General features: G+C 42.8%; 7 protein-coding genes across 11 annotated transcripts; 5 read left to right on the forward strand and 2 right to left on the reverse strand.

Annotated features, from left to right (window-relative positions):
* On the forward strand, positions 11,088-15,477 carry LOC8061609. Its single transcript, XM_002437398.2, has 9 exons — positions 11,088-11,252; positions 12,303-12,755; positions 12,885-13,059; positions 13,163-13,457; positions 13,655-13,727; positions 13,826-13,916; positions 14,518-14,597; positions 14,684-14,928; positions 15,048-15,477. The coding sequence occupies exons 1-8, from the start codon at positions 11,208-11,210 to the stop codon at positions 14,921-14,923; spliced, it is 1,452 nt and encodes a 483-aa protein (XP_002437443.1). The 5' UTR covers positions 11,088-11,207; the 3' UTR covers positions 14,924-14,928; positions 15,048-15,477.
* Positions 15,964-19,334, forward strand: LOC110431419 (probable 3-hydroxyisobutyrate dehydrogenase, mitochondrial). Of its 4 annotated transcripts, XM_021450531.1 has the most exons (11): positions 15,977-16,244; positions 16,334-16,519; positions 16,769-16,857; positions 16,967-17,081; positions 17,504-17,654; positions 17,774-17,856; positions 17,974-18,069; positions 18,156-18,298; positions 18,493-18,577; positions 18,817-18,896; positions 18,998-19,334. In XM_021450531.1, the coding sequence occupies exons 2-11, from the start codon at positions 16,421-16,423 to the stop codon at positions 19,083-19,085; spliced, it is 1,029 nt and encodes a 342-aa protein (XP_021306206.1). In that variant the 5' UTR covers positions 15,977-16,244; positions 16,334-16,420; the 3' UTR covers positions 19,086-19,334. The 4 variants fall into 4 exon arrangements, with proteins under 4 accessions (XP_021306205.1, XP_021306206.1, XP_021306204.1 ...); XM_021450530.1 differs by lacking the exon at positions 18,493-18,577 and having other exon boundaries at positions 15,964-16,244; positions 16,331-16,519; XM_021450529.1 differs by lacking the exon at positions 18,493-18,577 and having other exon boundaries at positions 16,010-16,244.
* Positions 19,486-23,603, forward strand: LOC8061610 (geranylgeranyl transferase type-2 subunit alpha 1). Its single transcript, XM_002437399.2, has 8 exons — positions 19,486-19,901; positions 20,323-20,482; positions 20,613-20,779; positions 20,847-20,951; positions 21,449-22,222; positions 22,299-22,488; positions 22,562-22,739; positions 22,988-23,603. The coding sequence occupies exons 1-8, from the start codon at positions 19,786-19,788 to the stop codon at positions 23,377-23,379; spliced, it is 2,082 nt and encodes a 693-aa protein (XP_002437444.1). The 5' UTR covers positions 19,486-19,785; the 3' UTR covers positions 23,380-23,603.
* LOC8061611 lies at positions 24,383-25,434 on the reverse strand. The gene is made up of 2 exons (XM_002438805.2): positions 25,295-25,434; positions 24,383-25,045 (listed from the first exon to the last, which is right to left on the reverse strand). The coding sequence occupies exon 2, from the start codon at positions 25,022-25,024 to the stop codon at positions 24,644-24,646; it is 381 nt and encodes a 126-aa protein (XP_002438850.1). The 5' UTR covers positions 25,025-25,045; positions 25,295-25,434; the 3' UTR covers positions 24,383-24,643.
* LOC8083208 (zinc finger CCCH domain-containing protein 45) lies at positions 27,565-33,847 on the forward strand. Its single transcript, XM_002437400.2, has 7 exons — positions 27,565-27,978; positions 28,455-28,838; positions 29,916-30,078; positions 30,209-30,319; positions 31,505-31,573; positions 32,131-32,217; positions 32,831-33,847. Exons 1-7 carry the CDS (start codon positions 27,626-27,628, stop codon positions 33,599-33,601), a joined length of 1,938 nt encoding a protein of 645 aa, XP_002437445.1. The 5' UTR covers positions 27,565-27,625; the 3' UTR covers positions 33,602-33,847.
* On the forward strand, positions 34,159-38,737 carry LOC8061612 (probable LRR receptor-like serine/threonine-protein kinase At3g47570). The gene is given in 4 exon segments (XM_021449695.1): positions 34,159-36,131; positions 36,133-36,392; positions 36,394-37,727; positions 37,992-38,737. Coding segments are annotated over 4 exon segments (3,510 nt in total). The 5' UTR covers positions 34,159-34,628; the 3' UTR covers positions 38,405-38,737.
* LOC8061613 (auxin response factor 17) lies at positions 44,538-51,169 on the reverse strand. Of its 2 annotated transcripts, none has more exons than XM_002438806.2 (15): positions 50,443-51,169; positions 49,983-50,337; positions 49,145-49,263; positions 48,887-48,985; positions 48,744-48,800; positions 48,495-48,650; positions 48,329-48,413; positions 48,146-48,236; positions 47,870-48,034; positions 47,676-47,798; positions 47,396-47,471; positions 47,063-47,210; positions 45,761-46,953; positions 45,224-45,414; positions 44,538-45,128 (listed from the first exon to the last, which is right to left on the reverse strand). In XM_002438806.2, the coding sequence occupies exons 2-15, from the start codon at positions 50,041-50,043 to the stop codon at positions 44,933-44,935; spliced, it is 2,760 nt and encodes a 919-aa protein (XP_002438851.1). In that variant the 5' UTR covers positions 50,044-50,337; positions 50,443-51,169; the 3' UTR covers positions 44,538-44,932. The 2 variants fall into 2 exon arrangements, with proteins under 2 accessions (XP_002438851.1, XP_021304949.1); XM_021449274.1 differs by having other exon boundaries at positions 49,983-50,366.

Consider the following 70,125-nt stretch of genomic DNA (forward strand, 5'->3'; position numbering starts at 1 on the left):
GTTGATTTATCATATAGATAGATATAGTTTAAATATTTCTCATATATATAGCAAATTGCACAATTATAGTCTTGTGGGCTAAATGTACAATCTATCTAGGAAGGATCACGAATGATTCTATGAATTTAGAATGTATGACACGATCATGATAAGGGGCTATTTGCATCTTTCTATTTGGAGAAATTAAAATATACTTAAATTAGTCTATTTAGATTGGAATTTGACATTCCATTATTTTTCTAAAGTTCACATATAAACCTATCTCAAATTCATAGGATTGAAGATGAAAAATGGATTCTATAAATCACCATGTTATGATTCTAATTTGCAACTTATAACGCCGTACGGTAGAAATGCAACACATAAGTATCTATGTCGTATAACCAATGCTAATAAAAATTTATAATCCATATCTAACCATATTGGTTTAATTAATATGTGTCCAAATTATGATTATTAAAATGAATTCAATTCTAATATAAGATCTAAACAGGGCCAACTTAATCATTGGATTAACAGTAGAACCAGTTTCTTTTTCCCCGATACAAATGGATCACACAGCGATAAGTGTTCGCGACGTGACAAATCACCCTGATTACTATCAATGTTTCCCTCTATACAACCAAGTAAATATATCGATCAGTAGAAAACCAAGAATCAAAAAGCATGAGGTGCCCCTTGGCCTGGAAGGGTAAGCTGTCGCCAAACCAGAGACACCCCTTGGTACGCGCGCCAACCAATCCAGTAGCAGCCATTGCCGTCGTAGAACAGCTTCATCTCAACCGCCACCTGCGCCATGCCCATGTTCCACTCCGCCCCGAAGCGCCTGCGCAGGTCGTCCGACAACCCGACGCCTCTCCCCGCGGCGGCGACCGTCAGCTCCGCCGCCCCCTTCTTCGGCACGCAGAACGCCGGGACGGGGCCCCACGCGAGGCTGACGCCGGCGTAGGAGACCACGGCCTGGCCGCCCGTGGAGCACCAGTCCGTGAGGACGCGCGGGTTCTCGACCCTCGCCGTCAGGCTGAACCCCGGAGAGACCGTGCGGGCGCCGACGACCGTGGTGCCGTTCAGGCGCTCGACGGCGGCGATGTCCACCGAGAACTTGGCCACGCTAGCTCCTGTTGTCGATGCGCGCCAGGATGGAGAAGACTGCGAGCGCCGTCGTGATTGCGCAACATATGAGTTTGAGGGCCCTCTTGCAGCGTCGTCGTCGTCTCCCGCTCACCACGCATGCCTTGCTTGTGTCCTCCGAGCTGTCGTGTATCGGCACGTAGTACTCATCGGCGATCGTCGCCGCCGCCGCCATGGTTTGTTCTGGATTGGTTTAGGCTCGATTGATCGAAACGAAGAAATAAATACTCGTTTATATTACTTCGTAGTTGGTGGTGGTGCTGGCCCGATCCTTTTCGGAGTAGTGCATGCATATATACCTAAAAAAAACTAATCTTGCATGAACAGGACTCTTATTTGATGAACAGAATCCTTACTTTTTGTTCTATCGGTATCGGTAGTCACCATATATATCCATCGTGGTCGTGGTCGCGGTCGACATAAACAAACAAATATAAACGACACCAATCAATCAAAATTTGGCTTCTCCGATCCACTATCCGATCCGAGAGCAGACCGACGGCACCATGTCTACTAGGAGGATGGAGGATCTGAAAATTCTGTGCTTGTGTCTCTGCTTGTGTCTCTTCATCCCGCTATTCATCTATGTTAGCGTCGCCTCCCTAGTGCAAATTGTGAAGCAGGGCCTCGACGACCGGCCAGCCATGTACTCCGTGGAGCTGGTCGGAGCCAAGGGCATCCGTTCGTCGTCGGCGCTGGATCCAGCAGCAGCGGAGTCGCCGCCAGCCTTCAAGCTCCTCGTGCACGTCGACAACGGCCACATCTACGACGTCGTGCAGGACGGCGGCGACCTGTTGGTCTCCTACGCGGGCATTCCGCTCGCGCGCGGGAGAATACCTGCCTTCAACGTGGAGACGAAGAAGGCGGTGGCGGTGGCGGTGGACGCGGGGAGCTACGGGCTGGGGATACCGGAGGACCTGTTTCGTCGCATGTCGGAGGATCGCACCACGTCTGGGTTAGTGCAGCTAGAGGTCGAATTCTGGCTTCTTGCCGGCTTCTTCACCTGCAACGTCGACCTGGACACGGAGCACCACGTATCTCGCTGCGATAGACGTAACTTTATTTCCAGTAGCTAGAAGCCTAGAACTATACTCGCGAGTAGTAGTTACCATTGCTTAGATTTTTATTTGTTTTGTACCATGATACATCATCACAATAATATAATAGCCATTGGCGTGAGAATATGTTCTCTGATATTTTGGTAAATTTAGGTATGATTTAACCCAGAAAATTAAGAAAAAAAATTTGTGACATCATGCTTACTCGCTGTAGTAAACATGATGCATGCCATACAGAACATGGAAAATGTACTGAGTATATAGAATCCAGTAAGACAAAGTAGTTATTCACGCTTGGAAGAAGACCAAGCACTACTCGTCGGTCGTCGCTGGGAAGAAGATGAAGAGAAGCAGTCGCTCTCACGCTCCTCAAAAACACCTGATTTGTCTGCACATCCAAGTAGATGAGATGGGTGCAAGGTTCTGCACTACGACAGAGATCCACTCTTACGGACAGCAACAATTTCTTTCAGAAGGGAGCACTGTACTATGTCGCTGCACCATCCTGTAGCAGCAAGGTAGGAAAGGGGAAGAACAGAGCAGGGGAAAGGAAGAACAGCAGGGGCAGGCGACAGACGAATCTTAGTTTCAGGGTTCAGGGTTGTTTGATACAATAGTCATGCCCCATCGGACAGAGACAACAGAATATAAGAGGAGCACACACACACGCTACGTGACTGGGCTCACTCATTGTCCCATTCCGGCCCATACACACATTCGCGTGGCTCACTCATTGAGTGCTCTTATATGTATGTATGCTCACGCTGGATGTTCGGTGATTCGCATAGATCTGCGTGCTCCGTTGGTGCTGTAGTTCTGGAGATGTGTACGCAAGGTTCAACACTTGAGATGGTGTTGCAGGGCTCAGCTCCAGTGATAACTTCGAGGTAGGACTAGGCGTGCCAAGGCTTCAATGATCGTTGACCCTATTTGCTCGAGCTTATTTATCGAATCTATCAGCTCAGCGAATAGTATTTTTAGTTATGAATTTTTAGATAAACAAACAGGCTCGTTGTTTGGATCCAATTTGATTGTGAATCGTGAAACATGTTTGACCTTGGAGCTAACTTGCTTTCTGTTAAAGCCTTGATTTTTTTAGATAAAGGATATAAAATCCGGTCTCTAATGTACACAGCCCAATATTACAGAGTTTTATATGAGATAAACAAAGAGAGCCATAGTCCTATACATGGACCGGGACGCTAGTTTAAACAATATAAATGTTTCCATTTTTTATTGGATATCTCTAAAGCAATCACTTCTAATTTCTTGCTTATCTTCGAGAGCACGTCCTTGGCTGTCTCATCATGCTGCAGCTGAGCCCAAAAGCATAACCAGTACGCTCTTGATGGCTCTTGATTTCTAAATTAGAGTTACTTCTCTGTAGTTTGAGAGTAAGGTTGTGTCAGGGATAGAGATGAAAACAGTACGAATATTTTCTGACTGTATTCGAGACCGAATTCGCTTAGAGAGGTTTAGATCTGTCTGTATCCGAGTCCGAATATCCAACATCTGATACTGTATTCACATCTGAATACTTAAATTGTATATTTATAATGTCGACATCTAGTCGTATATTATCCAACATGGTTGACATTATCCGTATTCGAATCAGAATCAGACTAGAAATATGAAAACAAATGTAATATCGGTGATATCCATCCGCATCGGATCTGTTTTCATCCCTAGCCAGGGACCTTTCCCCGGAGGCCCCTAGGGACGGCTATGGTTAGGGCTAGGGGACTATGGCTACAGGGAGCAGGGGTTGTGGCTAGGGTTTAGGGTGTGGAGAGATGCAGGGGAAGAGGACCGAGACTTAGAAAGGAGTAATTTAAAGTTATAAACAAGAAGTTGTGTTTACTAGTAGTAAATTAAATGTGTATACTATGAAGCTAAAATCTACGGAAATGCCTGTGGGTTCTAGTTTAGTGTACACTTGTTAAATGAAATAAGAATAAACTCTTCCATTCTCACGAAGAGAACACCTCATGAAGAAGGTTAGGCACCTCATGAAGAGGATCATCATGAAGATGAAATCCAACACACTAAGCGCTCGCATCATAGTGTTGGATATGCAGAATAATAAATTATCTCTTGTTTAGAAAATGACAAAGAGATAAAATAATCTCACATTGTGAGAGTATTGGGAGAAAATAATAGTTGTCAACAATGCTACCTCTATAATTGCAAATGTTTCTCTTATGAGAACCCGGATCCGAAAAACAAAGTCCATGGCAAAGTCGCTTGAAGCGATTATATCGGGTCAACAAAGAAAGCAATTGAGATTGAATCTCCTACTAAGAAGAAATAAATGTTCTACAATATCTCTGGCAAACATAAAGCAAGTTAGCTTCAAGGTCAAACATATATCCATATCGTGGATTCGAAAAAAAATCATATAGTTCCTAAAGAAAAGAAATCGCAACATATAAAAATTAATCTCATACTAAGTACTAAGAAGTCTAAGGTAGAATATATATTCCTGTATGAATATTGAAGTCTCAAGAAGAGCATATCCTAGAAGAAAAAGAGTTATTGAATGACCTTGTAGCGAATATTAATATTTCATTATGTATATCACATAATAATCTCTCATGTAGTAGAGAATATATCTCATAGAGCAGAGATATTATTCACTAAGAATGAGAATATCCTTGAAGGATTTAATCCATGACGGATTTACCAGTCGATTCTTAACAAGCACCATTAATCCCTGAAATGAACATAGACCCGAGAAGAAATAAAATGAGGATTACTAAATATTATAAAGATATCATACAAACACTCAGAAAGTGTATATTGTAAAAGCTAGCAATAAAGTTTTGATATCATAGAAGGTATAAGAATAATGGTGATTTTAGTAATTGAATTATCCCCTAAATGTCAAATGCAAGACTGGATTTATTGTTTAGTGGTATAATCAAAATCCCGAAGATTTTGTAGAATATATAATTTAAAATCTACTAAACAAGAATTATAAGTTTGATGCACTATCTAAAAGATACTGAATATTATAAGTTATTTACCGCATAATCCTCTAAAAGGATTTATTATCCTGAAGATAATTTTTATTTGTTTTGCACAACTAATAAGTAGTCATTTATATCTGAAGCATATTGCTCTTGTTTATACCCACATAATTCATAAAAGAATTATGAGTTGAAAGATATAGTATTGCGATACTGCATACCATTAATTAAGCACACATTGTGAACAATGATTTGAATAAAAGTTCAAAATTTGGTATTATAAGGGGAAGCATATTTTTATTAAATCTAGCACTAGAATTACAAAGATCAAGTAGATCATATTTGCTAAAACATTAAAGTTTATGCATAAATTATGAAGCTAAATATCTATTCATGAAGAATCGAATATCTTGAAGAATACATGACCACGAAAGTTAAATGTTGTACTCTTTTTTCCTATGTGAGTTTTTACTGAAGGTTTCTCACACAAGTTTTTTAATGAGACAACATGTGCAATGCAATTAATGAACGCGATGTACTCTTTTCTTCAAGAACTGTTTTTTCCATTAGGTTTTCGGATGGAGTTTTTAATGAGGCATGTGCATATCCTAATCCTCGTCCGTTTATATGTGGGCTCTTACCAAACTCTTAAGCCTTAGCAAGACTATATATGCGTAGGAGGTCTATGTTGTAATCACTAATATTTATAGAGAAATAAAGAATAATTTCTCTATCTTGTGTCTATCTGTTCATCTACTTTCATCTACTAATATGTTGATTATAAGAGATGGAAAGAAAAAAATCCCAACCACTGACAACATATTTTATAACAGGAACCCGTGGTTCCTCTGAAGCATGCGTGTCCTCTATCACGCGTGGCGTACATACATACGTGTTCGTGTCGATCGTATGTACGTATACTACGATGCCATCAGCTCTTTACTACCACGTAGAATAGAATATATACGGCAAACGGACCCGTCACTTGTGTCGTATATACGGCAAACGATCGTGTGGATAAACTCAACTAATCGCTCCTAATCCCGTACGTATAGATTATAGAGGAAAATGAACTAATTCTGTACCTTAATCTCTCTCTCTTTTTGTTTAATTTGATATATGTGGATTTGGATCGCGTCCGCCTCTCACGTGCCTACACGGCTACACTACACGTCGTGTTCTGGTGTCCCTGCTTTCTCACCGCTCTGCTGTCGTCTATCCTCAGTTCGTCACTCGCACATGTACAGCCGATGCAATCAAGTCGCCAAATAAATTAGTGTTAGTGTTAAGCAGCTGGTGGCTTAGTGAGTGTGAGTCAGATTCCACATACAACATCGTTAAGTTCCGACTCTGCAGCAACTTGCTTGTAGACAGCAGACAGAGCTCCATGATGTCTGATCTACAAAGCACTAAGGTCATGCCAGTGTCAATATAACTTCCAACACAGCCACACTGATTTTCTCATCGCGACTCACACTATCAGACTGTCAAGACAAGATAGATAGATAGATAGATAGATAGATAGATAGATAGATAGATAGATAGATAATAGATAGATAGATAGATATCTAGATAGATAGATAGATAGATAGATAATAGAGTAAGTTCATGCCAATGTCATGGTCGTCAAGGTCGATGTCTCATCCACAGTGATTACTACATTAGTACATATCCCATCTTTGTTATAAAATTAGGACTGCACGCCCATTTCCCTTGCAACTAGGACTACGCGTCACTGTATTATATACTGATCCATAAAAAAAATCACACATACTCTACGCATTAGGACACAATTTTTATTTAGCGCACGCATGCTCTTTCATGTTCCCAATTAACACATGGTTTTTATTGGATCATGCTATATTTTTGGTGTCTGAAATTTTGCATCTAATCTGGAAACGACTCTCACTCATTGGATCTAAATCAGATGCTTTTGAAGCTTCTTCTTCCTCAATTCATTTCATCCAGCTGTGTCGTGCTTTTGACTCTCTGTTTTTAGAGACTGACACCTACGCTCTAGGAACTGTGGTTTTTATTATTTGGAGTTCCTAAATGATTAGTTTCCTTAATACTAGCTGATTGAACTTTGCTTTTATCTCGTTATTATTATTATTATTATTATTATTATTATTATTATTATTATTATTATTATTATTATTATTATTATTATTATTATTATTATTATTATTATTATTATTATTATTATTATTATTATTATTATTATTATTATTATTATTATTATTATTATTATTATTATTATTATTATTATTATTATTATTATTATTATTATTATTATTATTATTATTATTATTATTATTATTATTATTATTATTATTATTATTATTATTATTATTATTATTATTATTATTATATCTCCCTTACTTGCACGTTAAGTTGTTAACCTTTCTCGTTGCTTGTATGAATGCGTGCATATATAATAAACATGTCTAGTTAGTTTATTCTATCATAATTAGTTTCTCTGGATATATGCATGACTTTATGCACGGCGCCTAGCTTTAGCAAGTAGTGTGAACGCACAATAAAAGTGGCAGCAAAAGATATCCGTCTTGTTTAGTTCCAAATTTCTTTTGCAAAATATACATCGATAAATGTTGTCCAATCATATACTACTTAGACTCAAAAAATTCGTCTCGCATATTATAGGTAAACTATGCAATTAGTTATTTTTTTATCTATATTTAATGATTCATGCATGAACTGTAAGATTTGATGTGATGGAAGGAAGTGTAAGGCCAGTCTCAATGCATGTTTCATGAGAGTATCATGTATATTAAATAGGTTGTCACATAACCAAAATTGCTGACTTGGCAGGGTCACTAAATGAAGGAGTTTCATCATATGAGAGAGGAGTTTCATCATCATGAAACTCATGTGACTTGATTACCTAGTTTATAGTCTTGGTAATTATATTATGAATATTGAGACAGACCTACGGACAGAGTAACCGTGTAGATTCTCTAGGGCTAATTTAAAAACTCAAATCGTTTGGGAATCCCTTTCTTTCTCGTGCGGTCCAGCCAGCCGCTTTCACGCACGAGGAGAGGAGAGGAGAAAGCCGCGCGCCGCCATTTCTGAAGTCGGGGACGACCCTGCAGCTCTGCTCCCGTGCTGTCCTCACTTGCTGCCGGCCTTGCCCAGTTGGCCTTTGCTTTGCACGGGATGCACGCTTTCGCTGCTCGAGCCTGTTAGCTTGGGGCTTGTTTAGTTCTATTTTCTTTTTGCAAAATAAATATTATAATACTTTTGTTTGTATTTGATAAATATTGTTAATCTCTTTGACAAATCAGGTGTTATATTAGATAGATCCTATATATATATATATATATATATATATATATATATATATACACACACACTATAGAATAGACATATAAAATTTTTGGTTGGGAAATTCGAATGAATCATTGAGTAAAAAAAGGAGCAAAGAATGATAAAAGATGAGACTCTACTAGTCTTCACTCTTGTGGTTTCCTCAGTTTCTATTTTCTTATTTTGGATCTTACTTTTCAGGGTTCTCATCTCTGCAACTTGTGATTTTTGCGAGAGAACCAAATCCAAGTTGGTGAAGATCATGATTTGGACTCTAACTAGACTCAAAAAATTCGTTTCGCAAATTACAGATAAATTGTGCAATTAGTTAATTTTTTATCTATATTTAATGCTCCATGCATGTGCCATAATATTCGATGTGACGGGGCATCTAAAAAAATTTGTAATTTTTTTTGGAACTAAACAAGGTCTTAGCTAATAAGGTACTCTCTCTATCCATTTTTAATTGTCGCTGTTGGTGTACGTGCCACAAGTTTGACTCGATTCATAAAAAAACATGTGCAACATTTGTATCTCCAAATAAATTTGTTAAAAAACTAGATACAAAGATCTTTCTAATAATACTAATTATGTATTATAAATATTAATATTTTTTTAATATAATTGCCAATAATTATTTTTTAGGAAGCGCAAACGATAATTAAAAAGGGAGTTGAAAGTATTGTTCACTATTTTTTTTAAAAAAAATACCTGACACGCTTAAACTTTGTTTAGTTCATCTTAAAAACGCAAAAAAATTTTAAGATTTCTCGTCACATCAAATCTTGTGGCACATACATAAAATATTAAATATAGATGAAAATAAAAACTAATTACACAGTTATCGTTTTCCTAAAATTTTTTGGAACCCTTAGCCTCACAGACAGACAGCTGCGCTGCACGTAGGCAAGGCAGGCAGCAAAGGTGCAGTGCAGGCATAAAGCTGCTCAGTGAGACCCGCAACCACTTGTCGCAGTCAGGCAGCCGGCAGGCATATATATATATATATATATTTTTCCGCGACGACGATCCACGACCACGACGAAGGTGCGGCGCACCAATTCAACACACTTTAGATACGAAAATACGCCTACTACCACCAGTGGGGAGTGGCTACCATGGACTAGCGCATCACTAGCTAGTAGAATAACTAGTTTGAGCTCTGCGGTTCAGCATGCTTTACGACTCCATGCTTATAGCTTAGCCCCTGTTTAGATTGGAGATGAAAATTTTTTGATGTCACATCGAATGTGTCGGAAGGATATCAGGAGGGGTTTTTAGAAACTAATAAAAAAACAAATTACATAGCTCGTCAGAAAACTGCAAGACAAATCTATTAAGTATAATTAATCTATCATTAGCACATGTGGGTTACTGTAGCACTTAAGGCTAATCATGGAGTAACTAGGCTTAAAAGATTCGTCTCGCGATTTTTAACCAAACTGTGTAATTAGTTTATTTTTTATGTACATTTAATGTTCCATGCATGTGTCCAAAGATTCGATAGGATGGATGAAAAAATTTTGGTGGAAAACTAAACAGGGCCTAATAATAATTGTTAGACTCGACAGCCTGAGAATCCATTTTACATGCACACAACCATAATCATTACATGCTACTAGTAGTATCTTGCTGTTTTAGCAAGTGACCTCTCGCTCCGACTTAAAATATTCCACGTTTCATTTTCGTATGTGTGGACAGTGCACTTTTCTTTTATATATTAAAAAAAGGCAGAATGTGTGAATCCATTTGAGATGATCTGCCAACCCGAGCCACCCTAACCTTTTCTACCAAAATATTCACTCGTTCCTAACTATAAGACGTTTTGTTGGTTTTTCTAAATGCATTACATTTTCTATGCACATAGATACACACTAATAGGTACATAATAAAAAACAATGTATCCAGAAAAGCCCAATGTCTTATAATTTAGGATGGATTTAGTACCATTTAACTCATGGTTTTATAAGTTGATTATGTTAATGTTAAGTGACTCTCTAAAATAATCTAATATATTGGGGGCTGCAAAACAAAACTGGTTTCTCTTAATTGGTTCGCTTTTAGCTACAAAATCACTTCTCATCAAGTCGGTAGGAAAATATATATTGATAGCTAGGATTTCAAAGAAATGTAATATCAAGATATTTCAAGGTGGGTTCGATGATTTCAACATTTTTCAATATGAATGTGGTAAACGTTAGAGAAATTTAAGTTAAGATAAAACTAAAACGACATATTTTTTAGACCGAAGAGATCTAGTCTTATAGTTCAGGATGGAAGATCAAGGCAAAGTTGGAATCATTTTGAAAACAGGGGATGATATTTACTTTGGGCACTAGGGTGAGAAAGGTCTTATAGCTCACGATAAAAATTGAAGATAAATGGAAAAGTTTGAAATTGTCCGAGGTGCTTTCCACCAAATATTTTCCAATCATGTCTCCGAAGAGACTCTCCTTAGATACGCCTCCAAATCTCGCATCTGGTTTCAGAAAAAAAAAAACTCGCATCATTTGTCCACGTCTAAATGACTAAAATGAGATTAAGGTATAAACCCGGATAGCGAAATGCAAGAAAGGCTTTTGCAAAAGCGCCCCTCACCTCCCGGACTGCTCCCCTGAGCTAAGCTGCTGCCCAACAAGAACTTCCACACCACTTGCCCACCCTCTCTCTCTCTCTCTCGATTCTCTGCCGGCTCTCCCTCGAGCTCATCGACTCCTACATGGAGAACTCCGAGGGGCCGTCCCCGGACTCCGGTGATCGCACGGTGAGATTCATACGCCCTGCTTTGCCCTACTCCCCTGAGATTTCCCCCCTCCGTTTCTCATACAGTTTTTGGCTCATGCTCTGCCAATTCCTTGCTTTCCGTGCGAAGACTACGCGGCACCGATTACCACCTACCTGTTCTCATCTGCTTGGATTTAAATTGGAGCTTCAATTTTACAGCTACAACTCCAAAGATGCGACCTTTGCTGGTGAATTGTGGCCGAGCTGGGCGAATCTTTGTTCTGCTGTTTTGTGCTTCGTTTATTTTTCCTTCTCCTCTTCTTTTTTGGCAAACTAGATTAGGACCGGAAGATCGAATCTTTCCTGCTTTGCTTCATCAGGAAGTTTTCACTCAGCAGTGATTGATGGCTCTTGTTTGCCTAACTTGACTTCCTTGTACTGCCACTGTGTCACATGAGCTAAATTTGGACTAGATTCTACTTTGAGGCCCTTTACCTTTCTGACGAAACTGCTATAGTGTATCACTTTTCTAAATTTCCATGTACTATAAGTAACTCTATGATTATGTCACCACAAGTATAGTTGTAGAATTCAATTTCGTGCATGTTTAGCTCAACATGTTCTGATTAATGTAATACCAGGCCAGATTCAGCTTCTTACCACATGAATTCTCTAATTACACCTTAAAGAAACTAGTAGCATTTTGAATTTACAGTATGTCCATGTGGTTGTGCCACAGTCAGACATTATGAATTGGGGATACCAAAAGAGGATTTAATGACATATACCTGGTTTCAGTTTCGTTCCTTTTGAGTTTCCTTTCTATTGTCGACATGTAAATTTAGACTCCGGCATATGGCATATAGCTGCGCCTGAAGGGGCAGTCAGATATTGTCACTCCATTTGTTCATAATCGAGAATGAGATGAGTGACGAGTCCCATGAGCTTGATGAGATATCATGGATAAATGAAGCCTCTCTTTCGTGGAAGTAATGGGGGATTACTCTTCTTTTCGTCTCACTCTTTTACCAGACTTTATCTGGCTTATTTGATAATGATTCCTGGATGTATTGTTTACTTGACTGTGTAGGCACCGGTTCAGGATGTCGATGCCCAAACTACACCTGGGTATAATTCGCGAAGGCCAAACCTTTCTTTGCAAATACCAGCTAGGACCTTGGATACCAGTGTACAGACTTCGACAAGGGTTACTATATCCCCCAGCCCTAGTTCAACGAGAGTGGGTTTGCCACCAAGACCTAATTCAACGAGAACAAAATCATCTATCAAGAACATCAATCCTCAGAACAGTTTCAGAGCAAGGAGTTCAGCCCAGGAAGGTGATCGAGTGGTCCTTCTAAATCCTGGGACGTCATCTGAAGGGCAGCAGGATAACCCAACCACAGCAAGATCGTTTTCTTTTAGAAAGGTCATTAGCTCATTATCGGCAAAAAGGACCCATTCTCTTCCAGTCACGCCTGTAGGAACTACTGACAAGACTGCATCTCCTGCAAATCAATTAGATACCCTGCCAACTACATCTGTAAGTACATATATTTTTCCTGCTTAGCTGTGCCCATAAATGCTACTTAAATAACTTTTTACATGAAAACAGGTAATGCTAAATAGTCTACTACCAGTGCATTAAGATGTTTTTTTACACTACTAACAGACTGAAGGAGTTGAAGCAAAAATTAGGCGTTCACTTTCAGTACCAGGAAATCGCAAAAACAGAAGTTTGAGGAGGGCAGATTCAATAGGCGTCATTCGTGTGATTCCAACAACCCCACGATCTGTGCCAGTCGATGCAACCACATCGAATGATGTAATTGAAGAAACAATCGATGGTATAAACTCTTAAAATCCTCTATTATGATAACTGCACAAATTGAATTTTGCTTCGAAAAAGCACCATGTGCTCATCTGAGTACATTGTTGAGTTCCTGACAGTCCCTGAAAATGGAGGTGAAGATATTCCTGAAGAAGAGGCAGTCTGCAGAATTTGTTTTATTGAGCTCAACGAAGGAGGGGAAACACTTAAAATGGAGTGCAGCTGCAAAGGAGAACTTGCCCTTGCACACCAAGATTGTGCTGTCAAATGGTTTAGCATCAAGGGAAACAAGATATGTGATGTCTGCAAACAAGAAGTTCAGAATCTGCCAGTGACGTTACTGAGAATACCAACTCAAACTGCAAACAGGCGGGTAGCAAATGCTGCTCAGCAGAGAGCAGCTCAACAATACAGGTAAGATTAGCTTTGTCCAAAAAAATAAGTCAAAGATAGTTGAGAGAGAGGGAGGCGGAGAGGTTTCTATCATGCTACATTGATGGACCTATGATGTTTTCATTGGTATCATGATATGGAGATACAAATGTATTGTTTTTGTTTTCTTTCTTGATGGGTTTACATGCTTGGTACAATCTGACTTCAGTTCCTAACAGATTTTGGCAGGACATTCCAATTCTGGTGATGGTTAGCATGCTTGCGTACTTCTGTTTCTTGGAACAACTTCTGGTTTGTGTCCCTTGCTTATTTTATTTACTAGTGCATTTGAATGTTCAACTGTACTTCTCTTTCCGTTTCTTTTGTAACATTGTCTTTCATTGGAACAGGTTACTAATTTGCAGTCACGTGCACTGGCAATTTCATTGCCTTTCTCATGCGTGCTAGGCCTCCTTTCTTCAATGATAGCATCAACTATGGGTGATCAATCGTACCCTCATCATTTACCATTCATGCTGTTATAATAAACACTTGCAGTGTAAAAAAAATAGTTATTTTATAGAGAAAGGCAGAAGTCATTTCAGTGTTTACTAAGAGATTAGAGACTTAAGTGCCTGTTTGGATGCACCAGCTAAACTTTAGCTGGCTAAATTTAGCTGATAGGCATCCAAACAGCCCAGCTAAAAGACCAGCTAAAGTTTAGCTGGGTTTAGCTATTTCAACCCAGCTAAAGCCAGCAAAAATTTAGCCAAGTCTATTAGCTGGAGCATCCAAACACCCCAGCTAAAGTTTAGCTGGGAAACTTTTAGCTGGCTAAAGTTTTACTTTGAAATTTCAGCTAGCTAAACTTTAGTTTGGTGCCTCCAAACAGGTCCTTAAGGTATAGTGCTTCACCATTATCTGCCCCCATCTGTAGCAAGTGCTAAGGAAACAGTGTACTTGATTTAAGTATTTGTGCAGATAACTAAAACTAAATTGCACCTGTTTTTTTTTCTCCTAGGGTTGAATTTATGTTATTTGGTGAACTTCTCTTGTCACTTCGTGTAAAAGTGTTAAACCCATCTTTTGTTTGCTCCAACAGTGTCGAAGAGCTATCTATGGGCCTATGCTTCATTCCAGTTTGCTATTGTCATCCTGTTTGCTCATATCTTCTACAATGTGGTAAGAAACTCCTCTTAGGTGACATCTATTGCAGATAAGAGTGTGTGTGTGTGTGATGCTGATTATTCTCTTGTGATCACATGCAGTTGAGAGTGAATCCAGTCCTTGCAGTCTTACTCTCCTCATTCACTGGGTTCGGTATTGCTATTAGTACAAACTCTCTGCTAGTAGAGTATTTGAGGTGGAGAGCTAGAAGGAATCACCGTTTGGCTCAGCAGGCTGCCAATGCCGCACAGCATCAAGAATCTGGGAATGATGGTGCAAATGACAACGATGGTGCTAGGCAGCAAGGGCGCGATGCAAATTCTGGGAACAATGCTGTATGATTCAGGTTTGTCAACAACAAATTTAAGTAGTGGCTTCTATTTTTTTTCTCAAGTAGTGCAAGAATTCCTATGATCTGTGCATGCTAATATGCTCACCTCTTATCTTGATGTTATCTTTTTGCAGATTATGAAATGTTATGGGTGTGAACAGCTGTTTTTTTAAATCTGTACAGTAAGTATAGCTCATTCAACTCGGCACCAGTCACAAGGAGCTGAAACCTGGAAAAACGTATCTTCATATGCCACGTGGAGGGTGCTCACGGATATAATTATACATCACGTAGAGATGAACCAAAACATGATATGTTTGTGTATTATTAGTCCAAGTAGTTTGACATCAAATGTATGGCTTATTCATTCTAAGGTTAATAGATCTGATATATTACAGAAGTATATCACTAAGTGTGTGCAGCATATAGTTGTGATTTTTCTCTCAAAAAAAATATAGTTGTGATTTGTGAGCATAGCCCTATAGATATACGTAAATGAAATGTATCTTTCCAGTATTGAGGATTGCTAGTCAGCACGGAAGAAATATTCAGATTGAATTGTGATACAATTGTCTCAACTGAGAACATGACCAAGTGATGCTGGTTCCCTAGAAGATGTTTGTTCTGCAGGTTGTACTAGTAAAGCCATCTACAGGGACCATGTATGAATTTTGTTCCAGCACAAATCTTACAAGGCACTTTGTTCAGCAGAGCAGGTGCGAAGTATTACCGGATAATCACATCCAAATGCAGCTAAATCTCATGTGATTTATTTTATCCAAATCTCAGATTTGTAAGGATCAAATTGCCCAGACCCCCAAACTGTTTCCTTCAATGTTGTGAGAGTTCTACCAAATTCAGCGAGATCAGACAAACATTAGTATATCATAGTATCATACAAGTACACCTTGCTCTACGAAATAAATTTGCAACTGATAGAATCAACTGCAGAACAGTCCGATCCCTTCTAATTGGATAACGCAGTGGAGTGGGCGTGGATAACCTACTGATTGCAAAACGCTTCTTGATTTTATAAAGCTTCCCAATTGCGTGTATTAGTGTGCTACGGATGCTGAAACTGCTCAACGACAAGAGCAACGAGGAACTCGGTTCGGTTAGTAGGGTACTGCCTCCAAGGCGCATCGGTTACCCATTTCATCATCCTCTTCGGCGGCGCCGGCGCCCACAGCACCGAACCCTCATCCAGCTTCCTTCCACCCAAGCACGCCGGGCGCCCGTCGTCGCCGCAGCCCCCCTCCTCCTGTCCCCGCTGCACTGGTACTGGATTGGATCAGAGTGGACTGCGTCTGTTGGGTCCAGTCCTTTCGCTGGTAACGAATCATAACTTGCTTGGATGGATTGGTCTAACTTGTTGCCAGCAATCAAATTCATTTTCCCACTCCTTTCTCTGCGTCAGTAGGCTGCGGTTGCGTTTGCGGATTCCTCTCCTGCGCGGCACACGCTGAGTCCTATCCTATCCGCCCCTGCTGCAGTCTCGCGGCAGGCAATGGCGGGGTTCGGATGGAGAGTCGGCTCAAAGTTGCAGAGATGGGGATGGAGCTGCCTCCGGAGCTTCTCTTCTGCTGCAGTTCCGTCTCAGCTGGAGGTGACAATCCATCTATTTCTATCTTGAATTCTTTCTAGCAGCAACCATCATCCACGAATCATGATGTCTAGATGGTTTCGTCTGGCTGCACAAACTACTACTACTTCTACTATTATAATTGCAACGTCTACCATGGCTTAATTAAAAATTGACATTTTTTCTGACCTAATTCACCTAGTCCGTGTTTAAGGTAGACATAGGCATCGCGACGTGCAATGCTGGCTTTCATGAGTTGCTGATTCTTTTCAGAATGTCGGATTCATCGGACTTGGGAACATGGGTTCCCATATGGCAAGGAATTTGATCACCGCTGGATATAAAGTTACTGTTCATGATATGTAAGTGTCTGCCTATCCTTACATATACTGTTCATGATATGGGTCACAGAGTTCATTGATTTTTTCCCCCTCTGGTTCTTATTCGATAAACATTGAATCTATCTATCAGAAATGAAAATTCCATGAAGAAATTCTCAGAAGATGGAATCCCCACAAAACAGTCTCCACTTGAAGTATCAGAGTCGAGTGATGTCATAATCACCATGCTCCCTTCATCTACTCATGTAAGTAGATTGCTTCTGTAACTCCCATTTTGTCAATTCAGTTCTTGATCCACCATTTGGATCATGACATCAGAAGTACTCCCTCCGTTCCAAAATAAGTGTCGTTTGCGCTTCCCGAGAAATAACTTTGACTAAATATAAATTAAAAAAACATTAATATTTATGGTACACAATTAGTATCATTAGAAAGATCTTTGAGTCTAGTTTTTTAACAAATTTATTTGGAAATACATATATTACACATATTTTCTACAAATCAGGTCAAACTTGTGGCACGAAAACCTAAAACAACACTTAATTTGGGACAAAGGGAGTGGATGGTAATTATCCTTCTGTGTAGCATGTCCTACATCCATCCATCTTTACAAATATAGCTTATTTTCCTGGAACTTTGATTTAGGATGGTCATGGATGCTTTTCAGGTTTTAGATGTATACAATGGACCCAATGGCTTGCTTTTTGGGGGCGAACGCCTGGGACCATGGTTATACATAGATTCATCAACAGTTGATCCACAAACATCCAGAAAGATATCAACAGCCATCTCAAGATGCCATTTAAAAGAAAAGAAAGGTTAAGTTCCACCATATAACATTAGAGCCATAATCTACTATTGGCAGTTGTCATGTAAAAACTTTAAATGAGTTTACATGAATGCTAATTATTTCTGTTACTGGCATCAATTAATACAGGTTACGCTGAAAGCCCTATGATTCTGGATGCTCCAGTGTCCGGAGGTGTTCCTGCTGCAGAAGCTGGCAAGCTAACTTTCATGGTATAATTTCTTGCTTTTCATCATAATAACTTGTAGCTATTTGGTCAGACTAAAAAACTATTACATTAAGATAGAAGAAATTGATCTTTATTTTTTGTTTCAAGCAATGATGTACAGGTGGGTGGTCTTGAGGAAGCATATTTAGCAGCCAAGCCCTTACTTCTCGCAATGGGGAGAAAGGCAATCTACTGCGGTGGGGCTGGAAATGGCTCGGCAAGTTTTGTTAACCTTCATTCTTTACAAAAAAAAATCTCAGTGTGACAATGATTCCAACTCACTCTTGATATTGGGTATTTAAGGCTGCAAAGATATGTAACAACATGGCAATGGCAATCAGCATGCTTGGGGTCTCTGAGGCCTTTGCTCTTGGTCAAAACCTTGGGATCAAAGCAACCACTCTTACAGACATTTTCAACTGTTCAAGCGCTCGCTGCTGGAGTAGGTATTGTCTCCTTTGCTCATCTTATTGCCGGTCTAAGCTGCTCAGACTTTGGAATTTGCTTCCTAAATAATTGGACGTGTAATAACCATGATTCAGTTGGGTGTCATGAAGTATGGAGATTAGATTTTTAGCTTCAGCTTGTATGTTGCATCATCTGAATTTTAAGTGGCTTTCTTTTCTGTTGATTTCCCCAGTGATACATATAATCCAGTTCCTGGAGTTATGGAAGGTGTTCCATCATCAAGGAATTATAGTGGTGGTTTCACTTCCAAACTAATGGTACAGATTGACACAGATGTTTCCTTGATCAAATTCTACTGTAGAATATTAGGTAGATTACTTCACCTAAGGATGAGTTGCTGTGTCTAAAACGATACTCTTCTGAATACAAGTGAGTTGCTTGGGAGCAGTGTTTACTAGTAGTATTTAATAGCTTGTACTGATAAGTTAGCTTGTGTGGAGTATAGTACCAGATTATATACTTCAACCATGGTTTACATCCCTCTGCACTTCTGCAGGCTAAAGATTTGGGTTTGGCCATGGCTTCTGCATCTGGAGTCGGCTTCAAATGCCCCATGGGTTCAGAGGCACTTGAAATGTAAAACACTTCTCCCCTCTTCTTTCTTTCACGAGATGAGACTTGGTAGAAGATGTTGCCCCCTCTCCACTGCTTTACAACTAAGCTGGTGCTCTCTGCAGTTACCGAAAGCTGTGCGAGGATGGCTGTGAACTCAAAGACTTCTCGTGTGCATTCCGACATCACTATGCTGGCAAGGATGAAGAGTGATCTTGGACTTATGCTGCAAATTTTCCTCCTTTCGAAATCAATAAAACAACAAATAAGTTATTGGAATGCTTACAGTGTAAGCTGTGTAGCGTTGTACTTGTACCAGAGAGGCAGAGACATGGTTGTTGAGCTGTAGTGATGATCTGATCACCTTTGTAAAACTAGTATTGGTTTGCTTCTAGGCAAATCGAGCAATAGACTGTTCTGGGACAGATTCAACCATGAGCCAAGAACCTCCAATTTCCAGCATTTTCGTTTCTGTCGTTGTCAACAAAATTGAGATGCGTTGATCTGAGCTATGTGCATCAGAATATCAGATAGAAACATCCCGCCTTCGTCTGCCGCTGCTGCGGTGCTGCACCTGCACGCCAGCGGTCACTGGTCAGTCACACCCGTCGCCCGTGCCAGCGGCTCCCGTCGAGGTAAGAAGAGGAGCGTGTGTAGTAGTAGTTTGTTGCGCGATGGCTCCAACGAAAAACCACTGCAGCTAGCGCCGGGGCGACGGCAGCGGCGGCCGCCGAGGAGGGCGGTGGTGCGGGCAAATCTGAACCCAGCTAACCAATAGTACAACGAGTACTAGCCCACTACTACTAGTAGGTCCCGGGAGGAAAAGAAGGGGCCTACTTGGAAGAGTAAACAGCCGCTCTCCCCGAGATCCAAACCCCCGCACCCGCGACGCCGGCGACGGAGGGAGGAGGCGATGCACGGGCGGCCGCGGCGCCCGGCCAAGCCTGAGGACGAGGAGGCGGCGTCAGCGAAAGCCGCCAAGCTCCGGGACCTCCAGGCCCAGGTCCTGCACAACCACCATGCCCGCACGTAAGCCGCCCCCCGCCCGTACTACACCCTCCTCCCTCTCTTCTTGCTCCATCTAGCACCGGTCGATTTTGGCAACCTCTATACTCCATATGATAGAGCTTCGGTTAGCTCGATTTTTCCTGCGGAGGAAAGATGCAAATTTTATTGCTCTGTTCACGCTGTGTTGCCTGCTTCTTTCTTGATGAAGCTATGAAGGCCCTTGCCTCATTGTTCAATGGAGGTCCTCATTTCCTGGCCTGCTGCATATGCAAATTATCTGTCGTTTAATCAGTCATAAGAAAAAAAACACTGATGTCACATCCCAGTTGCAATTTCACCTCTCTTTTCCTTGTCGACAAAGTAAAAGATCCCAAATTCAGTCTTCTAGAGTAGTGCTTAGTAACATACTGGACTTATTTTGAACAATGGCTGGGGGCTGTAGGTACACCAAGGAGGCGATTGGGCTGAGCTTCAAGCTGCTTGAGATAAATCCAGAGGCCTACACCGCATGGAACTACCGGAAGCTTGCGTTTCAGCACAATGTCAAGGAGCTTTCTGACCCAGAGGCCATCAAGTCTGCTGTTGATGATGAGCTGAGAGTGGTTAGTTCTCTAACCCATCAACACTCTTGTATCAATTAGAAGTAGAGCTCTTGTGTTTTTGTTCTTTCGTCGTTTCAGGCGTCCATTGCAGCTGCCTACTTAGATGATGCTCAAATTTGGAATTTTGAAGGTTGAGGTTGCTTTAAGGCAGAACCCAAAGTCTTATGGGGCTTGGTATCACCGGAAGTGGTTGCTAAGCCAAAAGCTAGCGCCTGTGGATTTCAAACGTGAGTTTGGCCTCTTGGATAAATTGTTGAAGATGGACGCCAGGAATTTCCATGGATGGAATTACCGTAGGTAGGTTTGTGTTGTTGGAGATTACAGTCAAGATAGTCTGCTTGGATTGATTTCCCCCCTTTTACAGGTTCCTTGCAAGATTCATGGGCGTGCCAGATGAGGAGGAGCTAAAGTATACGATGGATAAAATCAGTGACAATTTCAGTAATTACTCAGCATGGCATAATCGTAGGTATACAATTGTTATTTATGGTCATTCTTTTGGAATGATTTGTATACAATTATTATTTATGGATGTTCTTTCTAAATGCTTACTCTGACTTTTTCATATATCCATGTGGTGATGCTAGAAAACATATGTAATTAATAACAGCCATTTTAGTGAAAAATGGAGTCTGATCCACCTTAAGATTTGGCATTAGTGAAATATAAGCACTAATTACTGGCAAACTGAGCTGCCACTTTATTGCAATTATCGCAATGCGATTGTATTTCATGTTAAACAGAAGACGAAAACAATGTGTTTAGTCTTTTGTAATTTGTACTGTAAGTTGATATGCAGTAAATATGCTTACTTCCTGTAATTGGCAAAGGATCTTTTGATTGCATTGTATTACCCTTGGTCCTATTTGTCTCATTATGTAGTATTATGTTTACTTGTTGGTTTGGTACCAATATTTAAATCATATATATTTGCTGTAATTTCATTCTCATTCACCGTTTTGGCAGTATACTTCTGTCCAACCTACTAATCCAGCAGAGCAAAGGTTTTGAGTCAAAGCAGAAGATTTTTTCCGAGGAGTTTGAACTTGTTACTCAAGCTCTTTTTACAGATCCAAGTGACCAAAGTGGATGGTTCTATCACCTCTGGCTTTTAGCTCAAACGTCTAGTCCAGATAACCCCCAGCTGATTGCTTCATGGCCTTCTAATGCTGCAAAAGGCAGTGCCCCTTTGATCAAGGAAAAGGTTGAGCAGCACACACTATCATCCATCTGGTCAAGGACTGTACCCATTGTTCTTTATTTTAATGATCCTGTCAAAGGATTAAATCAATCAAGTGTTAACTTAAAGTCTGATTTGGAATTCAGTGATGATATTCAATGGAGGCCCCTCACAATGGCAGACTCTGGGTATTCTAACTGTTGGGCCACATATCTCCAAATTACAAATGAATGTAGCGGTTTACAGGAATATTCTGTTGAAGTGAGCATACCCTGCTCAGATGACATTGTGTCTAGAAGTGGCTCTAACTACAATTGTCCTGTGCATTTTACATTTAACATTCAACTGATCAGCAACGACGCAGCCCAGGGTTTAGATATGTTTCATAAGCCAGTTGCCTGGAATTGCTCAGAGTCATTCCAGTCTCATGGAAACCGTGATCCTATCCCTTTTGATCTGCTAAACATTACTAGTGCCTTGGTTGAACAGGACTCAAATTGGCATTTTGAAAGACTATCTGAGGAAATAGATCTTTTCAGAGAGTTACCTGATGACAATAGGTTAGGCTCTAAATTCATTCTGAATCTGCTTTTTCACAATTATAACCCCATTCCCATAACATACTCTGTTTTCCAGCAAGTTTGGGAAGTTGACATTAGCCCGGCTATTGCTTGCTTGTGCTGCTGTAAAATCCCGTGGAAGATCTCTAATTGAAAGGAAGGGATACTGTGAAGAGGCACTGGGGCTCTTCACTGACTTGATTCACCTGGATCCATCTCATAAGCAGTACTATGAGGATGAACGGAGCTTAGTCCTGATGGATAAGGTAGCGTAAAGAATGTTTGAGAGACTTTGCTAAGGGATAATGTGCTGCTGTCTAACTTAACTTATTCTTGCAGTTAACATGTGACATGGAGACTTTCATGAAGCACTGTTCAGTTCAGCTTCAACCAAATTCAGCTCCCCTGAATCATGTGCAACTTTGCAGATTGTCTTTAACACGCATTGGATTTGTTGAGCGCTTGTTGTGGGTTCAAATGCTGGATCTAAGCCATAATAGTCTTAGATCAGTCGAAGGTTAGCATTTGAATCATCTCTCTTATGCCCACTTCAAGAAAAAAAAATATGACATTTTAACAAGGCCTTCAAATTAGTTTCTCAAATGCTGTTGGCCTGCGGTAACTTCTCAAATGCAGTTGCAGAATTGATAACTATATTAAACTAATTTCTATTTGTGAGATAATTGGCTTAGTCATTGGCAAATGCTCGAAGGATAAGATTTGAGAAATGCTGGCTTTGGGATGCTAACTTTTTGTTTTTTTAAGGTTTGGAGGCTTTGCAGCACCTTGTGTTCTTGAATATCAGCAACAATCAGATCAGTAGTTTCACAGCACTTGAACCCCTTACGAAGATAATCTCATTGAAAGTTCTGGATTTATCCTTCAACAAGATTGGAGCTCACTCAATTGACACAACACGGTATATCTGCTCATCTCCATTCTCGCACAAAATCGAAGCAAGTGAAGCTTTTGAAGAGTATCAGAAGGTAAATATCAACGTGGAGGAATACTGGGACACCATACTGTTCTTCAGATCTCTGAAGTTGGCACAGCTTGATATCAAAGGAAATGAAGTTGCCAGCAAGGAGAACTTCAGAAGTCTTGTCGTGACGCTCATTCCTTGTCTAAAATGGTTTGATGGTGAAGGTGTGAATTAATTGACAGCTGTCACTAAAGAGTTGTGCAAATTTGGGTAGTGCCAAGGCTCACGCTGTAAACTAGATTTTGCTAGAAGTCATTGATTTGCTTCATATGTACTGCTATATTTGCTTAAGCGAATCTGAGACCTGAACATGATGTTACAGAGTTCTGAATTTTCAGAATTGAACTGTCATAGATCATACAAAAAAATGATTGTTATCTAAGTACAAGTTTGTTACTTTCAGAATTTTTTAAGTTTAAAATAGAACAGAGGTATACTGCTAGCATTTACATTTTTTGTTGTGGTGAAAGTTGCTCTCTAGCCGAGGTTACCTGCCAATGATGTTGTAATTAAACTTCGGGAGTTTGAATGCAGTTGATGTACTACAGATTTTCTCCCCTTTTCTTTTTACAAGGCCTGAAGCTAAATTCCCTATCAGAGGCTCTTGCTTCTAGTGTTGTAGCCCCAGACTTCACTAGTTGACCAATTTGTAATCTCTTTTGATATGCACTCTTCTGAACTCCTGTTTCTGTTGCTGTAGCTCTGAAATTAACTCTACATCATAGTATTGAAAATAGAAATGCTCATGCATGAAGCACTTCACATCTGCATGTAATAATCATTCAATACCTAGAAAAACCTTCCATGCCGAGCATCTCCAACCGTTTTGCATAGTTCGTTTGACAAATGAGGAAGTTTGCCAAGTCCCAAATAAATATAGCAAAGGTGAAAAGAGGAAATCTCCAATGGTTTAGCATTAATCACTTGGCAAAAAAGAAAATCTAGCGCTAGGAGAAGAGAGTAGTCGCGCTACCACGCGCGGGGGCGACGGATTTTACGCGAGGGATGCGATGCCGAGCGTGGAGGGGCTTGGCATATATGCGAGTCATTCCCCTCTATTTATCAAGTTAACAAAATTGCAAAGTCTAATTGCCAAACCGTTGGATAGGTGTTTTTAGACTTTTTTTGCAAATATATAAATGCAAAGCCTATTTGCCAAACGGTTGGAGATGCTCTAATAGTTTCAAATAAACAATTCTTTAAAAATAGGAACACAATTCTTTAAAAACAGGAACACCAATTTTGTTCTTCAAAGATGTTAGCTAGTACAACAAAAAAAATACATGCAGGGCCCTTATCAGATAACAGAATTGGCTGCAATCTATGCTCAGTTGCTCAGTAACTGCCAAGCATCTTCAGAAGCACAATTCAATCCAAACTCAGGAGCGACATCTTTTCTATGCTCAGTAGCTTATGCATAGCATCTTCAGAAGCACAATTCATTCCAAACCGAGGAGCGACATCTTCTCTTCAACGGAGCAATCAACCTGGCAAGACGACCGGCAGGCGGCCGGGATGAGGATGAGCCCCAGGCAGCGCTGCTCCGTGGGAGGCGAGCAATGACGGGCGGCGCTGCGGTACTCCACGGCGTCCTGGAGGATGATGTTGCCCTGCTTGTCGATGCAGTGGAACAGGCCGTGGAAGTAGCGGCCGTCGTTGACGCCGATGAGCATCCGCCGGAACAGCAGCTTCCGGAGCTTCGCGACGGCCGGTGAGCTGCTGCTGCCGGCAGCGTCCAGGGGCGCAGCGGAGCTGTTGCAGTACGCGTCTCCGGAAACCTGGATGGATTGCGATGGCCCTGGTAGTCCTCCTCCTTCCATTGTGCCAAGAACGATCCCCCTCTGGTAGATGAACATGGCATGCAAAACAGGTTAAAGAAAATTGGATATGATTTTGGTTCGCAGAATAACTGGAAAAAAAGTTTTTTGACAACTTAGATTAGAATCTCGATGGGCAGGGGTGGGCAATTTTTGCAGAAAATCTCGAAGGTGGTAGATGTTGTAACTGGGTCAGATCCGAATACAAGCTTACTCTAGGCTTTGGGGTGCTCGGTTTCGAACAGTAGGACGGGAGGATAGGATCGGGCATACCTGATGGGTGCTCGTCGCCGGCGAAGACCTGGCGGAGGGCGGCGGCGCTCGCCCGGTCGGCGCACGAGGAAAGAAGCGAGAGAGAGAGAGAGAGAGAGAGAGAGAGAGAAGGGCCCACTAGAGTCTGGATTGGACTTGGATTATCCAAAGTCTCTCTGCATTCCTCGGACTCTATTTTAACTGGGCCTGCAGTCCAGACTTGAGTAGATAGTTGGTTGGGCCAAAACCCAAGACCCAATTTGGACATGTAAGTTGTATCTTTTCTTTTCTTTTTTTCAACTAGGCGTTTAGTTCTCCATAAAATACAAAATGTCAATTACTTTAAAATGATGGAATACAAAATGCCAAAAAAATTAGGGTTATATTTAGTTTCCTCCAAAATGCAAAATTTATTACCCTCATGACAGTCTCTTGAGGCTCTTTTGGGCTTTTTTTTGTGTGTCTTGAGGCCAAAATCCAGAATAGAGAATAACTATCTTTTTGCTAAAAAACTAACATGATGTTTAGTTCTATTATGCAAAATGATGAACTAAAACCCTTTTTTAAAAAAAATAGAAGGAAAACTAAACACCGCGTAAGTGGGCAAGGGAGTCATCTCGTGCTTCGTATTGTTGCCATGGACCATCATTGGAGGAGGCCGAAGAGCCTAAGCTCGTAGGAGTAGCAATGGAGGAAGACGGTTGGGGGAAAACTATCTAGAGCTAGCATAATCACCCTGACCATTGGGTTTATGTCGCTTGGTTGAAAAAAAGTATGAAAACATCTAGTCCCTCTATCTCTTCTAGATTTCATAGCTAAATGGTCATTTATTTTGGAACCAAACAAGTACTAACTCAAAGGCTCATGTGTTTAGCATGACAAAGTGTACATGAATGCAGAACCATTTGTTTTCTTCTCTCAAGTGGTTACATCAACATAATTAAAGACCCAATAGCCCCACAATTTACGGCACGACATGACCTGTTGGACGTATATAAATACGTCTAGATACATAATAAAACAATATATCAAGAAAAGTCAAGATTTGCCGATCTAACTCGGTTCTTCGGAGGTGCTCATAGGGATAGGGCGTGCATGCATTTATAGGGGTGAGTGTGCGCTTGTATTTTGTGAGCGTCTGCGTCTCTATTTGCCGGGTCTCGCAAAAAAACACATTATGATCTAGAATGGAAAAAATAACAACTAAATTATTACTAGTGGATCTAAACATCCTACTAATTATTAGCTACAGGGGTGCTAACTATTAGTTCCATTAGCTTTGTTTAACGTCAGCGACAAAACTACAACATGTCACCGGGGTTTGACGACCCAAACAAACTTTAGAAATGTAGAAAAATACTGTACATAATGCTAATAGTTCCTAATGATTCTGTCTATTTTAATATAAAACCGTGATGGCCTATGCTAATACTCCTATTCTAAATTCAAATTATAATTTGTTTTGATTTTTTTCGGTTCATTCATTTTGCTATGTATGTAGACATATTATTTTATGTAGTAAAATAGATGTACCAAAAAACACAAAGCGACTTATAATTTGAAATGAAGGAAGTATGTGCTAATTGTTTATAGTTTGTATCTACCTTGGTCTTGCTATCTAACCATCTATTAAAAAAGGAGGACCATAAGCTGTAAGGCCAATTTTAATGGAAATTTTATGAGCATTAAATACGCTGATATGATATTGAGAGATGATGATAGTTTCATAGAAGTAGAGATAGTTTCGTAGGAACCAAACTCTTCTGTTTTTCGAAACATAAGTGCATTGAAAACTAGATATAAATTCCTCACTTAAACTAGATTAGAAGACATCGGATTCAAATGTAACTTTATTCTAGCACGAGCCAACTTTAAAATTTGAGTTGATTTTTTTTCTAAATATCTTAAAATTGCTAGTCGTTGATCTAATTCAGAATCCGCCATGGTGGATTATGAGTCGGTCACTTGAGATTAACTAATGGTAATCCCATCTTATTAGGTATATCTCTGAAGTAAGCAAAGGCCTTGTTTAGTTTCTTGGCGAAATTTTTTCGCGACACTGTAGCACTTTCGTTTGTTTGTGGTAATTATTGTTCAATCATGGACTAACTAGGTTCAAAAGATTCGTCTCATAAATTTCGACCAAACTGTACAATTAGTTTTTAGTTTCGTTTATATTTAATACTCTATGCATGTGTCTAAAGATTCGATGTGACGAAAAATCTTGAAAAGTTTTTGGATTTTGGGCGAAAGTGGCCAAAGCTGATTTTCGAGAGAGAGAGAACTGTTCAGCTTCCCCCTCTCTCTTTTACTCGAATCGAAGAAAAAAATCCCAAACCCTAACATCTCCCCATGGACGACGGCGACGGCGGACTGAGCTTCGACTTCGAGGGCGGCCTCGACTCCGTCCCGGCGGCCGGTGGCGGGGGCCCCGTGCCGTCCTCCACCGACCCTGGCGCGGGCGGAGGCGGAGGCGGCGATGGGCCGGGTATGCACGGGCGCGGCCGAGGTCGCGGGAGCTACCGCCAGACGGTGTGCCGGCACTGGCTTCGGGGCCTCTGCATGAAGGGCGAGGCGTGCGGGTTCCTGCACCAGTTCGACAAGGCCCGCATGCCCGTATGCCGCTTCTTCCGCGACTTCGGCGAGTGCCGCGAGCCCGACTGCGCGTACAAGCACTCGTACGACGACGTCAAGGAGTGCAACATGTGAGATCTCTCATCCCACCCGACTTGTTCGGGTTCCACGTGTTGATTTTAACGTCTGGGTGGGAAAGAGGTGGCTTTTAGAAGATTGGTGGTGGCTGCGATAACGAAATTTGTTAACTCGTTGGTAATTTTTCTAAGTAAGATGCCCAATTCGTGATGATTGATTTGGGGTTTGGGTTTGAGATTATAGCAATCATGATCCCTGGGCCAGACTTAGTCTTTGGTCGGTACATGTGGTTTGATTCAGTTTTATATATATAATTGAGCGACTTCGATAATCTCACTGAAAGAAGCTACAACTGACATGGTATTCTGGGAAATTCAATGTATTTGGCAATTTTTTGCTACAAAAATGGCCATACAAACGACCTGTAAAGCTGTGACTTAGGATTAGATTTGTATTATCATTGTTCAAAGTTAAGAATGATTGCTTGCCATCTTTCGTCACATCTGAAAATCTGTTCCATATTTTGCAGGTACAAGATGGGTTTTTGTCCCAATGGTCCTAATTGCCGGTACAAGCATATCAAGCTACCTGGGCCACCACCTTCTGTTGAGGAAGTTCTTCAGAAGATTTTGCAGATGCGTTCTTTCAACAGATACGGTCAGAATAGAAATAATAATTATAATCAGCAGGGGGAGAGACCTCAGCATCCACAGGGTTCTGGGATGCCTAACCAAAATTCGGCAGAAAATGCTACTGCTGCGGCTCCACCAGCTGGTGGACAACAAGCACAAACGATGAATCAACAGCCACCACAGCAGCAGCAGAAGCCAAATACAAATGACCAGGCCCAAGGTGTTTCAAATGGTCAACAGGCCACTAGAATCGCCACACCGCTTCCACAAGGACCATCTAGGTGTGTGTGGAGTTTCTAGTCATGCTTGTAAAGCTTTTAGAACTGTGAAAACTGCATACATAGTTTAGTTTTGGTTGCAAAGCGTATCTCATAGAACTATTATATTATATTATTATATGTTTTGACAGTTGTTGATAAATTGTACTTAATTTCAAGCTTATGTCAACTGATTGAAAGAAAAAGTTTGTAGTCATTTTCGCTGCTCTTTTTACAAAGCTAGGTTATATGTTAGCTGATTATTCTCTGAGGTTGGTTCCACAATATTTAGCTCTTCAATAGAAGAAGCTTTTGTAACGATAGTTACCGCTAAGCTACTACTTTGTTTGTATAGAAGGATTTCGTGGTGGAAAGTTCAAGTAGCACATGAGATGGTGAACATCGCATGAATGCTTAATTTTGGAGACCTGTAGTCTGATCCAGGCCATATCATACACAGGGTATTGACTATTGAGCACGCCTCTGCTGCTCGTGGAGACAATACACAGGATTATAAACATATGCAGTTTACCCTATACTCACCTTGACCTGAATTTGTACTTGTTTAGTATTTTCAAATTTAGTTGACATTATATCGGTAAACTACAGTTTTTAGTTATAGGAAGTTGACCCTGTATGTTAGGTTTCCATACATCTTTAGTTCACTATTTATATATATATATATATCTGGTTCATGCACTGTGATACTTGGGAAATCAACATTTTTTCCGCTTCTTTTTGGGTTTCTTGAGGAATCTCTTGAAAAAGAAGGGTTAGAATATCCCTTTTGTTACAGACATAGTAATCAGATATCTGACTTGCTTGTTGAAATATATATGGAGCTTAGCAAGTTGATTACTTAGTTTTATGAATAATAGTGCTATGGGTTCACCTTCTGTCAGGCTTACTTTTATCATTTTTTTTTACTTTTTGTACCTATCACTGTGGTTGAGTGAATTCAGTAATTTAACCCATATTTTAGTAATACATCACCTATGCATCTTCTGTCAGAAGTTCCATTGAATTGTTTAATGGTATCAGCTGTGCTATACTATAATGGTTCTCTAATCCAGTCTTGGGTTGGTAAATGTAAAACATTAGGTACTTCATTGTTAAAAGTTGCAATCGGGAGAATCTGGAAATATCAGTTCAGCAAGGAATTTGGGCCACGCAGAGGAGTAACGAGGCTAAACTCAATGAAGCTTTTGAATCCACCGAGAATGTTATTTTGATATTCTCAATTAATAGAACTCGCAATTTCCAGGTATACTGAAGGTTCTTATTTACTACTGAATACTGTTGTATTTGCCTGTCTTTGATCTAATCTTTGAAAATGCTATTTTGAATTTGTTCAATTAAATTTATTTACTAGACTAAATGTTATGCTTTTCAAGGGTTGTGCAAAGATGACTTCTAGGATCGGTGGCTACATTGGTGGTGGAAACTGGAAATCTGCTCATGGAACAGCGCATTATGGTCGGAATTTCTCTATGCAGTGGCTTAAGGTGCAGTTTTCTTGCTGATTATGTACTCCTGTTTGTTTATCACCACTTTAATTGTAGCTTAGTCCTTTCCAGATGATGGGATCATTAACTTTTGAGCTGATAACTGATAATCATAGCTTATGTGTTATGGGTGTGTTTTAGATGGCCCTGAGCCCAAACAGAGTGACCTTGTCGGCAGGCAGTAGCCTCACCAAGGGCAGGATAAGGAGAAGATAGATTGGCATGGATATTGATTTCTCTTTTTTGTTCGATTCCTCATGACCACATTACTCTAAATGCCCATGTGGCATTATGGCAAACATATGGAAATATCTAATGCAACTAATGACTGATAAACTAACCCATCAGATGGAAATTCCTAATGCAACAAATGACTAACAATGTAACCCATCACATAAGTTTATGCTGTTGCCGCCTGGCTTGGGCGTGGAAGCTGTGCAGCTTGGCTAATGTGTTGCGCCTAGCCCTGGCCCATGACAGTATGGTTATAAATTCACATTATACATTATAGTGCATGAATTGTATGTTGTACTTTTGGTTCAGTTAGTAGCAGCGCAAATCTTCCTTTCTGTCCACCTATTCATCTGTGCAACCCTGACCCTGTTCCAAGGGACTCTGGACTTAAATTCTGCTGGGAAAACCATCTAAAATAGCCAAGCTCAGGTTTACAAACATGCAAACATTGGTAGAAACTGAGACTTATATGTTGATGAAATTGTGGTTAAGATGTGCTTTAGGCCCAGGCAATTTATTTAGAAGCTGAAACTATCGTATCAATGCCTTGAAGTGTCATTCCATTGGGTGCCCTTCTCCATATCAAAATTTGGATCTGCTACTCATTCATTGTACAGATGAACTAGTTGTTGGTTAGCTTTAGTTCTTGCAAGCGTGTAGGCCAACAACCTTGTGTTGATGTTCTGTTTGCGTTTTTTATAAACTGGACATGATACAACTGAATATGGCTTATCACCTTTATATTGATAAATTCTGTTTTTTTAACTGGACCATAAAATTGATGTTGAGTTTACAAGCATGGTTATATCATTCACCAAATTACTAATTGAAGTTGTGGCTGAATAAGACTTCTCATTGAATACTTCTTGCCCTCTGTTTTTGCATGAAAGCCTTAACGGTATCTATAATATCATCATTATGTCTATACTTACAACAGTTTTTGCACTGCAGCTTTGTGAGTTGTCATTTCAGAAAACCCATCATCTCCGCAATCCATACAATGATAACCTCCCTGTTAAGGTACGTGGATCACCTTGTCTTAGGTGTTTGCTGGCGTTGGCTCCTTGAAATGTGACGCCTTATGTTTTTTATGTCATAAAATGGCAAAGTGTGGAAACTGTTGGTTTAGCTTATACATATAGCACTATTTCACGGCCTGTCTGATATATGTCCATCTTGATTGTTCTTTATCAAAATGTTGAATGAACCATTGTCAAACCTGCCTGGAAATACTGAGCTGATTTTGCTTTAACTATAAACCCTACATATGGTGTTCTTCCTTATTGTCAGATTTATATTTCACCAGAGATTATAATATTGTGTTACATTTGGCTGATTGATTAAACTTCAAACTTTTGTACAGTTTATATAGTGATTGAAACACGAGCTGGAAAATTAATTTTACCGGAAGGATATTCTAAATTGATGTAGGCCAGAAAGAAAAGTAATAGAAATTCTAATAGTATGCACACACTGATGATTGACTAGATTGTTGAAATTGTATGTTTTTTTCATACATCTACATTCTCAAAAAGTTTCCAGGATTTAATTGTTCAGTTCACTTCTGATTAATGCAGATCAGCAGAGATTGCCAGGAACTAGAACCTTTCATTGGTGAGCAGTTGGCTTCTCTGCTTTATCTGGAGCCAGACAGCGAACTTACGGTAGGTTATGCATGTATTGCCATTTATCTTGTTTTTAACATTCCCATTCTCTTTTTGTTTTCTTACTAGGAGGCATATCAACCTAGTCCATTGCAACCGCAACTGAGACTATAGGATTTAGTCTAGTCACATTGTGAACACCATTTGCTGCGTTTCTTAACTCTAAACTAGTTTTGTAATTGTCATGGTTGTGGGTGACCATAATTTATGTGCATATAAGATTCACATAGCAGGGCTATGCTAGAAAGAGGTGGAAGATATTACTAAAATTTACAATATTTATTTGCACTAAAGGTTTATTCTAATGGAGATAATTACTACTTCTTTTAGATTGACTAAAATTTAATAATGGCACATTATATTCTCTTCAATGAATAAGGACTAACAATGCATATACACTCTTCTACAAGCAGTAGCACACAGCTCCACATGTTGGTCGGTGCTAGTGCTATTTTGCTTAAAAGAGAAATAGCATGGCCCATTTTTGTTGGAAGGCCTGGTCCACTTATGTTTACTTGATATGTATTATTTTAGTTACCATATGTTGCCTTCTTTTTTTCACTTGTTTGAAGTGTCCATTTCCTATGTCTGATATTTTTTAATATGGGTTCAGGCTATGCTAATTGCAGCAGAGGCCAAGCGAGAGGAGGAAAAAGCAAAGGGTGTCAGTGCTGACGAGGCAGCTGATAATCAAGATATTGTGCTGTTTGACGACAATGAAGAGGATGAGGAAGAGGAAAGCGAGGAGGAAGAAGAAGCCAATGGCCAAGAGTCTCAAGGGAGGGGAAGAGGAAGGGGGATGATGTGGCCTCCTCAAATGCCGATGATGCGTGGGCCAATGATGGCAGGGCGTGGCTTCCCTCCCAACATGATGGGTGATGGCTTTGGTTTCGGCGGCGGTTTCGGCATGCCTGATCCTTTTGGCATGCCACGTGGCTTCCCACCATTTGTTGGCCCAAGGTTCCCCGGGGACTTTGCTAGAGGCCCGATGCCTGGGATGGGCTTCCCTGGTAGGCCTCCGCAGCCTTTCCCTCTAGGTCTTGACATGATGATGGGCCCTGGCCGTGGTCCACTGATGGGAGGCATGGGAATGGGCGGGCCTGGACGGCCTAATCGCCCCATGGGTATGGCGCCCTTCATGCCCCCGCCACCTCCAAATAACCGTGCTGCGAAGCGGGAGCAGAGAAGGCCAGGGGGTGACCGTGGCGACAGGTTCGAAACAGTGTCATCAGACCAGGGCAACAGGGGCCATGATAACACTGGAAACTCTGGGGCAGATGGAGCCAGAGCCCAGTCTGGAGACAGGTATGGTAGAAGCGCCCTTCGGGATGATGACAGTGAGAGTGAAGAGGAGGCGGCTCCCAGGCGATCAAGAAAACGATAGAGCGATACTGAGTGGCTGAGATTCATGCTGTTACTAGATATAATTGAGGTACTGGTGAAACAAAGTTGAGATAGACAAATTGATTCTCTCTTATTTTGTAAACTGAGATTAGAACTAAGATAGTGAAGAATGTGGATTATGTGTAACTGCATGCTGTGGGAAGTGACATTGGTAGTTGAATTTTGCTCATGCGGGAAAGGTGTAAGCACATTGTGGCAAGGCTGAGGTTATTCTAGTGGTGCATCACAGTATGGCTCATGAGTTAGAAAACTGGTAGAATAGCGTTGGCATGAACTATCTGTTCAGTTGTGCCAGTTGTTGCGTCGTGCTTATCATCACAACAATGTACACAAGACAACATGATGAGGATGGTTTATGGTCTTACATTATGGGGAAACATACATATCATCAAAATACGCTCGCCCTGCAGTACATACTACATTTCTTTTTACTCATTATTCTCGCATATATTATTTGAAGTCTAAGGTGCTATATTTAAATTATTTGGGTTTATGTATGTTCTCCGTACCCTTGCCTTATGTCTTCTGCAAGGTCTCTTCATACCTGTTCTCTTGCTTAGGCTTAAATAAGTTTTTAATTCATTTTAAATAACCAAACTGTCGTGAGTTGCCAAAAAAAAAGGACGTAAAGAGGCCGTCTGAATTGATTCCATAATAAGGACGATATAACTTCCATAAGAAAAAGGTTTGGCCGGCAGCTGTGATGACTGAAGGATTCCAGGATCTAGTAGCACTGTGATGACTGATGACCAACCTGTGAATCTCATCTTTCCACCAGCTGCCATTTGGAGGAGAGTGACACTAATGTGACAACTCTGTTTACTTACATCACAGTTGCTCTACTATTCGTCGCTACTCAGTGAAACATTTGACTACAGGTTGTTAATTCGAGCTAGATCCAGTGGCAGGTGCCACTTTCGAGTATAAATCAGAGGCACCACGAGTTGCCTTACACTAAAACAAACACAGCCATCCCAGCAACCAAATTAAGAGCTCCACAGGCAACGATGGCGCTACTCCGAGAGTTGCTACTGCTCACCTTCGCCTGCCTTGCATCTTCTCCTTGCTCTGTGTCCACAAGCAACATCACCGACTACCTTGTGCTCATGTCGTTCAAGTCACATGTGAGCATGGACCCATCGGGAGCCCTGGTGCAATGGGGCAACATGTCTGTTCCCATGTGCCAGTGGCCCGGTGTGGCATGCAGCTTGAATGGAAGCCGGCTTGGCCGTGTGGTGGCGTTGAACCTCACCATGCTCAACCTTGTTGGCACCATCACTCCAGCGCTGGGCAACCTAACCTACTTGAGGGTGCTCGACCTTTCATGGAACCACTTTCATGGCATCCTGCCACCAGAGCTTGGTAATCTCCGTGACCTTGAGTATCTTATACTTCAAATAAACTCCATCCAAGGTTACATTCCACCATCACTCGCAAATTGCAGTCACCTTGTCTCCATCCTTCTTGATACTAATGAGTTACAGGGTGAAATACCAGGCGAGTTCATCTCACTGCATAATCTCAAGTACCTCTACCTCAACAGAAATAGACTTACGGGAAAAATTCCTTCGAGCATTGGAAGCCTTGTGAGTCTAGAAGAGCTTGTCCTACAATATAATAACTTGACAGGAGAAATCCCAACACAGATAGGCGGCATTGTCAATCTCACCCGTTTATCACTAGGTGTCAATCAGTTAACGGGAACAATACCTGTTTCACTTGGAAACCTCTCAGCATTGACCATTCTCAGTCTTCTAGAAAATAAACTAAAAGGAAGCATCCCACCACTGCAAGGCCTCTCTTCTCTTGGTGTACTACAGCTGGGGAGAAACAAGCTGGAAGGAACCATCCCGCCTTGGTTAGGAAACCTCTCTTCTCTCGGTGTACTGCATCTGGGGGGAAACAAGCTGGAAGGAACCATCCCACCTTGGTTAGGAAACCTCTCTTCACTAGTATCCATAGACCTGCAGGGAAACAGTCTAGTAGGTCAAATCCCAGAATCATTAGGAAATCTTGAGCTTCTTACAACGCTTTCTCTCTCAAGCAACAAACTTTCAGGCTCGATACCCCATTCCATCAGAAACCTCGATTCCCTCACTGGACTTTATCTAAACTATAACGAGCTAGAAGGATCTATGCCTCAGTCAATGTTCAACCTCTCTTCTCTTGAAATTCTGTCAATAGATTACAACAACTTGACTGGGGTTCTCCCAATCGATATGTATAGCAAGCTATCCAAACTCAAAACATTCATTATATCAGTCAATCAATTTCATGGCATGCTACCATCATCCATATGCAATGCTTCTAGGCTTCAACAAATTGAAATATCCGGTACCTTAATATCGGGAACAATTCCACAGTGTTTGGGAACTCATCAAATGAACCTGTCCATAGTGGTGTTTGCAGGAAGTGAGTTCGAAGCAACAAATGATGCTGATTGGAGCTTCATGTCTAGTCTAACCAATTGTACCAATATGAGGCAACTAAGTTTGCCTTCCAACAAACTCAAAGTGTGTGCTACCAAATTCAATTGCTAATTTTTCAATCGGAATGAAGTTTCTTGACCTAGGAAACAACAAGATAACTGGAACAATACCAGGAGGAATAGGGAACCTCATCAACCTAGAGGCACTTGGTATGGGTCAAAATATTCTTCTAGGAGCTATTCCATCATCTCTCGGTAAACTCAAGAAGTTGAATTTCTTATCTTTCACAAATAACATTTTGTCAGGACCCATCCCTGAAACTCTGGGTAATCTGACACAACTTTAAACTTTTTCTTAGTGGTAATCACATCAGTGGACCCATACCTTCAAGTCTCAAAAACTGTCCATTAGAACTTTTGGATCTTTCTCACAATAATCTTTTTGGTTCAATACCTAAAGAACTATTTTTCATATCAACATTGTCAATTTACATGAATCTTTCACATAATTCCTTGTTAGGGACTTTGCCATCAGAAGTGGGCAATCTCAAAAATCTCAACGAAATTGATTTTTCCAATAATATGATTTCTAGTGAAATCCCAGACTCTCTTAGCGAGTGTCAAAGCCTGGTATATCTCAGTTTATCTACAAACATCATTCAAGGGACAATTCCAGTATCACTTGGAACTCTAAGGGGCCTCTTCAGACTTGATCTTTCCCACAATAATTTATCTGGGACCATACCTGAGACCCTTGCTAGATTATCAGGTATTTCTTCATTGGATCTCTCGTTCAACAAACTCCAAGGTATAGTTCCGATCGATGGGGTATTTCAGAATGCAACTAGAGTCTTAATCACTGGAAATGATGATCTGTGTGGTGGTATCCCCGAACTAAAATTACCGCCCTGCTTGAACACCACCACCAAGAAGTCACATCATAAAGTTGCCATAATAGTTTCCATATGCAGTGGATGTGTTTTTCTCACACTATTATTTGCATTATCCATACTCCACCAAAAGAGCCACAAAGCAACAACAATAGACCTACAAAGGTCAATATTGAGTGAGCAGTATGTGAGGATTTCCTTTGCTGAATTGGTCACTGCAACAAATGGTTTCGCATCTGAAAACCTCATCGGAGCAGGGAGCTTTGGATCAGTGTACAAAGGCAAAATGACAGTAAATGATCAGGATGCAGTTGTCGCTGTTAAGGTTCTCAACCTCATGCAGCGTGGCGCGTCTCAAAGTTTTGTCGCAGAATGCAACACTTTAAGATGCGCTCGACATCGAAATCTTGTAAAGATATTAACTGTCTGCTCAAGTATTGATTTTCAAGGCCGGGACTTCAAGGCCCTTGTGTTTGAGTTTCTTCCAAATGGAAATTTGGACCAATGGGTACACCAACATACTATGAAAGAAGATGGTGAACAGAAGTCACTAGAACTGATTGCAAGGCTGCACATCGCAATTGATGTGGCAGCCTCGCTTGATTATCTACACCAACATAAGCCAGCGCCAATTGTTCATTGTGATCTTAAGCCAAGCAATGTTCTCCTGGACTGTGACATGGTTGCGCACGTTGGTGATTTTGGGCTAGCGCGGTTCTTGCATCAAGACAAAGATGAATCAAGTGGTTGGGAATCAATCAGAGGATCAATTGGTTATGCAGCTCCAGGTATACTTCTATTTTATCTCTTCTAATTAATCCACAACGTAGGCTATAGCTACATTTAAGACTCTTTGGGTGTTTTATTTACTTAAATACCTAAGTATAGCTAAACAATACCTAAAATTTGAAGAATATGGAGGAGTTGAAATCTCTAAAATAAATAGACAAACTTAATGTTTTCGAAATGAACTTTCTACTAACATTATTATATCCACATATATTAAAATTCTCCATAAAAACTTTCTTACAAATTCATGTTGTTGGTTTCAGAGTATGGACTTGGCAATGAAGTCTCCACCCATGGTGATGTATACAGCTTCGGCATACTGTTACTAGAGATGTTGACTGGAAAAAGACCAACAGGCAATGAATTTGGAGAAGCCACTGAGCTCCGAAACTATGTTCAAATGGCACTACCAGACAGAATGAGCACTATTGTGGATCAACAACTACTAACAGAGATAGAAGATGATGAGCCAAGCACCTCAAACTCCAGCAGCATTAGAGGTGCTAGAAATGCTTGCATCGCTTCAATTCTGCATGTTGGGATTTACTGTTCAGACCAGACGCCAACGAATCGTCCATCAATTGGAGATGCTCTAAAAGAGTTGCAAGCAATTAGAGACAAGTTTCAGAAGCACCTTCGTCATGAAGGGGTGCGTCATCTGTTAGCTGAAGTGTGAATGATTTCTTATATGTTAGAATTGTCTCAAATAAATTTGTACAATATGGTTAAAGTTAGGTCCGTCGAGTTGTAATTTGTGATTAAGAGATACTCCCTCTATCCTGTAAAGAAGAATTCTAGCATAGTAGCAAGTTAAACTATTTATGGATTGATCAAGCTTATACAATAATTATAAATATTTATGGTAGTAAATAAGTATCATCAGATTTGTCGCGGAACATATTTTCATAGTATATCTATTTGGTGTTAGAGATATCATACCCTTTTCTATAAGTTTGGTCTAAAGTTAGAATACCGAAGTCAGCAAGGGAAACCCCAGCCTATTTTTTTATTTTTTTTTGATAATGCAGACCTGTTTAAATTCGTTCATAGAGAGTCGAACTCAGGTCTACTAGTGCTACTTAGTTGCTCTAACCACTAGGCTAGAGGACCTTTTGGTCTAAAGTTAGAACTAGAGCTGCATCATTTTTTAGAAGGAGGTAATAAAATTTGAAAACGTATTGTATGTCCCTAAAGCGCAAAATAAAGTAGGGCTCGTTGTTGTAAGTTGTGACCACGATAAGACGTGACAGCTGGTTTGAACAGCGGCGACGCCACGGTGCACCACGATAAGACATGAGACAACCAACTCACCATCGTTGTTTTCTTGACCAATAGACAGAAACAAGCCTCTAAGAGCAACTCCAAGACTCTCTAAATCATTCCTAAATATTAGGAATAGAGATTTTAATAAAAAGTTACTCTCCAACAGCTTGTCTAAATGGTCATACAAATATAACCATTTTCTATTCTGGATTTTTCACTAGCCAAAAATAGAAGACGAGAACGGTTCTCTAGAGTGTGCACAAAAAGATAGAAAAACTGTTGGAGAGTGAAGAAATATAGAAATCGATTTTTATAAAAATGGTTCTCTAAATGATAATTTAGAAAGTAAGATTTACAAAGACTCTTGCAGATGCTCTAGTCATGCTATCCACCTCGCTAACCCAATAGACTAGCCATATCATGCATCTGGCTTCCGAAATATAGTATGCCGCAACAGACTGCTTGCTTACCTTGTTTTGCTTCAAAAATTCATTGTTTCTCTCCTCTTTCAAAAACTCAAAAGGTAGGTACATCAAATTTCTAAAATCATGCCTAATTTACGACTATTAGAATAGATAGTGGAGAACCCATTTTAGTTGTACATACCTCAAAATCACTTGTAACTTTTAAATTAAAAAATATTAAAAATGGCTATTTTTTAAGTTATTTGAACTTATGTTGATTTAATTATCCAAAATCATGGAAAATGTATCAATTCTTGTTATTTTGAATACCGCCAGTGTTTTATGGACCGACGAGTAAATTTAGTGCCACGCTACTTTACAGAGTCAAAGGTTGGCACTCGAAACATAACGAATTTATACTGGTTCGGGACCAAGCCCTACATCTAGTACCAGAGACTACGAGTACGTGTTCTTCGGTTCAAGTGCGCTACAAAGACTTACAGCAGGGGAATGAAAGCTAGAATTCTACAGAGAGAAGGGTTTCATCGTAGGAGAATTTGATTGTCTAGGAAAAAGGTCTAGCTCCCGTTATATAGCTGTGGGGGCGGGGTACATGCAGAATTGAAGGGTTCCCCCAAGCCGAGTGATCGAGAGCCCAAGGGGAGAGAGGAGTCGGTAAGCTTGGTCCGTAATCCATCCTAGTCTTGTCCTGGCTTCCGTACACACGTTTGGATATGGTCGTCGGGGTTTTGCTCCCCACACCAAGGCATGGCGTGTCATGGTGGCATTGTGCCAGTCATGGTGGCACTGTGTGAATGGCTGTTGTTTACCAACTCCCCTGTATGGCATAGGCTCGTAGTAGATGTCATGCCCTCTATCTTGGCTCTTGTTATTCTGGGGTAAGTTATGGTGTTGCTGTACGGGGGAACAACTATTCATCGAGGGTTACCTGCTCCCTTAGTCGCGGTCACGTTGCCCCGACTTCTTGTGGTTGGTTTGGGGGCATAGGATCCGACCGGTTTGGAGGGAGCTGGCTCTTGGTTGTGATTCCCATACCGTAGTGTATATGATCGTGCAGCCGTCCATTGGGTTGGGCGGGATTCATATGGTGCTAAGCCACGTGGGATGACGTAGCCAAGTCTCGGTATTGTCTTATCTTGTTAGAGGGGCATGGCCCGAGGATGATGCCCTGCTCCAAGGTCTAACGGCCTAAAGGGTGGTCCTACTTCTCGTACCCAGTAGAGTGCATGTGCATGTGTTAGGTCTAGCGACTTAGTTTGTGACATGTGGTCTTGTCGATCCTACCCGCCGTGTTAAGAGCCCACTCGTTTTAGGGAAGCTCAAGGCTCTCGGCTACGCGTACCTCATGCCTCGTCGTCCCATTTTGCGCCACGCGGCGAAGGGCTCACGCGTAGGCCTATAAAGTGGAGTTCTCCCTATTGATTTGGAGCCATTCTTGCTAAGTATATATCTAGCCACACTCGGGCACTCTAAGCTCAAAGGAATACGGATTAGGGTGTGACCCTCTTGGGGTCGACGACGTCTGCTAGGTGCCCGCCGCATGCCTCCCAACACTTGGTGATAGAAGAATGCTTGCGAGTAGCAACGAGTGAGATGGAGTCATGGCCAGCTCTGCAGCCATGTCGCCTCGACGTCCCTCAGGGCTATTCGGCCCGAGATTGCGAGGGGTGTAAGAATCAGGGGTAGCCATCGAGTCCTAAAATCCATTGACAGGTTGCTGGCGCACCATGGTCTAACTAGAAGACCATCTTATAATTTGAATTGGAGAGAGTAGCTCACTGTGGCAGGTTGAGATTATCATACACATTCTTTTTTTACATTTCATTGTAAAAAATCCTAGTGCCGGCTAGAAAAATGTACAATGACGTTTGCATGGACCATCTGCTATGCTCTTGTTTGCACAGGAGTACACGACATCATGAGGATGAGTTATGTATAGCATGGGTCTTATTGGTTGCATGTATTAAGCTTAGTCTCTATTAGACCTTATACAACGGCAACGGATCTAGTGCAAACTCATAAATGTATATAATTTGTGTATTAGACCTTATACAACACAACCTAAGATAGCATAAATGTATACAATGCCATTGTGTTTGGTTATCCTGTATAGGCAACTCGCGTCCGATAAATTTATGTTTATTTATTCATAATTTATTACATATATAATCATCTTATAACTTCTAAGTATTAGAGACTAGAAGAATACCCTGCGCGTTGCTGCGGGAATATAGTAGATTACGTGACATGATGACATGGACAAATAAAATACTTATGTGTCTTGGTGACATGGATATTATAATTGTATGGCTAGTAAATTTTAGTTGTGTGTTACTTAGACAGCTTGCATATTGACATAGATAGTGACTTACCAATATGGACACTATAATTGCATGGGCTAGTGGATTTTTAATTGTATATAATAATGAGTTATTTAGTTAGACGGCTTGCATGTTGAGGGTAGTGTGGTTTAGCTTTTATAGGAGTATAAGTAAAGCAATCTATTATTATGTTATACTCCATCCGTCCCAAAAAGAGTATCGTTTTAGAATTTCAAACATCTTAATTGACCATTTGTCTTATTCAAATTTTTTACATAAATATTATATATTTTGTTAAGACTTATTTTATCATTAGAGATACTTTACCTATGATTAATTTATTTTATAATTTACATAAAATTTTTAAATAAGACGAACAGTCAAACACGGTGTTTGAAAGTTAAAAACGTCACTCTTTTTGGGACGGAGGGGAGTAGTAAAGATAGAAAAAATAAAAGTATTTTATTTTTATGTATCCATCAGTTAATTATAGTAATTAACTTTATATTAATAATAATAAATATATTGCTTTAAATTTTGTGTATTTTTCTTTAAAGAGGACCACTGGAGCAGAACTCTAGAGATTATCATGTTTATAGTAAAGATAGGAAATATGAAAATATTTTATTTTTATGTGTCTATGAGCTTATATGCAAATCTACATTGTCTAATATAATATGGAAAAACCTAGCGTCCTAGCTAATGTTGCAATGGCCTTTGAGCACTGCACATACCTGCGTAAAGAACCTCTGTCAGCCAAAAGAAATATAAGGAAAGTGCACGACACGAACTTGGATCCGAGCTGAAGCACGCAACCCATGAGATCGGAATCGGACCCTGTAATGCCAATCATTCATGCACCAGCACCGTTCCTATTACGAGCGGTTAGGAGAAGAGGCTGGGAAGAACGACCGTACCTTATCCTGGGCCAAAGTGCTATCATTCTCCGTGGGGAAGGTGAACTGCGATTGCCGCCGCGGTGGTCCTCCGCCGGCGCTAAAGTTGGGTAAAAATTGGATTGCATGCACGGGCAGCACAGGATGGCCAATTTGAGGCGCCGTCGTAGGTTAGCCGCAGCGGGGGCAGGCAGGCATGTACCAACTGTGCAAACAGTAGTCTATTCGATCGAATCGAGATGAGAATCTCGTAGCCAGGTGACTGGTGTGCAGTGCAGATTCCTGGGCGTCCCCGTCCTTCCGCGACGCCGGCATCCAAGCCTGCGCACCAGCCGCAGCGCGTGATCGCGTTTTCACCTGGCCGGCGCTTGCAGGGGCACCTGGCGAATGAGACTTGTGGGCCTCGCTGTCCTGGCCTGGCCTGGCTGTCGGCGTCCACGCACCACCACTCGGCGAATGAGCAGAGCAGAGCAGATGCTGCAGCTCCTCCGGTCAGTCAGTCGCGTGTTCCACTCCCCAACCAAGGCACCTCGCTCTCCTCCATCCTTTTCCCCAGGTCAGCCGGTGCCGGTGCCTGGGACGGGATGGCGATCGGGCACGCACGAGATCCGGGCGCGGGGCCGCCCGGAGATCGGACTGGGACGGACGAATCCTCATCACATCATGGAGAGACGGGAATGGAGGAGCTGCCCCCATCGCCAATCGGAGAGGGTTTTGGAATTGGAGATGCCCCGACCTTGGCCCTTTTGTCAGGAAAGACGGAGAACAAGTGGGTAGTACCGGCGTCGTGTGGTATTCTGCTCCACACATGACAGTGCTGCCTCTTTGGACCAAGCTCAGCTCAGCTCAGCTCAGCTCGCTCGTCGTCATCCAGAACCCAAAAGCCAAGGACAGGCACCAACTTGTTGCCTTCTTGGGAGGGCTAGCTATCCCCATTGCAGAGGACAGAGAGAAGGACGAATCACTGATCGGATGGAAATTGGACTTGGATCCATCGGACCGGTTCTGGATAACTGACACGCAAGCGTTGAGAATTGGTAGAGATCTGCACGAACGGATCATGGTTCATGGATATGGAGGGGATGGGCATCGCATTCAGACCCTCACCACTGACTGACCTTCAGGAAAGGGAGGGAGAGAGGTCACAGGTCAGGCTCATCACCCCGATCAATCCATCCCCATTTCCTTTCCTTTTCGCCCCTCCACGATTTTCACCCAACCATCAGGTGGTCAGATGAGATGGGGACGCAAACCTCACATGGGGATGGATCGATGCTGGCGCCCCCACTGCCCACCCCAATTTGCAGGCAGTCACTGTCTGCAAGGAATGATGCCGAGTTGTCAGAGTCTTCGTCCCTCCTCCCAACTCCAATCCAACCACGAAAATGGCTGCCATTTGCCGATCCGGAATCCGGACGTGGGTCTGCGTCTGCCTCCACACTTCACAGGTTAGGATAAAAACGCCACCAGTCACCAGACAACAACTCCCTACTCCTTCCTACTTCGCGCCAGAGGAGAGGACACAGGTGCCCATTGTCAGTAAAAGGAACAGTGACTTTGGACTCTACTACACAGATCTTGAAGAAGCAAAGGCCATGTCAGACAGGTTTACAAATGGAATGCTCATCACCTTCATGCTGCTGCCCCTACTTTGTTCTGTATGCATGCGAGTGGTAACAAAATTTTGTTCTGTATGCTGCTGCCCCTACTTGAAATGGAGCACGTTTCACTTGCCAATGGGCAATTGTGCAATGCTCACAGCATGGCAGGACAGGACCACCCCCCCTCCTTCAGTCATGCTGTCTGCTTGCTGCATGCCACAATTGCTCAACATTTCAACAAGTGCAAACAAAAATGTCATCATCGTGCAGCAGCTCTGAGGGACCATGAACAAACAAGGCATGTGCTTGCTGTGTGCTACTAGGCAACAAGAGGGCTATTACCTGATCGACCATTAGAGAGCCTGGCTACATTCACAGGATTAGTATTTCTCCATACAAGAACAAAGTTTCAGCATGTGGTATACCAACAGTGGAGAGCACCCGCCGTTGGTAGTTTTCTACTTAGGAGTTGTTTGATATCATACGACGAACAGAATTATTAGATGGTACATAACTTGGGAGCTAAGGCTTGGCCCACGCTGAACTTCCATTCGAGCTCCTTCCATCCCAGTTCCCAGGTCGCAAAACCATTGGAAGTGTGCGACGAGCTTGCGGGTGGGGTCGCAGACCAGCCCTCAGCCCTAACCTGAGGGCGTGTAACTTGCTGCTGCTGCTGTGTGCGCCCTATCTTCTGCTCATCAGAACTCGACCGACCCGACGGACGCGATCCCGGTGCTCAGGCTTCTCGACTCCTGCCTGCTAACGTAGTCGTCACAGCTGCTACCTAGCCTCCGCGCAGGGCCTGAGCTCAGGAGCTCCAGCCCCTGCTTGCCCATCTGCTGCACCTCCTGCGGCGAGAGTATCTTTATGCAGGACACCGTGCTCACGAATTCCCTGCAGGTTGCAACGAGCAGGCAGCAATGTCAGGAAGAGTTTGGAAAAGGAACACACTGAAATTTGTTGAGGATGTGACAGTCATGACAACTTACTGCCAAGGGTCGTCGCCCACGAGAAGGACATCCTCCTCACGGTCGACGAATACAAGCTGCCAGCCTGATCTCAAAGGGTCTTCCAACTGGCCCTCAAGGCCAAATAGGCGCCCTAGTTCCCTACGGAGCTCATGATAGCTACTAAACCTAGTGATATCAAGCGACCTTCCATAGGTTCCAGATTTGTAAACCTATTATTCAAGTGGAAGCAAATGTGCAGATTAGTGCCAGTGTATAAGTAATAATAAGTTAAAAGAGGAGGAAAACAGAACTTCTCAGATACTAGCTTTATCAAGTGCTTGCTTACGGGTAAACTATTGTTTTCTAATAAAATGCTCTAAAAGCTTCGTTGCATGATTATCCATTATATTCTACCAATATAATGATTAATACTTGTAAATAGTGGCAGTGTACAAATTTCGACAGTTCTGAGCAGATAGTCAAATATTCTGGCAATCACATGTGCATTCAGAGCATAAATAAAGTTCAATTCAAAGAAGAAACAAGGATCCCTTCCCAGTAAAAAACATTACTCACCTTCACGAAGGTCGCTGGTGGTCGGTTCACTTGGTCAGAATTATCTGAACATGGCGGCACATACCCAGAATCATCTAAGCAACCTGGAGAATTTAGTGTATGATCTAAAGGAAAATCATTCTGTGAAGGGCTCAGGAAATTGGAGGTGGAATAAGGTATAGCAGTTGAATCATTCCCATTTTGGAGACCAGGGATGCCTCCTTGCATTAGCAGTGACTGTGAATCTATACTAACACCAAACAAGACATGATTTTGAGGATCAGAGTTCACATCTTGATCCACCAAGCATCCTCTTCCAGGAAGCGGTGCCAATGCAGAGCTATGAGGTATACTGGCTGGTGCAGAGTCCAATTGTTCCATCTGGGACGAAACCTGAGGCCGAGAAGGAAGCAAAGACTCCACTGCAACACGCTTCGATGACCATGGGTCGGAGACAGGTATTGCAGTGGGCCTCGGCATACTGAGGTGAGAAACTGCTTCTGATGAGAATGGCCTCAGTGTATTTTGCATGGTGTTGGTGTTGGATGGAGACAATGAGCTTACATTTGTATCTGTAAAGCTCTGTGCCTGTGAGAACGGTAATATTGTTTGCAGTGACACAGGTGAAGACTGAGAGGCTGACGACAGCTGAGAAAATGCTGACAATGCATTAGATACAGACTGATAGTTGGTCATGTTATGTTGTTGCATTTGTTGATGTTGAGGGACTTGCAGACACTGTGATTGCTGCTGCTGCTGCTGCTGTGATTCTTGCTGTTGCTGCTGGGGCTGCAGCTGGGGCTTCTGCTCATTGAACGACTGGCTGCGTTGGATCTGCTGTTTGAGGAACTCAGACTGACCCTGCGCTTGGATTGTACTCTCTGAGATGTTTTGAAGGTACTGTTGCTGCTGAAATTGAGGATGTGATTGCTGCAAAATCTGACTTGAAAGAAGTGGCGTAGCCCGGCCAGCTATGTTCTGTGGTTGCTGGAACTGCAGCATTGTGGGTGATGATACCTGCTTTGTTGGATCCTGGAAAGCAGCTGTGGCCATCGCCTGATACATGTCAGGTTGCAGACCAAGTAAGGAAGCATCCAGCCTTGGCTGCATCCAAGGGTTCATACCAAGTCCACCAAAATTTAACGACTGAAAACCAGGATTTGCGGCATCTCGAAGCCACATGAGAGAGTTAGCCAGGTCATCATCCTTCCCACCTATGGTTAGACATCACATTTAAGGTTATTGGCCATAGAATGCATATTGTAAAATTATGTAATAAGCTAACATATCTACAGGCTAGCATAACATAACTGCACCTCATACCATGCAGAGAAGGCAAGCCTGTTGGCCATGGACGCTTAAGCCTGAGCGGAAAAGGAGATGGATACATTGGGAAAGTTGTCAGGGGCTCAATCTCCCATAGTGACACCCTAGGCTGCCTCTCACCAGCAGTTGATTCATCCCAGCCAACCTATATTCATTCACAGGTAAATTTTGTGACCATACAAAACCATGAAGTACGTATCTGACAGAACAAACTTTAATTGAGTACTGCAGTAGCATGATTATCAACTAAAAATTTGCAACACAACGAAATGGTTGACAAGGGCTTGTAGTAAGCAGAGGAAACAAGAGAAGCCCAGGTCCAAAATATACCTTAACAGAACGCCAATGTGAATTTGGCCACCGAACGGAATCAAGATCACTGATTCCGGTAATTGTTCCCATGTATCTGGAATTGAATGTATTTGATCTGGTTAGACTGCTAATACCACTTATTGACATGTGGCCTAAGCTATAGATCTTGTTGGTGAATGCAGTAATCCTCAAAACTAGACAAAGGCAATGTCTAGGAAAATGATAAAGAAAGAAAGCAAATGAACTAAGAGGTAAAAGTAAAACATACAAAGGAAGTTGCAAACAGATTTGAACTTACCTCCTAACGCTAGACTCTTCTGTCTCAAAAAGCATCCTGAAGCGCATCCCCACGGATATACGGGTATGATACACAGCCTTAACATACTTTGCAAGCGGTATGACAAACTCTGAAGGGCTTGCCCTGCAAAAACAAATGTTAAAACATTTGACAGGAAAAATGCCCAAATAAATAAGTGATTATAGATGTTCTACCTTGGGTTGTAGAAAATTGTAAACCGGCTATTTGTCGAAGCAGCATGAGCAGCTGCAGCAAGAAGACCAATATGCATGCTATCACTTGATAAGACTGAAGATGGCATGACAGTTTGCGGCCGATTTGCCCGACGAATTCCAAGCAGAAGCTGGTTATTGTCATTCCTGACAAGGCAATGAGACTTATAAATGAAAGAAAATGAAACTATCTGATGGGAAGGAGATAAAAAAAGAGAGGATAAGTGATTGTTTGGAATGCCAGAAGTATGAACATACCAGATAAAAAGGACAGAGTCACCAGCAACAAGTCTCTTTGCACTTACAAAGACACTCCAACCTGTAGTTAGAAGATGTCTCTTTGGCTGACCTGCATTAAGGACAGTATTTAGATGGTTATGCAATAGCCTTTACCATTGAATGCACAGCAAAGAGTAAAAAGGAAAAATAAAAACTGCTCACCACGAAAGATGTGACGGAATTTCCACTCATTGCCATGAAGATCTTTTGCCATCAACTCCTGGCATGGAGGTTGCTGGGTGAAATCCTACATAGTATTTGGCAAGTTAGATAAATCTGGGGAGGAACATACATAATGAACTTGGAACTTGAGAGAAGTTGCACATACCAGTGGAGGAAACACTTTCTCAGCTGCTCGACGGGGAACAGAGAACCCACCATGGGTACTTGTGTCACTTGCTGTTAATGTTTTGCAGAAATAGTTTGTTGGCTGTTTATTGGCCGAACCTAATTCTGCAGGTAAATATGGGTCCTTCAGTTCTTGCTGCACAAAAAGGCAAACCAAAAATTATTCTTCATAGATACCAAGGGGAGTTTGCATGTTTTATGACAAGTAGGCAGAAACAATATAATTTACCGGGTTGAGTGGCTGCAGTGTCATCTGTGCATATACCTCGTCTGTCTCTGCATCAGCCTGAAAGAAGGGAATTACACTGCTAATGAAACACAACTAAAATTACTCAGCTTAAGTAGAGAGTGTTCCAAGGCTCCAAAACTTACATGCATCGTCACATTATGCAGTTGGCATATAAGCTGTGGCGGCAGATTAGGATAATTGGGGATCTGAGACTCCATTTCCTTGTTAGTTGATGCTGCTACCTGCAGCAGAAATTGACCAAAAAAAAAACAAGTGTAAAAAAGGGAGATTTTTTGGAGTTTTGGAAATACTGGAAGGGGATAATTGGGGGTTTGAGCTTGACAGCCAAACTGGAAGAGGACATAGGAGGATTCACGGGCATGGTGAGCTTGTGCACAAACCTGCTCGCTGTGGCCCTGAGGGAAGTACACGACCCGGCTACCCACCGCGGGCAAGGAAACAAGCGGACCGGCACAGGCATGCCACAACTCCGAGTTCAGGCACTTGTGCTCCTCCACAGCTGTAATGGCAAAAGTATTTGTTTTGTTTTGAGAACAAGTTTCAATACGGCAAGTTTCTTCAGGAACGAAATATCAAGGGAGAACGAACTGGTGACATATGCTTTTGCCAACAAAAAGAAAATGTTTCAGAAAGTGGATGGTACAACATCCACTTCAGGAACGAAATATCAAGGGAGAATCAAGCAGGGGTATTAACTCATAATAAGTGCCCTTAAACTGGAATGGCAAGGTAACTATGTTTACATCTTAATTGAAAACAATCAACCACTCGCGTGGAAATACATATCAATCTATTCCCGGGATGGAGAAAGATCAAGAAATCAACATACAGCAAGAACTAATAATAGACAAAAGAAAAAAGGGGACCAAAATCGAAAGAAAAAAACAGTTTCCAGTTCGTGACAGTAACGCCTTGAAAAGAAATCATCAAAACAAAAAATCCAGATAACCCTCCCAAATCAAACACGTCGCACTGGGTCACTGCTGCAGGAACACACACACACACACAGCCAAAGAGCAGGTTTAAACTTTAAAGCGAGGCATTTAGGAGCAAACAGAGACCAAATAGCAGTCCTCCAACTCCAACTCCGAAACTAATACGGAAGAGGAAACAACGAACGGAAAGAGCATTAATGAGTGATGATGAACAAGACGCCAGCGAGAAGTCGAAGTCGGCGCAGCAAAAGCAGAGCAGAGCATGCGAAGGAGAGCGGAGTACCTTCCGGCGAGCCCGGCTGAGCCGCCGGGATGACGCTGCCGGACGACGACGAGAGCCTCATTTTCGCCCGTTGCGGAAGAAGCAGCAACGAGGCCGCCGCCGCCGATCTGATGAGGAGGGCGATATAAGAGCGGCCGGCAAAGGAAGGCGAAGAGGAAGGAAAGGTTCCTCCTTTTCAGGCCAAATCACAGCGCCTTCCCGAAACCCATTCGCTGCTTTCCCAAGTTCCTCCTCGCCAAGTCACCGCTCTTTTTTTTTTTTCTCCACCGGCGCGCCGCGGCTGCGGGCCTGCGGCTCCCGAAGATTACCGCCACCAGCTCGGCGCCCAAGCAAGCGCAGGCGCAATCTTTCCCTTCTATAATCAGAAGAGGAAGGAGCACAAGTCTGTCACTTGGTTGGAAAGGTCGGTCTGGGCTGCGATGTTTAAGCACCGGGAATGCGCAGAGCAACAAAAGTTTACCTTGTCCCAGAGCCGAGAGAACCCGCCGGCGCTGGCGCCTCGGCAACCGCCCGCCGCCGCTGGGGTCGATCGATCCGAGGAGGCAGGCGCGGCGTCAGATCCCGCGGCCGCGAGTTCCGGCGAGGGCGGTTAGCACCGCGCCCCGGCCGCCGTCCTCCGGCAGATCCGCCCAAAGCCGGGGAGGGGCGCCAAGAGCATGCTCGCCCGCTCGCTCGCTCGCCGCCGCTTCTCCCCTTCGCTCCCCGCTCTTCGCTTCGCGCGGGCGCGGCTGCGGCTGCTCTGCCAATACTACTACTACTACTGCTACTACTACGCAGAGAGCAGAGGGTCTTGGAGGGGATAGCTGGGAAGCCTGGAACAGTTGCAGCCGCCTTGCAGGGAGGGACTTGCTCTGGTATAGCTTTCGCTCGCTCGCTTGCTTGCTTGCACGCTCGCTCGTCTCGCTGCTTGCGTCCTCGCCCTCGGTCTCGCTCGCTCCGGCTGGCCGCTGCTGCTCGGCTCCCGAGTTTGTTCTCGGGGTTTTAACCCCCACCCCACGAGTGGTGCTCCTCTTTTTCAGCTTTTGCTCTTGCTTCTCTCTCCTCCTCGCCTCGCCTCGCCTCGCCCTTGCGTGATTTTTGTCAATTCTCTGTGTCCTTGCTTCCTTCCACTCGGCTCTACTAGTCGAGTACGGCTACTGGTTCAGCGTGCAATCGGTCGCACATGTACTAGTACTACAGTGCTCCGCGTGCCGCCGGCACCGAGAACACTGCTCCTGACCGACCGGCTGACCACCCCTCAGGCCCCCTCACGTCCTCATCGCTCGGTCGGTCCTCACCTGGCTTGTGGCTTATGCTTATGCTGATGCTTGATTGGGAGGTGTTTAGGCTCGCTGATCCTCCCCCATTTATGCCTGCCCTGGTACGGAAGCACGATTAGCACGATTAGCAAGGAAGTCTGTTGCTGCTACTACAAAGGCCTTGTTTAGTTTCGAAAAGTGAAAAGTTTTCGATACTGTAGCAATTTCGTTTGTTTGTGACAAATATTATCCAATCATGGACTAACTAGGATAAAAAGATTCGTCTCGTGATTTACAGCTAAACTGTATAATTAGTTTTTGTTTTCGTCTATATTTAATGTTTCATGCATGTACCACAAGATTCGATATGACGGAGAACCTTAAAACTTTTTGGTTTTCAGAGTGAACTAAACAAGGCCAAAGACAGCTGCTGGGATGCTGTTGCCAAGTGAGGACGTACTGTGCTGTGGCGGTAGCTAGCAGAGTCCCAGCGAGTGGAAGCTTGCAGCAGGACGAGCAGTAGCGTGGCAAGAGTTGACGCTGCTTCTGCACTTTGCAGTGAGTTTTGACTTTTGACCGCGCGCGCCTGTGACGGTGACGCCCTGCTCATTCAACCAGTCGGCGCAAGCAGTTGGCCAGTGGAGAACGAGTACCCGGCTCCAGTCTCCCCTCCGGCACTTTTTTTTTTTTAAACTTGTGAGAGCGTTGTTGAGTTACACCTAAAAATTAAAAACTTTTTCTCTATCATATCAAATTTTATAGTATATATATAATATTAAATATAAATAAAAAATAATAACTAATTATATAATTTACCTCTAATCTATAACACTGATCTTTTAAATCTAATTAGTCTATAATTAAATAATAATTACTAAATACAAATAAAAATATTACGGTTTCTATAACTTTTCACTGAACACGAAGCGTGGTTGTACATACCTTTATCTCTACCTCTATCTAAAAAATTTTATAATATATCTTATCACGTATGCATAAAGCATTAAATAATAATAATAATAAATTATATAGTTTATCTGGCGAGACGAATGTTTTGAGTTTAATAATTAGACATCATTTTTAAATATAAATAAAAGTATTATCGTGTCTATTTTTTATTTTTTTTTAAACTAAACAAGGCCGTGTTGGAGTACAGAGCAGTAAATTTTGATTGGACTGGTGACTGACTATAGTATAGTCGCAGTAATAAATTCACCGACACCTAACTGCCCTGACGACGATCCATCCATGCAGCCGTGTCTGAACTCGTCAGCATCGAACCTGCTGCTAGCTGTAGTTAACACTCGTCAGTAATTATTGTCTAACTAATACTAACGAGGTTTAAAAAAATGACTTCTAAACTATAGATAAATTATATAATTAAATATTTCTTTTATTTATATTTAATGTTCTATACATATATCATAAGATTTAATATAAAAAAGATTCTTTAAAGTTTTTGGATTTTAAATTGAACTAAACAAGGCCCTGCTAGTAGCAATGCAGTAAATAGTAGTCGCAGCAGTAAGGCCTTGTTTAATTCCGAATTTTTTTTGAATTTTAGATACCGTAGTACTTTCGTTTTTATTTGATAATTATTGTTTAATTATAGACTAACTAGATTTAAAATACTTATCTCATGATTTACAAACAAATTACGTAATTAGTTTTTTTTTTCTATATTTAATACTTCATGTATGTGCCATAAGATTTGATGTAACGAGGAATCTTAAAAGTTTTTGAATTTTGGATTAAAAACCTAACAAAACTGCGTGCCAAATTGCAAATAGCCGTCGCCGATGGTGGATGCCTCGATGGAGACGGTGAAAGTGAACGGCATGTGGCGAGGTAGGAAAAAAAAGAGAGAAAGAGTTGGATTTTGCCCACACTCGCGCAGTGCCTAAAAAGAAGGTCTTGTTTAGTTCACCTAAAAAACTAAAAAGTTTTCAAAATTTTCTGTCACCTCGAATCTTTCGATACATGCATAAAACATTAAATATAAATGAAAATAAAAACTAATTGTACAGTTTACCTGTAAATCACGAGACGAATCTTTTTTATCCTAGTTAGTCCATGATTACATAATATTTGTCACAAACAAACGAAAGTACTATATTACCCAAATCCAAAATTTTTTCTCACCTAAATAAAGCCTAAAGAAATAAATAAACAGTGGGAACAAGCGCAGAAATGCCCGCCGCGCCCCCTCGCTCACGTCCAATTCCCATCCGCCGGCAGCAGGGCGAGGCGAGAGCGCGAGACGGACGGGTCGAGGCCGACCGATCTGGATGGCGATCGGCGGCACCGCGAGCTGCCACCCGTTTTTTTTGGTTTTGCTTCGGCAGTTCGGCCTTCCAAAAATTTTGCAAAATTTTTAGATTTCCCATTACATCGAATCTTTAGACGAATGCATGCAGTATTAAATATAGATGAAAATAAAAACTAATTGCACAGTTTGGTCGATATTGACGAAATGAATCTTTTAAGCCTAGTTAGTCTATAATTGGTCAATATTTGTCAAATAAAAACAAAAATACTACTATTCTTATTTTGTAAAATTTTTTTGAAGTAAATAAGGCCTTCGTTGGCGGCGTCTCCAGTGGACCGGGACTGCAACGGGACTGTTCCTGTCGACCAACACCTGAACACATGGCGCGCGGAGGCGTCCACGATCGACGACCACGGCCGAGACGTAGCGCGCGGAGGCGTCTCGCTACGGCGGCGTATTTGTACGCGCGCGCGCGTCGTCGGCGTATATACGACGGGTACGAGGACGTAGGTACGTACGGATGCGTACGTCGGCGCGGCAGCTCCCCCTCGTTTTCCGGCGACAGCAACCGCTGCTGCCGCCATCCGTCCGTCCGTCGGCCTCGATCGATCGGGCCGGAAACCTGAGGCTGGCTGCTGGCATGGGACTGGGACTGGGAGCTCCTGCTCCTCCGTCCTCCTGAAGTCCTGATGGCGATGGCTCTATACCTGGGGAATCTTTTGCTTTTCCTTGTATTTTGTAGTTTATTATATAACATTATATCAATAAAAGTCCAATCTTACAGTATACGCGAGTTTTCAATACATAGATAGATAGATGAACAATAAATATTCGGGAAAGGAAACATATTTATATCCATCCATCCGTGTGGTCGTGGTGGACGAGATACGGTGCCACATGGGCTTCTTCCTCGGGTCATGCTATATCTGGCATGTGTCAGGAATCGTTGACTTGACCAGTCTCCCTTTTTTTATTTTTTTTATATATTATATATAATATACTTGCACTCCGTATACTAGTGTGGTAGACAGTTGGAGCCAGATTCGCCCCAAATACAGTAGTATTTGTTGGGGAACAGCTGCATCCTTCCCCCTGGTAGCGTCGGAGGTTATCCTTCACCCGAGAAACCTCCGACGCCTGAAGCGTCGGAGGATATCCTTCACCGGAAAATACTAATGTTGACAACTCGTCTGGTCGTGCTAAGTGTGCGCAGGGACTGAGACACCGGCGGAGGTCCACGAGCAAGGAAAAGGGGAACCTCCGACCCTCCCGGGTCCGAGGATGGCGGGAGAACGCGGCCAGGCCGAGGAACCTCCGACTCGACCTGGCTAAGGAGGAACCTTCGACGCTGAAACGTCGGAGGATCCGCAATCGGGCGGAGGATCTAAGCCTCCGACCAGCTGAAGCCCCAGTCAGAGGATAAACGAAGGGCTTGGAATGTGAAATTACGCAGGTGATTTAGGGTCAGCAGACTGTGATGTAAGAATATGCTGGAATATCCCCCCACCGTCACGGGGTAATTATGTAAATGTCATTAGGTCGGTTCCCAGGCCCTATATAAGGGACGCGAAGCCGTCATTAATAAAGGCAGAGAGCATTCACTGTATTCACCTACCGTTGAGCTTACTGTCTGTTAGCATTCAAACCTCTCACGGCTCCGAGTGAGAAGGTTCTCGGTCCACTGTATTGCTGGGGAGTGCAGAGAGCATTTTCCCAACAGTATTTGGTTCGGAGATGACAACAGATACATAGCACGTACTACTGTATATCAAGTCCAGGCCGGCGGCCAGCACGGAGTCGACCGACGGCGACCCGCTCGTGCAGACGTTCCGGGCCGTGCCGATGCGTGCGCGCGAGCGGGTTCGTGCAGTGCAGGAAGCAACAGCCACACTTGCCCCGGCCGCTCACGGCTCACGCCTTCCGCGCCGCGGCACCCAGTGACCACTGAGTGTGTGACACACACACACACACACGGGAGGCCGGCGCTGACGGCATCCCCGCGCGCTCGCGCTCGCGCACGATCGATCGCTTGCTTGGTTGCTTGCTTCCCGGAGCATGCCCTCACTTGACGTTCGGACAGAGAAACCCGCCGCCCTCATGCGGTCATGCCACTGGCCGGTGGGCAACGGCAACGGCATCGGCATGCATGCGTCATACTATGCCCTTGTTTAGTTCCGAAAAAAATTTGGATTTCGGTACTATAATATTTTCATTTTTATTTGACAAATATTATCTAGTTATGGACTAACTAGACTTGAAAGATTCATCTCGTAATTATAGACAAATTGTGTAATTAGTTTTTGTTTTCGTCTATATATATATCTAATATTTCATGTATGTGACTTAAAATTTGATATGACGGTGAATTTTGAAAAAAAATTAGTTTTTGAGGTGAACTAAACAAGGCCTATATGCCTTACGAACCAAACAACTTGCCCAGCGAATCTACATGTCACCACTACATGGCACGGTGCCGAGTGCCTGTTTCATTTATCTAAAAAAATTATAACTGAAAATACTATTTGACGACTTATAAGATAAGCACGGCCTTGTTTGATAGAGAGTGAAAAATTTTTGAGTGTCACATTAGATGATTCGTAGGATGTCTGAAGGGGTATTTGGATTCTAATAAAAAAACTAATTACATAACTCGTTTGGAAACTACGAGACGAATTTTTTTAAGCCTAATTAATCCATCATTAGTACATGTAGGTTACTGTAGCACTTAAGGCTAATCATGGACTAACTAGGCTTAAAAGATATGTCTCGTGATTTTCCAACCTAACTGTGTAACTATTTTAGTTCAAAAAAATAGTTTTTGGCTACTGTAGCACTTTCGTTTTTATTTAAAAAACATTGTCTAATCACTGAGTAACTAGGCTCAAAAGATTCATCTTATAAATTACAGGTAAACTGTGTAATTAGTTTTTATTTTCATCCATATTTAATACTTCATGCATACGACTAAATATTCGATATGACGTGAAATCTTAAAATTTTTTGCGAACTAAACAAGGCCATCATGCTCGTGTCCGTCCCAGCTGCAGCCCCGGCCTGCTCGAGTCCTGGCGCCGACAGGGGTACCGCGGCGGCGCGGACTGGCACTGGCACTGGCACGTCGGTCCAAGGGACATGTGCCGAGTGCCGACTGGTACGCATGGTTACGGTGGCCGACTGGCCGTCACCTGCACGGCATACGCCGTGGACAAACGGGCCAGGCCGCCGACGCGCGATACGAGTGTGAGTGATGACGAAAGCGCGCGTCCGTTGGGACGGAGGTCGTTCGTCGGTCCGGACGTTTGTTTGACCGTCGTCTTCGCCCGTTTTATGCATGAGCTCTATATATCTCTGGGATAGATAGGCGACGAACGTAGGACGTTGGATGGATGGATGGATGCTCGCTCTCATCAAGGCAAAACCAGCCACAATGAATGTCGTCTACGATCACAGGTTAGCACTGTACGAGTGTGAGGGTACGACGACAAGCTTTTGTACCGGCGACGGGACGGGACACGGCGACGAATCGGCCGGGGACGTGGTGTATCGTACGTACAGTAGCTTGCATATATACTCTTAACACTGTCTACACTCACAGTCCGTCCCCGCTGAGACCGAGCAGTGCCGCAGTCGTACTCTGCAACTCTTATCTGATGATGTGGTGCAATTCTTATTTTACTATAGCACCACATCATCAAATCACAGTTCTCAGTAATTTACAAGACAAACTTTTTAAACCTAATTAGTCTATGATTTGATGATGTGGTGCTATAGTAAACATATTTTCAATAACAGATTAATTAGGCTTAATAAATTCATCTCGCAGATTATTGACGACTTATATAATTTATTTTAATATTACTATCCAAACATTTGATGTGGCACATGCATAGAGCATTAAATATAGATAAAATTAACTAATTATATAGTTTATGTGTAATTTGTAAGACGAAATTTTAAAACCTAATTAGTCCAGAGGCGAAGCCAGCTCAAAAATAACCCTAGTGCACACTCTAATGAATATAAAGGAATGTACACATTTCTAAAGGGAAAATATGGAAAATTTGAAACATGTTTTAATATTTTTTTTGTTTTTATCCTAGTGTACACGCACTAAGAAAAACTAACGTGTCTTTGCCCCCACAGTAGCTTATTCTGGTGTACGTGCACTAGGAAAAGCTAATATGGCTTCACTTTTGAATTAGTCTATGGTTAGCTAGCCAAAAAAAATTTCACCCATGTAACTAAGTGAGGCCTAACGTCTTGTTTAGTTCACCTCAAAAACCAAAAAGTTTTCAAGATTTTCTATTATGTATAAATCATTAAATATAAATAAAAATAAAAAGTACTTATACAATAATTGCGAGACGGATCTTTTAACTCTAGTTAGTTTATGATTAGATAATATTTGCCACAAACAAACGAAAGCGCTACACTAGCGAAACCCAAAAGATTTTCACGTCAAGGCCTAAGTCGCAGGCATTGTCGGTCGTGGCCTCGTGGGTGTTGCCGCCACCTGTGTTTACCTCTAACTCCAACAAGCATGGGGACGTGGTCTGGTTTGCGTTTGCTCATGCCACCAAACAAACGAGGGCACATTAAACGTCCCTGCCGTGGTAAACAGGCCCACCTGGCAGTCACTATGTACACATGCTGTCCTAAATATCGCAAGCACCTGGACCTGGCTGGATCCATGCATCCATATCCATGCATGCCTAATGGCTTTTCTCCCGCACCTGCTGCCTGCTGGTTCGTGCGTCTCATGATGGTGCATGGACGGACCCGTACTGCGGTGAGGTCCGATCGATCCGGATACGTACAGCTGCAGGGCCAGGGGGGAGGAGTAGCTTTGCTTGGCAACACTGCAACAACAGTGAAAGGGGTTCCGCCATGGCCCTGCGCGCGCGTGCACCACGCTGCATGCTCTAGTGCTCTGCTCCTGCTCCGATCGGGTCTCGCCTGGCCCTGGCCCTGGCCCCGGCCCCGGCCGGCCGGCAGCAGCCGCCCCCACACGGACCGGAGCTCCGGCGCAGAGATCGGGGCGCAGCAGGGCAGGACCATGCATGAGCATGGGCCATGCCGCCATGGCCCTCCTCCTCATCGTCGTCCCCCAGCCTGGGACCCCCCTCTGGGTCTCCCCACCTTGCCGCCGATGGATGCATGGTCCACCGACGTCCATCACTCACACTCACACTACCAGGCCTCCGTAGGTCTCTCTCACCCACGCCGGCCGTGGGGAAAAAGGACGGTGGCTTTTACTCCCTCCCTGAGCGCAGGGTCAAACACGGTGGGATCCCTTTTCCCCTTCCCCGCGTCGGCAATGTTGGTTGCCCTAGGGCTTGCTGGCTAGGACGGCCTTGGGATTACAGTTTACTACTACCACCGCAAACACTTGCAAGCGGTGCGGTGGTGCCCCAGGCCATACCAGCGGCAGCAGTGGGATCGATCGCCGGTGGAGTGCAGCCAGCATGGCCAACACCTCCGAAACGGTAGGTGGCTTCCGAGCTCGTCGGCAAGCCCTTGCTGCGGGCGGCCTATCTGTCGGCACTGCTGCTCCATTTGTCAGATTCCCGTCGACGCATTTCACATACAGATATTGCAGAACTCGATCGCCTGACAGGAATTATTTTGTCCGTGGACGACGATCGACGACGACGACACACTGCTGGACAGGAAGCATCCTAGTCGGCGAGCACACCAAGCTCCGTCGTCAGCTTAACCCCATCCACATCCAATCCACAAACACAACGCTTGTGGTGGCCTGAATAATTCTGAAAACAATCCATCCATCCACGGTAAGAGAATGAAGGGAAGTGAAGGGAATGGATTTATGGATGGCAGCAGCAGCAAGGAGATGGAGCTTGCCCTAAAGCTGCTTTTGGCATTATTCTAGCCACAGCATGTGCTGTGAGGACCCCGAGAGAGAGAGAGGAGGGGCCTGATGTGGCTGTGGGGCTGCCTCTGCCTCCTAAGTTTGATCATATTACATACTCAATCCATCCCAAATTGTAAGTCGTTTGACTTTTTTAATATCAAGTTTGACCACTCGTCTTATTCAAAGTTTTGTACAAAATATCACTTTTTTTGGTTGTGTATTGGTTTATTAATAAAAGTTCTTCAAGAATGACTAAAAATTTGACTATATTTTCACAAATTTTTTGAATAAGACGAGTGGTCAAACTTGAGGTAAAAAAAGTCAAACGACTTATAATTTGGGATGGAGGGAGTACATATTATTGTAGTACTGTACCAGTTTAGCACAAGAACAAAGGCATTGTTAGTATTACATATATGTACTATACTTACATTTGATTAGAATGGCAAAAGCGGTGCGCACAATGCAAGGCCTAGAAACCCCAAAAGAATGCATACCAAGTACCAAAGCAGAGAGCTTGTTCAATTCTTTTTTCAGTCCCTTATTCCCAAGCATCATCAGCTAGAGTTTGAGTATCTCTTTGTGGTTCGAATTTTCGCCAGTTTTTTTTTTGTATTTGATTTATTCACCATCCTGTGCAATGCAAGCCTACTTTCCCTTTTGTTGCAACCTTTTCTTTCAGTCGGCGATGAAACAATTGGAGGGCTCTAGATACAATTGTCAGAGTATCATGTGGTTCAGAGAAAAACCAGAGAATTCATTTACCACTGCTCCTCGCCCTGTAAAAGAAAGGAGATGATGGTGCTAGTTTTCGCTACAGCTAGGGTTTCTTTCTTTCGGGTCACTAGTACTGGTAGAGTCATAGTGGTGGTAGTGATGGCTGTCAACTCCATCACAGAAAAAAGCTCCCCACCCTCCTCCCTGCTTCTGGATTCTTGCTTATCTCCTTTAAGCCTCCTCCTTGATATCTCCAGATTTCTTCCTTAGGGGTGAAGCCAATATATCTCCCACAGTTTTCTTTTTTCTTTTTTCCTTTTTAATTTCATCATCGCCAAGATAGGAGTAGGTATATCGTTTTTTTTCCTCACTGCCATAGTTTCATGGAAGAAGGGGAGGAAATTAAACCTTGGCCGAAATGGATGCAGCCTACTACTACTAGGTACCCCTAGCCGTGGATGATGATGATTAGGAGTAGTTTAAGCTTTGGCAATGGCGATGCCACGCATGCATGGGTTTTGCGACGCTAGATCCTAGGGCTTTCTTCTCTGAGGGTTTGTCCAATTGTACCTTTCCCAGCTTTAACTCACATCACTCCATGGAACTGTGCGTGTGATAGCTCTTCTCCCCGGCCGGCCAGTCGCGCGTCAAAGAAACAGTATGATTGTGCCCGTGATGTGACGGGTGACCCTAGCGGCTGTACAATTGTCACCTATTGGATCTGAGCAAAACACAATAATAAATTGACACCAACTAATCCCCTCGGAAGGCGCCACTGTTCACATAACCTTTATTATGAAACGACGACAGCCAGTAGTATTGGTATGAAACCAAACAAGGCCTCAATATATGCAATGCAAGGCTCAGCTCAAATAGTTTCCCTCCTTTCCTTCCTGCAGGAAGGCAGGAGTATCAAGTGTAAATTAAAGGGACATGTTAATTAGCAGTACAAGCACCTCGTACTGTAGTACAAAGAGGGAAAAAAAGAGAAAAGAAAAAAAAAGAAAAAGGATAGCTAGCTAGCTCATCTACTCTATCATCTCCATGATTGAGCATTGCTGCTGCAGCATGAGGCTCGCCCTTTTGATCCTCCTAGGAATCTCCCGAAATGATGTGCAAGCAAGCAATGTACTGGTACCTGCTGCACAGTACTAGCTTTTTTTTTTAATGTCTGCAACTGTGCTGCGTGCCCTCGATCACCAGTCACCAAGCATGCACAGGCCCCCCCAGTTGCAGTAAACAGACAGCAGGGGCTGTGAAAAGGACCTCTGGGCAACCGATGCTTCTTCGTCGGTCCTCTTGCAAAAGCACGCTGGCCAGGGAGCGGAGCGGCTGTTACTGCTGCTGATCCATCCGTAATTCCGTATTCTTCGTCGCCCTGTCCACCGTCAGCATCAGATATCTGCAGAGGCCAGCCAACTGGGGCCTTGTTTAGTTCCAAAAAATTTTGCAAAATTTTTCAGATTCTCCGTCACATCGAATCTTTAGACACATGCATGAAGTATTAAATATAGATAAAAATAAAAACTAATTGCACAGTTTGGTCGAAATTGACGAGACGAATCTTTTGAGCCTAGTTAGTCCATGATTGGACAATATTTGTCAAATACAAACAAAAAGCTACAGTATCGATTTTGCAAAATATTTTGGAACTAAACAAGGCCTGGGGATGCCTCCATCGTCCTCTCTCTACCGACTGTATGCACGACAGCAGAATTACTGTGGCCAAGTTCCAAACACTTCTGTTAAAGCAAGTACTGTACTCTACTAGACGCATCAACGGTCTCATAGCATATAGGTCATCCTCACACGATGCCATCTACTAGTATTAGGATTTTTATGACGTGGAGGGGGGGGGGGGGGGGGGAGAGGTCAGATAAAAATGTCATTACTGTTTTGTAAAATCACCGTCTTATAAACTAAAATTCAGTACCATAATGCAGATCTTGCATCATTATACATATGAATTATTATTTTTTGTGCTTGTAACTCACAACATTTCTTTGTTCCATGCAGAATCTAAGGAAATACTGAGTTTCTACGAGGCAACTTAAAACACATATCACTGTATAATGTTGCCTATTAAGTCTGACATTGCATGAGACTATCTATGACACAAGATCGACCAATATACTTGCCTCTATGTGTTTTCCTACGTCGAATATTGATTGTGGCAGAGCATAATATATAAGACAGAACATACATCGTATTGAGTTAGACCCAAGCCTTTTAGGTCATTCTTCAGTAAAGAATTTCATATATCGTTGTTTCAAAAAACGTAGAATGCATTGAAATATGGATATGAAACTATCACTCTTAATATATATAGTTTTTTTTTTGTTTCATAGACATTTAATTCCATGGCTCATCTTGTGTTCATAACAAGTCAAGAGAGTGTCATCACTATAAAATTCATTTCTTCTCTCTTTCCTTAAAAACATTCATACGTCATCAAAATACTTATAATATGATTTATTAAATGCAAATGAAACTGTTGAAACTTCTAATAAGAATTACATTATTAGCTGTGAACGTCAGTAATAAATATCTAGAGTTGATGTGGAACTGGCGTGTGGATGGATTCCACGGAGCAGTGTAGCAAACTGGTACTATCAAGGTCATGGCCGTGAAATCCAAAACATCGATCTCGGGGTCAATTAATGATATTGAGGTTTGGCCTTCTAATTAAAAATTTTCGTCGGAAGGCTCCACTGGAAAGTAATGTTTATCTCCTGAGATGGCGAAACAACAGTATTCACACACCCTATATATCAAGGTATCGATCTCATCAGTTGTGCTCTCTGTAAATAAATCTGGAAAGCAACCGAGAATCGCACCAAGTACACACACTAGCTTCCTTCGATCGGCAACAGCTAGTGTTCATCGATCAGGAAGAAATAAGGCCTTGTTTAGTTCCAAAAAATTTGTAAAAATGGACGTACTGTAGCACTTTTGTTTGTATTTGATCAATATTGTCAAATCATGAATTAATTAGGCTCAAAAGATTTGTCTCGTAAATTATAGACAAACTGTAAAATTAATTATTATTTTTATCTATATCTAATGCTTCATGTATGTATCGTAAGATTTGATGTGACGAGAAATCTGAAATTTTTTGCAAAATTTTGTGAGAACTAAACGACGCCTAAATCAAAGGATTCGAAATGATCCAAATAAAGACGCTTCTTTCGGTCCATCTTGTCAAAGATGGAATAGTTCAGCCCGCTCGAGAAATTAACGTTGTATAGGGACGGTGTGTTGATGCATGCATTACATACCACACACACACATGCAGTGGCAACAAAAACAGTGTTCCTGAATGCAACCCCTCACCCACAGCAGTCCTCCTCCTCTTCCTGCTGATCCATGGGCGGTGTGGGTCCCAGTGGCAAAGTGGGGCCGGGCCCACGGGTGCTGTCCTTGTGGGCAATCAAATCCTAGATGTGAGAGCAGAGGGGGAAGGATGCATCATGCATGTGGTGGTGGGAGAAAAGCATGACATGACCATTTTTTCAGTGATGGAAAATGGGGTGAAAAAGAGAGGAGGAGGAGGAACAGTGTTCAAAAGGGGCCGGGTCAAGAAAGGCATCCAATGATCCCAGGATAAGCCCCAGCCTGCTTACTGCTGTTTTCTCCATCGAGTTAGTACTAGAGCAGAAGATATATAACCTTTTCCTCCAATGTGATTGAATAATAAACAAACAAATAAATAAAGGGAGGAGATTGCGAGTGAGATTAGGTATCATGATTTCGGGGGGATAAAGTGTGTAGCCTGAAATAGCTACTCTACAAGTAGCTGATTTGTTAATTAGGCGGCCTAGATGGCCTCGAGTGGCACTTGCATCCATCATTACCAAATTCAGCATGAGATGCAGCAGCTTTTGCTTGCTCGCAACACGCAAACAGCATTCGTTCTACAATAGCCCCTTTGCTTCCTTGTTGATCCTTGAGCCTGAAACCAGTTGTGGTGAAGTGTCAACACTGCTTTTTCTCTCCCAATGCAACAAGCATTTGGAGCAAAGCAATATTGACACACCACATCAGACAGTGACATGGACTAATAATGCAATGTCATGCAGATAATATCTTCTTCTGAGTAAGATCCCTTACCAAGGACCTTGTGTGGAAAAGCTATGGAATATGCAGCATGGGAAGCTTCACCTGTCTGAAGAGAGAAGTTCAGATCTGTAGTAGTCAACAAAACAAATAGGCACAGCTGCACAGCACCTCAAATTCTCTCTCTCAAGGAGCTGGCTCCATCATTGCAAGCAAGCTACTACTAAAAAACAAGCATGCAAGCATGGGGCAGTGGCCAATTAATAAACAGTTTAGCCAATAACCAATAATATAATCCAGCAGCAAACAAACACATTTACATGCATGCATGTTCCTGTCGTTGAGCAGTAATCCCCAGTCCAGTCCAGTCCCAGTCCAGTTTCAGGTTAGGATCAGTGATTATTTATATCCCTATGTGGCTAATCAACTACAGTAGTACTTGCAGACACGGAGCGCCACTTAATGATACCTAATCCTCTGAAAGCACCACCAAAAGCAGGGGTCAAACGAATTGATTAGTGGACATATATTGCAGTGGTGCAGGACATTCCGAAACAAAAGCTTGTGGAGCACTGCTCCCACCCCTCGCAAATGGAACCCTAATTCTCAGGCATGAACAGCCGCACGGGTCCAACTAATCATATAGTAATCTGAAGTGACACCACAGCTTAATTAATTCTATCATATATAATACTCCTATATATATCGCAGAAAGCCAGAAAGGCTGATGACCTCTATTTGGACCACTCTGTCCCAGCAGGAAGGGAATTAGGCTGATAACAACAGCCACATGAAGGTCCAAAAGAAAATACTACTATAAAGTAGAATCAGCAAAAATAATCTGCAAAGGTTTATATACTATTATATTAATAAGACAGCATTTGCATGACAGAGACAGTGCACTAATATCATACACCAGCTAGGTGGGCCTGGCCGGCCGGCCTTTGTGATAGACACCAGCAGGGACACAGGTGCATCATACAAGCTGGAGGAGTGCTTAAAATAAAGTATGATTTTTTTTCCTCTCCTGTTTTGGAGTGGTCTAGAGACAGTGATGATGATTAGGAGGGAATCAGTGTTCCCCATGGGGGTTTTAGTTATGGCTGCCTCATGCTCATGCCGATAAAGAGCTAGCAGGAAGCAGGCGCAGCCAAATGCAACAAGCAGGGCATGCACGCCCCATCGCTGCCCAGTGCCCATCCACTGCCGGCCTGCCGCGACCTGCATGGTTTGGTTCCCGGCTGGGCTGACGCCTCTCCAGGAGGCAAACACGCGGCCTGCTTGTCCAAAGCCAAGCTTACTATATTGCATCCTGCACGCTCAGATCAGCACAGTAAGTAGTATATAATCGCTGGGTTTGTTTGTTTAATGGAGACCACATACAGTGATAATGATAATATATATATATATACAGTTGATGTTTCTGACAAATAAGAAGGAAGGAAAGAACTCGCGGGAACAATGTGCAGGTGTTGCTGTTGTGGCGTTCTTATCTGGTATCCATCTATCGTGAGTTCTTCATGAGGTAGCAAGCACTAACTAGCTCAACGAGGCCACCAACGAGCTGGCCGGACATGTGATTAGAATCGGATGATGATGATTAAGCGTTTGAAGATCAGAGAGTGGCGAAATTGGATCGTCTGACCTGACCTGACCTGAGTACCTGACAGATATGTCAAAACGGCCAATTGGATGGAGTAAGTGATCAGGAAAAAGAAAAAGGAAACAAGTCAAGCGTGGGGATCCAAGGCCGTATCTGCTGATGGATGGATGGATGGTGTAGAGGCGGCGAGGCGAGGCGAGCGGAGAGTCAAAAGGGCGTTGAAAAGATGGCGGCAAAGCAACGATAGCTCTGATCCATCGATCCGGCATGATTCGCCTTCTAGTTTCCTTTCCTCTCGCACACAAATTAATTCTCTGAATCTTTAGGCCTCCACAAAAAAAATTGTCATCCGTCTCATCGAATCTTTAGACACATGCATACAACATTAAACATAAATAAAAAAATAAACTAATTACACAGTTTCGTTGAGAATCAGGAGACGAATCTTTTAAGCCTAGTTAGTCTATGATTAGCCTTAAGTGCTACAGTAACATATGTGCTAATGACAGATTAATTATGCTTAATAGATTTGTCATGCAGTTTTCAGACGAGCTATGTAATTTATTTTTTTATTAGTTTCTAAAAACCTCTCCCAACATCCTACCGACGTATCCGATGTGATATCCCAAAATTTTTAATCTCCGATCAAAACAATCCTTAATCTCTCGGCAAACATCCTGCAGCCATCGGACGGATGGGTTCATCTGCACCATGCTGCATGTCTGACAGAAACACCACACGCGACGACACGACACGAGACGCCGGCCACCGGCCACCGGCTAGCTCTGTGCATGTACGTGGCGTTGAAAATGAGACGCCGTTTCTCGCCGGCCGGCCGGCAACGGCAACTGCACGGCGCGCGCGCCGTCCCCCGCGCGCGTCATGGGTTCTCACGGTGTGTCCGCATCGTCATGCATGCCGTCGTGCTGCTCGGCGGCGGGCGGCGCCGGCCGCTCGGCAGCTAGCAGTAGCGCGCCCACGCCTGGCGTGCCGCGTGCGCAAGCTCTAGCAAGCAAAGCACACTAGGATGGGCCAGAGGCATGTCGGCTTTAGCGGCATCTCGATCGTCTAGCTAGTAGTCGTCTGCTTGTGTCCTTTGGCCTCTCTGTCCCCGTGTGAAACTGCGAAGTGCTCCTTGCTGTGCTGCTTCATCGCACGCGTGCATGTCATCAGGCCGCATGGTCCCTCAGCATATACATATATGATATATGTATGTATGTAGGATGCGTCCACACAAAACGCCGTCGGAGTCGGATGCTGGACCATGCCGGCCCAGCTAGCTAGCTGCATTGCGTCTCTGAATGAAACGAGCGAGATCGAGGCCACCCGGGTGAGAATGACAAGACAGATCGATTTGCCCTATTGCTACATGTAGAACACGGCCGGCGCCGCAAGCAGGCACCGGAAGAGCGCGGCGCGGCGCGGCGACGGCACCTACCACACGATCGAGGACGAGGACGACGCGAGGCTGGCAGAGGCAGACAAGCGGCCACGCAAGCAGGTCGCTTAGAAATTAAAAAAAAAAAACCCGCTCGAGTGATATATTATATGAGAGAAATCCAAAAGCGAGTTGCATGCAGGGATAATGCCTTAGGAAATCTGGACACATGCCCGGATCCAGGGCAGGGCCCGGCTGTCCGGCCGGTGCTCCACACTGTCAGCTTGCAACCATGCATCATGCAGAGCAGGCCGCTAGCAGCAGCCAGCAGCATATCAAAACTTGAAAAAGGGGAGAGACTCCCTTTTCTCATTGATTCAATTCATTCATTCATTCTGCCCAAGAACCAGGGATTGATCACCATACGTAGGTATTTTATCTTCTCCCTGCTGGCATCCACACTGCTTTTCCAATATACTATCTTTGTCATATATCCTGTTCTTTGCGCTACCGACTGAGAGTCTCTGACTGATTATTTATATATCATTACAAGCTTGCTGCGTGTGCCCCATGCCATGAATAATTGAATAATAATAACAATGAGCTAGTATATAGCAGATGCATGCATGCATGGATCTTGTTACTACCTGCAGACTGATGCAGTGCTTCAATTCAAACTGCTGTTGTACTATACAGTTGCCGGCTGGACCATCCATGCATCCAGTCCGTCCGGAGGTGCATGATCCTTGCATTGCATTGGACTACTGTTCATCTTCGACTAGCGGAGCGATCGAGCTCTGACCGTCGTCAGCTCCATGGACTGCAGTGCATGTGCGGCAACAGTGCTTGCAGCCAGCCCAGCCCAGCCGGGACTACTACTGTTCCTTCTTCCTCGCTCCATAAAGGAGGAGATGCATGGACAACGGACATGTCGTCGTCGTCTCGGTCTCAGTTGGGTGGTGTGCCGTGCCGTGTCGTGTGCACCCATGCACACGCCGTCGCAGTCTGACGATGAACTGCAGGCGGCGGCGACGACCGTGGCAGCACCAGGCAAGGAAGCATCAGCTACCTGCTCGTCATGCTAAGCCAAAGATTCCCTTCAGGTTCAGGTTCAGGTTCAGCCGCGCCCGAGCGCGTTTTATTATTGACCTGTATTGTATCGGTCAAAGCTGCAGTATGACAGATGCAGATACTAGTGTCATGGAGCTAAAATACCAGCTGCTCCAAAAATATAAAATTTGTGGATAATAAGCCTGGGTATAACGATCTGGGCCGGATTTCGCTGGGCACTCTAGCCTGAGTCTCATTTGAACACTTGAATATTCCTTGGGCTTATTACTTTTGCCTAGATGGAATTATTGAGTAAAGTTGGGCCGGATGAATTTTGTAGAGGAGTCAGCCCAGTCGGCCCAGGATAGGTACGCATCACGTGCTTGCGGCCCGTTATAAGCATGGACCGGGCGCGCTTCACATCTCTCTCACGGTCCAGTAAAATCGTAGTAGGCCCGGTCCATTTTTTCAGATACCTCTCTCGATCTCTCAGGGAAAACTCGGAATCCCTTCCAAAAAGGAAAGATTCGAAGTAGAGAGATACTACATGAGAGTCCTACCAAAACCAAAGTGATAATCCCTACCCTACCAAAAGCGTTGTGACTGCAAGACAAGGTTACTTAATGCATGTTCCCAATGATGGCACGGATTTTAGTTGCTCTTCGTCGTTTGGTTAGCCTCAGATCTCATCAGTCGATTCTTGATGAAATGTCTATACTTTCGGTGCGATGGGTTCAGTGACTGGCTATAGTTTAGGTGTTCACCTAAACGACCATTTGAACTTTTAAACATCGTGTAAGCCTGTTTAATTGGACGTTTAGCTTGTTTAATAGACTATTTAGTCTAAATAATGGCTGAACAGTAAGTGGCCGACCGTTTAGCGTTTAGGAAACATGTTGTGGGCCATAATTCTCGCTTATGTCAAATTATGGGCATGATTATCATGTGACAATTGGATTGGGCCACAAGCAATGTCATTCGGTTTGGCCCGATTCAAAATGAACCTTTAATTGGACTACGCGGAAATGATATGGTGGGTACATAAATTAGCTCATACCATAATTTAGTTGGGCCAAGCCCAAATAAAATAGCCTTTGAAATCTACCCAAATAGAATTATGACGATGCAATTTGTTGTAACGTCTTTGCCACGCCAGCGGCCATGTCACTTGCCACGTGATGGCAGTGGCCTGGTTTATAACCTTATGATGATTTTGAGTATCATTATCGTTTATAACTTGTTTCATAGGAGAATCAAAATTAGTTTCTCTCAAAAAACATTTCTTCAAAAATTCGAATCTCTTCGAAATGTGTCTAGTCTCGTCTCATGAATCACCACATGATGCATGGTTCCCTTCCATGGTTTTCAACATAGCCTACTAGCTACTAAAGTTTCATCCATATTGCCTCTTGCCGATGCATGAACTTTACAAAGTTCACATGAGCTAGGTCTTGTCTTACAACTCTGCCTCACCTTTGCACATACACCATTAAAGAAGATAAAGCTACGAACTTCACGAAGGCATCTTGCACAGAAAGCCCTAATATAAAGGCAAAAGCTGCGTTTTGGATCTTTCACTTCCTGCTGTCATATCTCGTATGAAATTCTAGTGCCAATTTGGGAACCAAACTGACTAAACTAATCTCGCAAAACTGGGTCAGAGCACAAGAGCATGCACAAGATTGGACGAAATGTGAGGTTAGCATGAGGAGCAGGCCATATAGCTTTATATCCTTTCATTGTCTGGCATGAATTCTTCAGTTACTGCCGCCAGCACCAATTTCAGGATGAGCCTCTAGCATTTGGGCTGTCAGAGGCTCAGAGCCGCCTATTCTTTTATGATGAGTATGTGTATAAGCATATCTATACATAAAAGTGAAAAAGGAGAAAGGTGTAATTTGGTTTCATGTACATGTGTGTAAAGCTGAGCTCTTGCTTCTTTTAAAGCCTGGAAAGCTTT

Source organism: Sorghum bicolor, chromosome 10 (assembly GCF_000003195.3).
Source record: "Sorghum bicolor cultivar BTx623 chromosome 10, Sorghum_bicolor_NCBIv3, whole genome shotgun sequence".
In the NCBI taxonomy this organism is placed as follows: Eukaryota; Viridiplantae; Streptophyta; class Magnoliopsida; order Poales; family Poaceae; genus Sorghum; species Sorghum bicolor.

Excerpts from the sequence above, each read along its gene's own strand:
- LOC8061611 (XM_002438805.2), bottom strand. The coding sequence starts at position 25,024 with ATGGAAGGAGGAGGACTACCAGGGCCATCGCAATCCATCCAGGTTTCC.
- LOC8061613 (XM_002438806.2), bottom strand. The coding sequence starts at position 50,043 with ATGAGGCTCTCGTCGTCGTCCGGCAGCGTCATCCCGGCGGCTCAGCCG. Across the intron at positions 48,651-48,743 it reads CACTGCAGCCACTCAACCCG|CAAGAACTGAAGGACCCATA; the intron begins GTAAATTATATT and ends CTTTTTGTGCAG. Across the intron at positions 47,799-47,869 it reads ACAATTTTCTACAACCCAAG|GGCAAGCCCTTCAGAGTTTG; the intron begins GTAGAACATCTA and ends TTGTTTTTGCAG.
- LOC8083208 (XM_002437400.2), top strand. The coding sequence starts at position 27,626 with ATGGACGACGGCGACGGCGGACTGAGCTTCGACTTCGAGGGCGGCCTC. Across the intron at positions 30,079-30,208 it reads ATAGAACTCGCAATTTCCAG|GGTTGTGCAAAGATGACTTC; the intron begins GTATACTGAAGG and ends ATGCTTTTCAAG. Across the intron at positions 32,218-32,830 it reads AGCCAGACAGCGAACTTACG|GCTATGCTAATTGCAGCAGA; the intron begins GTAGGTTATGCA and ends ATATGGGTTCAG.
- LOC8061610 (XM_002437399.2), top strand. The coding sequence starts at position 19,786 with ATGCACGGGCGGCCGCGGCGCCCGGCCAAGCCTGAGGACGAGGAGGCG. Across the intron at positions 19,902-20,322 it reads CACAACCACCATGCCCGCAC|GTACACCAAGGAGGCGATTG; the intron begins GTAAGCCGCCCC and ends TGGGGGCTGTAG. Across the intron at positions 20,952-21,448 it reads TCAGCATGGCATAATCGTAG|TATACTTCTGTCCAACCTAC; the intron begins GTATACAATTGT and ends CCGTTTTGGCAG.
- LOC8061609 (XM_002437398.2), top strand. The coding sequence starts at position 11,208 with ATGGAGAACTCCGAGGGGCCGTCCCCGGACTCCGGTGATCGCACG. Across the intron at positions 11,253-12,302 it reads CGGACTCCGGTGATCGCACG|GCACCGGTTCAGGATGTCGA; the intron begins GTGAGATTCATA and ends TTGACTGTGTAG. Across the intron at positions 13,917-14,517 it reads AATGATAGCATCAACTATGG|TGTCGAAGAGCTATCTATGG; the intron begins GTGATCAATCGT and ends TTGCTCCAACAG.
- LOC110431419 (XM_021450530.1), top strand. The coding sequence starts at position 16,421 with ATGGCGGGGTTCGGATGGAGAGTCGGCTCAAAGTTGCAGAGATGGGGA. Across the intron at positions 17,857-17,973 it reads CTGGCAAGCTAACTTTCATG|GTGGGTGGTCTTGAGGAAGC; the intron begins GTATAATTTCTT and ends AATGATGTACAG. Across the intron at positions 18,070-18,155 it reads GTGGGGCTGGAAATGGCTCG|GCTGCAAAGATATGTAACAA; the intron begins GCAAGTTTTGTT and ends TGGGTATTTAAG.